The sequence below is a fragment of the Equus przewalskii genome, chromosome X, assembly GCF_037783145.1.
Source record: "Equus przewalskii isolate Varuska chromosome X, EquPr2, whole genome shotgun sequence".
NCBI lineage: Eukaryota > Metazoa > Chordata > Mammalia > Perissodactyla > Equidae > Equus > Equus przewalskii.
In genome coordinates, this window is record NC_091863.1 from 108,056,476 (window position 1) to 108,128,564 (window position 72,089).

General features: G+C 42.4%; 1 protein-coding gene across 1 annotated transcript; it reads left to right on the forward strand.

Annotated features, from left to right (window-relative positions):
- The first annotated feature begins 222 nt into the window (after positions 1-222).
- HPRT1 (hypoxanthine phosphoribosyltransferase 1) lies at positions 223-33,746 on the forward strand. Its single transcript, XM_070606545.1, has 9 exons — positions 223-469; positions 9,503-9,609; positions 10,868-11,051; positions 19,981-20,046; positions 23,665-23,682; positions 25,802-25,884; positions 31,936-31,982; positions 32,183-32,259; positions 33,032-33,746. The coding sequence occupies exons 1-9, from the start codon at positions 443-445 to the stop codon at positions 33,095-33,097; spliced, it is 675 nt and encodes a 224-aa protein (XP_070462646.1). The 5' UTR covers positions 223-442; the 3' UTR covers positions 33,098-33,746.
- Positions 33,747-72,089: the final 38,343 nt, after the last annotated feature.

A 72,089-nucleotide genomic window follows, 5' to 3' on the forward strand; every position in this document is an offset into this window, starting at 1 on the left:
GGAACCTGAAGAGCAAGCCCCCAGTTTAGGGCCACTACGAGACAATGCGGGCAGCGAGAGTTGAGGGGATTGGGGAGCCACCTGGATGGGAGGCAGAGGGAAAGACGGGATACAGGCTGCGCAGAAGGAGTCTCCGCTGCTTCCGGAACAAAATTCCCACAGCCACCTCGGGATCGGTAACCGTGCGAGCGTCAGCTGAGGCGCGCGTGGGGGCGGGGCCGCGGGGCGGGGGCGAAGCCTGCGTCGCCCGCGCGCGGCGGCGGCGGCGCGCGTGGGGGCGGAGCCTCGGGGGGCGGGGGCGGAGCCTGCGTCGCCTGGCTCCGAGCGCCGCAGCGGCTGAGGACGCTCGCTTGAAGCGCCCGGTTTTCCCGCGCTGTGCCGCCTCCTGCTGCGCGCCGCTTCCTCTTCCTCAGACGGTCTTCGGCCCGCCGCCGGCTCCGTTATGGCGACCCTGAGCCCCAGTGTCGTGGTGAGCAGCTTGGCCCGCGGCAGCGGCGGCGGCAGCCAGTCCCTGAGGCGCGGGCCCGCACTGCGGGGGGCGGCGCGGGGCGGGGGCGACCGCAGCGTCCCGGGGTGGGCTTTACCCCGTCGCCCCGGGGCGGCCAGGGGGGTGGACTTGCGAGGGCTGGGGTGGGTGTGGCCCCAGAGAGCCCCGGGAAAGAGGGCTGCGTGTGGGGAGAGAGGGTGGCAATGGCGTTTTGGTTGACATGTGCCGCCTGCCAGCGTGCTGGGGGGAGGGGCCGCGGGCCGGTTCGGGAAGGATCGGCGGGGAGGGTGGCGACTTCCCCGTGGAGGCCGTGCTCTGTCCGTGCGCGGTGGCGGTGGCGCCGCCGTGGAGGCCCTGGCACGGAGGCCGTGCGGGCGCGGGCGGCTTCCTCTGGCCCCGCAGACGTGAGGAGGCGTCTGCGTGGGAACGCGCATCGCCTCGCTGAACCCTCGCGGCGGCCTCGGGGGCCGGAGCCGTGCCCACCTTTTTAGACCCCACGAAAATAGTGAAACGCTCTTAGGTCATTGGTCCACGGCTCGCCAGGCCTCAAATTCAGATGCGCTGGAGTCTGGACCCGGGGCTCTTTGCTGCTGCAAGGGACAAAAACATGCGAATATGGTCCTTATCCTCAAGGGCATTGGTACCGTAATCAGCCTTTCCTATTCTGTCTCTAACCACATTGGTTCCTTTTCTCGTTTCTCGAACAAGCCGAGCTGCCCCCCTCTCCCCTACTTTTTGATCGTGCTTGCTGAAATAGCCAACCCCGCTCCCGACGGTTAGATGCCTTAGCCTGCGTTGTTATTATTACTGTTGTTGTTTTAGCAGTTACCTGATTACCTGTTGATTCTCTCTCCCACTAAAAGAAACTTTGTGAGGGCAGGAATCACCACTGTAACTCCAGTGCGTGGCATGTAAGAAATTCTCAATAATGGTTTGTTGGATGAACCACTTGAGCCCTTAAAAGGGAAGGATTCTATGTCATATTAGACTTTGTGACTTAAGGTAAAGAGCAGGAGTCTAGCCTGGAATCCTACTTGTTTGGGCTATTTACTAGCTGTGTGGCTTTGGGTTACTTACTTCACCTTTCTGGGCTTTAGTGTCCTTATGTATAAGTGAAGTGCTACCTACCTCTTGGTGTTATTGAAAGGGATTATAAGATGGCCAATGTGAAGAAACAACTTTTGCGTGGTCCCTGACTGGGAATAGGAATAATAGCTATCATTGTGTTTATCTACGTAGTCCTATTTACTCCTCAAAACAGCCCTGTAACAGTACTATGATTATTACTGTTTTGCTAAGGAAGAATCTTTGAAGCCTCAGAGAAGTTAAGTGACTTAACCTTTTAACATGCCCATGCCACACAGTTATTAAGAGGGAGCTCAGACTCAAGAGCCAAGAGACTTAGGGCTGGCCCGGTGGCGCAGTAGTTAAGTGCGCACGTTCCGCTTCGCCGTCCTGGGGTTCGCTGCTTCGGATCCCGGGTGCAGACATGGCACTGCTTGGCACACCATGCTGTGGTGGCATCTCACCTATAAAGTAGAGGAAGATGGGCACGGATGTTAGCTCAGGGCCAGGCTTCCTCAGCAAAAAGAGGAGGATTGGCAGCAGTTAGCTCAGGGCTAATCTTCCTCGAAGAAAAAAGAAAAAAAGAGCCCATACACTTAAATGTTATGCTAATAGTAGGTACTCAAAAAATGGTGGGGGATGTTGTTTTTAATCAGTTGCTGAAGAAGTTAGATGCTTTTAGCTTTGGGGTATGATGCCTGCCCCAGCATACAGTGAATTATTATTGCTAGAACTGGCTGTTAGTTTTGCTTGAACATCAAGATATTCATTGTAATTTTGGTTTGCAAATTTCTGTTCCTTTTTTTTTATTTCCTTCCTATAAATTGTCTGCATGTTAGAGATAACAAACATTTAAATAGTGCTTACTATGTGCTGGTTACTATTCTAAGCCCTTTACATACTTTAACTAGTTTGATATTTATTTAAAAATGTATGTGGCTCAGAGAGGTTAAGTAACTTGCCCAAGGTCACCCAGCAGTGCTAGGATTTGAATCTAAGTTATCTGGCTCCAGAGTCTGCTCTTAACCTCTCCACTTTTAAGTTAGTAGTGACAATGGTAGATATTTATTTAGTACTTACTGTGTCTTTGGCATCGAACCAAATATTTTGCAGACATTATATATATATAATGTAAACATCCTGAAGTTACATAATAGGTACCCCATGAGATAGGTAAACACTGGTATGACCTTGGAGGCACAGATTGGTGAAGTAACTTGCCCAACATCACTCAGAGGAAATTGGCCTGCAGATCTACCTGATAGAACCCATGCTGCTTGTAACTGTCATTAAACTGCCAGGGTAAACTTGGACACACTTGGACTAAGAACAAGCTTCTAGATTTTTGCAAATTAATGTGAAACATCAAATATGCATTATATGGATATAATATCTTCTAAATTTCAGGATGGTGGTGCTAGAAATGTCATCTTGTACTAACTGAGCTTAAATCTTGCCCTGCCAATAATTTTCACAGAATTGATAAAATAGTGCATTTTCTTTGTCCACAACTCTATCATTGTTATCAACAGAGTCTAGACCGACATCAGTCAGTGTAGACCAAAGTTATTCTTCGTAACCACCGAGAAATGGAGTAGTTCAGTTTGGGGGTTTCATTCTGAGAGTTGAGTAATGTGACACGCATACTGTAGATCCACCTTAATTCTTTTCTGTCTGTTGTTTCTGTCTGCGTATTGCAGAAAGTCGGTAGGCAGGCAGTGGGGGGAAAAACCCAAAAGAGCCAACCAGATCAGCAGAGAAAGAGGGTCTTGGAGTTTTCTCTAGTTCATTAGGCAGTAACTGAGCCGTGTCGTTTTTTAACTGGGCCCCCTGTGTGAAGAGATGCTAACGATGCACTAGTATATTCTTCTTCCTTTCATAATTATATATTGTGTGGATTCAGTAAGATTTAAATGCTATAAAAGTGTCAACCACCATCATTTATATCAACATTGAGACTCGATTGTTATTTTCCTGCCAGCGGCTACCAAAGTACTAACATTTAGAATAATTTGCCACTAATAAGAATTCAAACAAACACTTCAAATTGCTGTGGGACTACTATCTTCAACGCTGTGTTTCTGATAATTGATAGGTATGTATTTTTTTGTCCAGAACGGATGTGTTTATCATCCCACTGTGCACACTAATAAAAGAAAAGATCATAGTGTTGGGTAAATTCATGTCCTTGCATATATAGTAGTTATGGGCCCACTTACCTAGGAGCAGCTAATAATTTATCCCTGGGTTGAATAGTCAAGAATGCTGGTTTTAATTCTTGTCACCTTTAGATTCTTGTAAACCTTTTAATTCTTTAGCCCTTAGAAGGGAGGGCAGGCAAGTTATATGTGTAATTTATTTGTAAGACTGATAGAGATTGAAAGATAAACATACTAGTAGCCTAAATTATTTTCACATTTAGGAGTATGTGCATGAGTAATTCATAATTTTGGTTTTATGATGCCCTGAGTTATCACAAATTATCCCAAGGGGATGGCATAGTATCTGCTTTGGTGCTTTTTGAAAATTTTAAGATATCTGAATATAAAAGGTAAAAAATATGCCACCTAACAATTTCTGTCCATTCTAGAAGCTTGCAATTGTTGTTGGTTACTAGGAATAAAATAAAATATAATTTATCTATTAGTGTATGTCTTCACAAAGCTTGCATTTTAAGACTCGCTTCCTCACTTCTATTTAGTCTTGTTTGGACCCATGAACGTGGTTGTTTTTTGACCACAAAGAGACTTAAACAGTTCTAGTCATAGATGGTGAATAATTTCCTTGTTTACTGTAATTTTAGATAATATATCTTTGTAATTAGAAATTTTGTGTAAACCACAAAAATTTTAATATATGAAAACCATTATTATATATGTGACACACATAATTATTAAGAATTTGAGATCCTAGTTTTACTGGAAAGTAAAATTTTGGTAATTTATGATAGCAAAAGTATTTACTGATTCTAGACAAAAGGCAGATATTAATGTTACATTTTTCAATAATCTTTCATATTAATAAAAGTACCTGTGTAGATTTTATTATTAACAAGTATGTTACAGGTAGGTTAGAATTTGAGAGCTGTGTTCTAAAGCTCTGAGGAGATGCAGTCAGATTTCTAAACTGTGTGGGTAAATGGTAAGTAACTCAGAGCTAGTAATGATCTATCCTTTGATTTCCATTTCAGCCAGAAATGGCCATAGTGGGAAAGGTCGATCTGGAGACAAACTATATTTTGATTTATTTACCATTTCTGGCCCTTCCAGAGCTCCTCTCAAATATTTTGAGGTTGGGCCCTCCCCAAAGCCATCCAGGACCTTCTTTGTGATCTTCTCCAACCATTAAATGTTAAGTTTTTGTTATGGGCTGAGTGTTTGTTGCTCTCCTCCTACCCCCATTCATATGTTGAAGCCCTAACCCCCTAGTGTGGTGGTATTTGGAGATGGGGCCTCTGGGAGGTTTTAGGATTAGATAAGGTCGTGAGGTTGGGGCCCTGATCTTTTAAGAAGAAGACACCAGAGAGCTCCCTCCCCGCTCCAACCCTCACCACGCACATAGATAGCTAGGAGAAAGTGGCTGCCTACAAGCCAAGAGAAGCAGCCTCAGAATGAAATCTACCTTACCGGCACCTTGATTTTGGACTTGCCAGTCTTAGAACTGTGAGAAATAAATTACTGTTGTTTAAGCCACCCAGTCTATGGTATTTTGTTATGGCAGCCTGAGCTGACTAATACAGTCCTTTTAGAAGGTGTTGGTAATAACCACATGCTTAGACGTGTGACACCAATTCACAAATAATAAAACATGTGATTTACATTTGTACAGAAAGTTGGGCACTGCTATCGCCTGGTTGATTTAGAAAGCTGTGCTACTGCAGTGTCAGAGACATGCCAATCTGGACACTTCACTCAGTTTTCAACCTAGGCAATACAATATAATGACTACTTTAAGCTTGGTATTTCTCTAGGAGGGAGTCATTGGTGCTGGGTGACCTTGGGTTCCAGGTTTATCTTTAGTGCGTATATAAGTCTTCTTGATAATCACAAGTTTTGGGCTTGTCAAATTAGGTTCGGGTACAAATTACAGGCTTTATTGTGCTGTGTAGTTAGTTGTATATATGTATGTCTTTTTCACTAGATTATAAGCTCTTTGAGAGCTCTAAATTTATAATCATCTTTGTATCTCCCTGCAAAATCTGTTGTACAGGGCCTTAATCAAGGCGGATGCTGAATGCGTTTTTATGTAATTGAATATATTCAGTACTTTTCTATCAAAGCAGTCGCTGAATTGCTGACTAAGCCATATCAGGTGGGATTAATACCAGATATTAACCAATATCAGATGGGGCAAATAAAGGATAATAAGATTAAAGACCACCAAGTATATTTCTGTCAGCTCTTGTAGAGATTGAGGTTACTGGGCCTGTTTCATATGAAGCTTTGGTATTTGGGATGATTAAAAACAAGTTCCTGTTTATAGAATTATGTCTTATTTTATGTTATTTCTTATCAGTGATCCAGGCACAAGTGAGGCTACTGAATGAGAGTTTGCCCTCTTAAACTCCTGTAATGCTTTACCTGGATCTTTTTCATAGCAGTTTAACACAGTGTCTTATGGTTATTCATGTACATGTCGTGTGTTCTACACTGTAAACTCCTTGAGGATAGCTGTGTCACATTTCTCTAATCCTCTCTAGTATGTGCAACATAGTAGATACTCAAGTGTTAGTAATAAGAATACAGGTTCTGAATGAGGTCCTCACCATTTTCAAATTAGTATTCTAATATTTGATCATTAAATATGAGTTTAAAAGACTTCGAGTTTTCATTAAATGTAAAATTAGGAAAAGTTGATGTTGATGTCTTGTCATCATTTAAATAAATTACTTCTTATTTAACTTTATATTGTGGAAACATCCACAAGTAGGTATAATAGTATAATGAACTCTCATGTACTCATTGCCCAGTTCTGACAACTATCTATCCATGGCCAATCATATTTCTTAAACTAGGACCCCCCCATAAATATATCCCATTTATTTATAGTGAGTTATAACAAAGTTGAGAATTCATGCCTAGAGTACCTCAAGCAATGAAAGTTTTATGAGTTCTTGTTTTTGCCTTTTGGGAAGAGTTATATTAACATGTTTGTTATTCTTGAAATAAATCAACCCTTTGACATTAAATGTGATATATAAATCTAATAGTATTGATTGAAAATAAAATTTTTTGAATTGGAAATTAATTTGTTGTGTTGACAGAGATAGAATTCCTATTTTGGGGTACATTCCTGCTTGTCTGTCTGTATTAGACTCCGTGTCTGGGATGAACTCCGGGCAGAATTCATATTAGCTTTGATTGAGACGAACAAGACTCTTGAAGATCTTAGGCTGCGTGCAAAACCTGTAGGCCAGAATTGAGTCTTTTTCACAGAAGCAGTAGTCTTCACAAGTATTCTGTATTTCAAAGAGTTCCAGGTGGGTCCTGGTTTATGCTTGTGGCAGAAGCAGTGAGTAAGTGGGAGGAAGGGTGAGTAAGCTTTGGGGAAGCCGTTTTGGTGCTCTGGGTCTTAATTTTAAAGCACTATGAAATGGTGCATTTTCGTTCTTGTCAAGGCATAGCAAATATGTTCTGATGAGCCTGACATGAAGGTTTCCCCTCTTATCTTACAGGATCTAGCAAGTCTATCTTCTTATCCCAAAACTTGAACTAAATTTCAGTTTATAAAATTTATAAAAGTAATACCTGCTTATTATAAAGTACTCTTGAAATGCTCCCGTAGGTCACACAAATGTTCCATTTCCCTTTTTTTTGTAGTAAACGTGTTCTGAAGTGAGCATGATGTAAATGTTGAGGAGATACATTAGCACTTCATCTTAGAGGATCTAGCATAATCTTTTTTCCCAAAAATAAAATTTTTTCCTCTCTATGAAAGCAGTACGTATTTGCTTAAAAACAAATCAATATTGACTTCTGACTGCCCTCAGACCGGCTGCAGGGAGTGCCTGTACACTGCATGCGACTGAACCCCCGTGCCTGTGGCTGTGTCCTGGTCCACCCACTTAATTGCCGCCAGCCTCCTGGCCATGTGCACAGATACTACCAGAATGACGTGGCAATACTTAAAATTCCACCAAAATCTAGAGAGCTCAAAACAGAGCTTTTGAGACTGAGAGACATTATGAACCTCAAATTTCTCAGAATATAATTATGAATTCTGTGAATAATATTATAAATTCCAAATGGGTGTTTTTTAAATGTGCTGAAAGCCAAGCTACTTGTCTTTAAGTACCTAATACAGTGCTGACTGAAAGAGGAGGTGCTCAGTAGATATTAACCGATACATTGAGATTGAAGTGTGGTTTGACCAATATTCTTGAAAACTGCCAAAGCTCCTATCATCAGCTTCTTGAATGTGATTTGGAGGGTATTTAGTCTTGAGTATCATATGAGATATTGTAATTCTGGTTTATTTTTTTGAATAAGATTTAAATATAATGGTGAATGGGAATTGTGAATCAACTATAATTTAAAAAAGTGAAGTTGACAATAAAAAAACAAGTCAGTATTAAGCATGGAAAGTAGCAAGTCCCCACTTCTTGTAGTTGACCATTGTTTTATATGTATATTTCTCCACATCCACCCATCCTTCCTCCTTTCCCTCCTTCCTTCCTTTCTTCCTTTCCTCTGTCCCTCCTTCCTTTTCTTCCTTTTATTTCTTTGTATGACAGTTTTTATTGGTAGATTTTGTTTTAACATATCTTTTCAAATGTCCCCATACTTTTTATATGTATGTATAAAAACACATACTACCAAAAGTAATTTATAAGAAAGACTATTGAATTTGTTAAAAAGCAATATATACTCACTGAAGAAAATTTGGAATATGGTATAAAGAACTCAATAAAATCACTGTAACTCCCGGGGCTGGCCCCGTGGTCGAGTGGTTAAGTTCACGCACTCCGCTGCAGGCGGCCCAGTGTTTCGTCGGTTCGAATCCTGGGTGCGGACATGGCACTGCTCATCAAACCACGCTGAGACAGCATCCCACATACCACAACTAGAAGGACCCACAAGGAAGAATATACAACTATGTAGTGGGGGGCTTTGGGGAGAAAAAGGAAAAAATAAAATCTTTAAAAAAAAAATCACTATAACTCCCCTCCCCAAGATAATAGTTTTTATGGTTTTGTTATATTTTTTCTTTGTGTATAGATACATATATAATATTTATAAAACTGTAATCATAGTACATTTTACCACCACAGGTACCATCAGGTATCATCAGTGTTACTAAATATTTTGTGTGCCAGGGACTGGGCATACTAAGACAATATGTAGTCATACTCAAACAATCTGGGTTTTTCTACTGTGAAGGTACCTCATGACTTGATTATAACAATCTCAGACTTCTAGGAGTTTGAGTATTTAAGAAATCACTTAGCTTTTTTTGGAGTTTTTTTTCCCTTGCTGTGAGATGAGAGAGGCTATTTGGATTTGGGGTGGGAAAGAGCAGTTTTTCTTGTTCAGTGTGATACTTTAACTTATTAGACTACAGTGTATTAAAAATGTTTTTTTACTAAGTTTTCAAATGTACTCAAAAATGGAGAGAATAGTACAATGGATCTCCCCATATATTCGTCACTCGTGTTTAAAATATTATCAAGATTTTGACACATTTGTCTTGGCTCTAAAGTTTTTCTTCTCTTAGCTGAGCTGAAGGAAATTTCACGTCATTTTATTTCTACAATCTTAACTGTTCATCTCTAAGTCATGGTTGCTTTTTTATATAACTGTAGTGCATTATTATACCTATCAAAGTTACAGAAAGTTCTTGATATCACATACCTAAATTTCTCTGATAAGCTAAGCTTTTTTAACATCTAAATCCAATCAAGTGTTTGTATCCTGTAATGCTCTCACTGAAACAGCTGTATTTCTTTTTCAGATTAGTGACGATGAACCAGGTTATGACCTAGATTTATTTTGTATACCTAATCATTATGCTGAGGATTTGGAAAAGGTGTTTATTCCTCATGGAGTAATTATGGACAGGTTAGTAAGATCTTAAATTGAAGTTTTTGTTTTTTTCTTATATTGAAGTGTCAGCAACTGTTTTAAGTAGTTGATATTTGAACATAAACTAGGTCAGCTTGTCAGATAATAGATGCTTTCTGTTTTAAAAGGCCTCTTTACAAAAAAGGAGGGAAGGCTTACTGGTTACCCAGAGTAAGGCATGGTATACTAGAAATCTGTAAGGAGTAGAATAAAGTAAACCTTGAAGGGAGAAAGGAAGAATGAATCCAGTCACCAAGTCTTTGATTTCTCAACCCTGAACAGGTAATGGGCTAGGGCTGAATCACATGATGACGAGGTCACATTTTGAGTGTTATGCATGTCTAGCTTGAAAATTTCCCCTTAAGTGAATTTCAGTGAAAAACCTTACTTGGTATTTAAATACTTGCATTGTGTGTCTGACTATTTTGTTTTTGAATTTAAAATTGTAATATCAGTACGGGTGTGTTGTAAAATATTGTAACTAGAGGCTGTAAATGAGAAGAGTAAAGTTCTCTCAGCCGCCTGTGCACATTTCCTCCCTTAACACTGGCTGTGCACATATACTGTATGCAAATATACATACATATTTTAACACATGGGTATGTACTATCATATAGGTCTAAAATTTATTGGACTTTTTTTTTCTGTTAATACATCCAGAGCTATCCCATATATTTTAAAAGTTGTACAGTATTCCACTTTCTGGCTGTATTATAATTGATTTAACCAGTCCCCTATTGGTGGACACACAAGATTTCTCTATTGTTTTGCCTTTACAGACCATACTAGAAGGGAGTATCCTTTTATACACATTTGAGCACTTGCTCAACTTTATCCATGTGGAAATTCTGGGTCAAGGAGAAGGTGTTTATTGAATGTTTTGATACTGTAAAATTATCCTCCAAAAAGTTATATTAATTTATATTCCTAATGGTGTATGAGAGTGTTCTTGTCCTCACAATCTCTTCTAATAATTATATATTATCAGAGAAATTTTATTTAATCAGAATTTGCCAGCCTGATAGGTGAAAATGGTATCTTATTTTAATTTACATTTTTAAAGTTTATGATAGATGTTATAGGTACACTGGTTTTTAAATTTTTAGTTTTACTTTATGAAGCAAGGATATACTTCATGGGGGCAAAGGATGTGTTTTGTGGAAGTTTAATGCTTAAGGGATATTTGTTACAAAGTTTAAATGTATTTCTATTATATAAATTCATTTCTATTAAATTCCTGATTTTATTTCTGTAGGACTGAACGGCTTGCTCGAGATGTGATGAAGGAGATGGGAGGCCATCACATTGTAGCACTCTGTGTGCTCAAGGGGGGCTATAAATTCTTTGCTGACCTGCTGGATTATATCAAAGTGTTGAACAGAAATAGTGATAGATCCATTCCTATGACTGTAGATTTTATCAGACTGAAGAGCTACTGTGTAAGTATATTTAATACGTGTTTTTAAAAAACCATGGCAACTGTAGGTTTCCTTGTATGTTTTTGAAATTCTGCAAACTATACTTACATGTTTATTTCACTTAGTTACAGTGAGATTTTTTAATATATTCACTAGTACTTTATATCCAAGTGAAATCCAAGTGAATATGGAGGCTGTGTACTTATTTTAAAGATTTTTGGATTTTTTTAAACCCATTGTAAGAATTGCTGTGGGGACTTGGGGGATACTTTTTTGACTATATACATGCTGGTTGCAGATAATCCTGTCTGGAGCTGGATTGGTTTGCGGGAGAGTCGTAAGTTGTTCGGAGCTAAGTCTGATTAATAAGGTGGTCAACAATTGTTTTCTACAAAGCACATATGGAGTGAGAGCATTGGCACATTGCAGAAACCGCTTTTGATTCACGGTCACTCTGCCTGTGTTGCACAGTCTCAAATGCTTCAGAATAGTGACACAATAAGCAATATTGATGCTGTGGGATGAACCAAGATCAGTGTGATCTTTCACGTGAATTTCCACATGTGAATCATCCACAATTTCTTTGATCATGTAAACTTTTGATTTTTATTACTTCAAAGTATTGCTTTGTTTCTAGTACATGTTGGCATTGTAGTTCCCATGAGTTACTGTTTTCCTTAAAAGTGAGATTTCTCCCAGCTACTTCAAAGATTAGAATAAATGTCCAGTCTTTGCTGTTTCATGAATCAGTATCGTAGTGCATCTTTGTAGAAACTTGGCTTATGTTTACATTTTTGTTGAGAATAAGACCGTTTAACTACATTTAACTTTCAACCTTTATTCTCTCATTTATTTGATCCACGTCTTTGACCTCTTCCACATTTTCATCAGTCCTGTGGGTGACTGGACAAACATTTAAGTATTATCATAGACATTTTCCCAACCTGTTAAAACCCTTTGTGCTCATACATCATCACATTACTTCATACTACTTATCAGCTCCTTCTAACTTGCTAAAGTCTTGCTTGAATTCAAGACCTGTTTAAATGCAAAATTTTAATTTTTACTCGATAGAAGTTTATTTATTTATTTTGCTGGTTTACACTAAGATTTAATTCTTCTCAGTATAGCTGCTAGTGGTATAGTTGCCCAGCCTTTAACATATCGTTGCTTGGAGTCAAAACATGTACTTACAGTCCACAGTATGGTTTTTCTTTCTGATCTTCTTAAGCACACCCCGATACATGGATGCATAAAAATCAGTCTCATTGGGGCCGCCCCGTGGCCGAGTGGTTAAGTTCACGTGCTCTGCTTCAGCGGCCCAGGGTTTCGCCAGTTCGGATCATGGGCGTGGACATGGCACCACTCATCAGGCCATGCTGAGGTGGTGTCCCACAGGACACAACTAGAAGGACCCACAACTAAAAAATATACAACTATGTACCAGGGGGTTTTGGGGAGAAAAAAGGAAAAATAAAATCTTAAAAAAAAAAATTCAGTCTTGTTACTTCATGACTTATACATCATTCCTTTGGGGGTTTGTGCAGCATGTTCTTTCCTTGAAAAAGAAACTTACAAAAAATAGAGGGTAGGGGCCGGCCCGGTGGCGCAGCAGTTAAGTTCGCACGTTCCGCTTCTCAGCGGCCCGAGGTTCGCTGGTTCAGATCCCGGGTGCGGACATGGCACTGCTTGGCAGCCATGCTGTGGTAGGTGTCCCACGTATAAACTAGAGGAAGATGGGCACGGATGTTAGCTCAGAGCCAGGCTTCCTCAGCAAAAAGAGGAGGACTGGCAGTAGTTAGCTCAGGGCTAATCTTCCTCAAAAAAAAAAAAAATAGAGGGTATTTTAACTTTAATATTTTCTTTTTAAAAGTATTTTATAGTTATAAGAGCAATTAGAAGCAATAGAAACACTTTGACATTTTAATTCCATTTTCTACTTTTAGTTTTTTTCCTATTAGTTTTAGGTCTTAGAGGATTATTAAGCTGAACTCTTGAACTGATAAAAAGTGTGAAATCTTAAATATAAGCAAAGCGAATTTTTAGGTTAATTTTCACAGAGAGAAAAATAATATTCTATTTTATGTTAAATTCTGTGTAGATTTACTACTAAACAATCGAAATTAAGAAAACCATCCATATACTTTCTGTTGATTTGAAGTAACATTTCTACCCTATTTAATAATTCATCAGCTTGTCATGGAAGATATTCACATGTGCATATGAAAAACCAGGCAACTTAATTTGATAAAATTATAAGATGGAAATTTTAAATCTTTTGCAGCATCAGTAACGTTGATATTAGTATAGTTTTATATGCTGATCTTGACCAGTTTGAAATAGTGAATTAAACATTGACTGATGTGTACTAATCCTAAAGAAATGCTTCATGAACTATTAAATGTTCCTGGAATATATAAAGAAACAACAGTGTCAATGCATCCTGCTTGTTTTTCTTCAAAACAAAAATTGTATTTTTCTGATTAAAAAAATACGTTATTTTAAAAATCATACAACCACAGAAAATTGTAAAGGAATAAGTCACCCTAAATTCCACTACCACTTTTATTTCTAATATTTTAAAGAATTTTCTCTCTGTGTATACACACACACATGTTATAGTTTAGATAGTCTTTAATTAGAGTAGTTAGGCAGGGTTTTATTTGCTTAGTGCCTAGATAGGAAATTGCGGATTCCAAATACCATATTTGGAATACCAAATCTAAGATACCACTGATTTTAAGACTTACCACTGCTGTTTGCGCTGTTAAAAATGAAGACACTGTCAGTTATAGTTGCAAGTTGCCATCAATTGTAATATGTCTATGTCAGAGATTAAAATATGCACGTGCATCTTAGAACAATGAAATGTAGTACTATATAGTCAATGACCTTTTCTATCCCTAAGGCTCTGTCATATTCAGAAAAATGAAACAGTTAATAAATATGCAAATGTATTTCTCTATTGTGAGTTTAATTTTTTTTTTACTGAAATAGATTAATAAAAAAAATGACGAAGCCTCAGGAGGAAAAGTTGTCAGACAAGTAAATTTTTTGTGGGAGTATTTTTGTGTGGACCTTAAGCAAAGGGAAAATTAGCCTGATTTGTGGTATGTTCAAACTAGATTGCTTACATTAAAATGAAATTGTTCTTAGGATTTGGAATCTTACAGAAAACATTTTTGAGATTATGAATTATCTCCATGTACATTTGAAAACAATGAGGTGTAGAGGGATGAAGTGACTTGTAGATCATACAGGTCTTTGATTTGAACCCAAGCCTTTAACTTTGTGCAGAACTTAAGAGTCTTATTTGGGAAAACTTAACTGAATTGTGTCCTCTAATAATGGGCTTCCTCTTATTTCTTCATTCTCTACTAGTCAGAAGTTTTGTATGCAACCAATTAATTTTGCCAATTATGGGATTTTTCCTCAATTGTGGTTAGGGTTCATAAAGCTATAACTTTCAGTCTTGATCTTGGAAGTCGCTTGATTAGGCCATCTGTTTAATATATCAAACATGCAAATTATTTTATAGTAATTTGTAAAGAGATGGCTGAGTGAACTTGTTAAAGAAAAATGCAGAAAATATTGGAGTAGTTTCTTCAAGTGTCTCTTCTATAAGAAGAGGTCTTTAGCTTTCAGTAACCTTTTTCTGTATGTATTTAGTCAATTGCTTTGAAGTATACTTTTTTCTCTAGAACAGTTGAAGTTAAATGTAAGTGTACCACTTTGATGTTGACACTAGATAGTCTAAAGCTTATCTTCTATTTATCTATTTTTATATACATAAAGGAAGTGAGTGATTTATGCCTTTCTCCTGCTTATTGAATTGAGACTGTAGATATGGGTGGGAGAAAGAATTTGTTCAGTTTAAATTGGCAGGCATGGGGATGTGTACTATCCGTGTGGCATAAGGAAACTGTAACAGAGCTAGGGTCAAAAGTATACTTCTTAGCCCTTTCCTGTGGATTTTCACTTTGATGTAGTCCTTGTCATGCAACTGAGCTTTTATATAAGCACCCTGCTTCTTAAAACATAAAGGTCATGTTTAAGTATGGTCCCATGAAACTACAAATTTTGTTAAAAAAAATTAAGGAAATTGATTAATTCACTCAGCAAACACATACTTATCTGTTGTATGCAAAGTACTATCTTAGGCCATGAAAAATAATTCTGTTGAACATGTTTATTTTATCAGATCCTAGTCCTAAACCAGACATGGAATAAGAAGCATGAATATAGGATGCATTAACTTCTGAAGGTTTGGACACAGTGTACTTGAAAATACCAGATATTAGATGGTAGCACCTAACTCTTCAATCTTTTCTCTTACTATGTTGTGCTAAATGGAATCTTTGATTTGCTTAGAGCAGTGCTCACCAGTAGTACTTTCTGCAGTGATGGAAACGTTCCATGTTTGTGCAGTCTAATACAGAGCCACTAGTCCCATGTGCCTGTTGAGCACTTGGAATATGTCTTATGTAACAGAGGAGCTGAATCCTTAATTTTATTTAATTTTAAGTAATTGCCACATGTGCTTAGTGGCTACTGTATTGGTAGTGCAGGATTGGATCATCTATAAGGGCCCTACTTTATCAGCATCATTTCTTTTTTAACTGATAATTGCTTTTTTTTTTAAAAGCAGCATGTTCTTTTGAAAGAACCCGTACAATACAGGTAAATAAATTAACTTAGTACCTGGATGCATATCCTTCCAGACTTATTTTTTCCTGTGTATATTTTTAGAAAATTGGATATCATCCATTTTTCATCTGAGGTGCACTCTGCCTTTAAAAGTATGTGGTTTTCATATTCTCACTTTTGTTGATATTTGATCACGGTACAGGAAAACAGTTAAAGGACAGAGGATGGTTGAGATTATGATATGATGAGGAAACATTATTGAATATGGTGGTCTTGGGCCTAGCTGGATGTAGAGGGAATGACTGTTTCACAATAACTCCCTTCTAGGGTCCTGAAAGAATGTTGTGAAGTTCACTGCAAAAAAGCAAGCTGTGGGGGCCAGCCTGGTGGCATAGCGGTTAAGTTCCCACGTTCTTCTTGGCGGCCCAGGGTTTGGATCCCGGGTGCGGACATGGCACCGCTTGGCAAAAGCCATGCTGTGGTAGGCGTCCCACATATAAAGTAGAGGAAGATGGGCATGAATGTTAGCTCAGGGCCGGTCTTCCTCAGCAAAAAGAGGAGGATTGGCAGTAGTTAGCTCAGGGCTAATCTTCCTCAAAAAAAAAAAAATAATAATAAAAGCAAGCTATGTAGTGTGCTAAGCCACTAAATGCTAACCCAGCTTGGTGATTGGCCTCTCTGCATCCTCTTCTTGTGGCTTCAACCTCTTTGTTCCAAGAAGTTCTTTTGCAGCCCGTTCATTACATATTTTCACACATCTTTTTCTTCTCTTTTCCTATACCAAGCTTCAGTTCTTGTTTCTACCTAGAGGCTTTCAAAATTCCTAGGGATAGACAAGTAGTAATAAAGTTTCTTCATATTTCCCTTCTCGTTTTTTCACCTAGACTCAAGAAGGGTAGACATAATGGAAACACAGATGCTAAGGGTATGTATTTGTAGACTCAAAGAGCTTCTCTGGGAATTTTATGTAGTTGACAGTGACACCTTGAGTTAAGGGCACATTAGGCTCTCTGGCTGGGAGGAATGAGGAGATGGGATGGTAGAGAAGAGGGAGGAGCAACTCTCGGGGGCTCCCCCCTCTCCTGTGCCAGTCCCATCATCTCTTTGAAGATGAGGTATATAAGAGTCAGTCAGTAATGTAATGAAGTGGGGATACAGTGGGAAGCTTGTTCGAGAGAGGGAGAGTGGGAGGGAAATTCCCCTGGTGGGCTAAATGATTCATGGATGCCGTTTGTATGCACTTTGGGCACTTATACCTGTATTCTAGCACAGTGGACTGTAACGTTTTCTTCAGTGACTCTTCTTTTTTAGCCTCTATTTAAAAGGTGGCTTTTTCCATGAAAAAAGCCTCAGAAGAGATTTAAGCTAAAAACCTTGGAGTGAACAGGAATATGGGGATTGGGATGCTAGTGGAGCAGCAGTGTCTTGCATGCTTGGAGTTCTCTTGTCTCTTACCCTATCACCATAGCCTTTGGATCACTGGGGTTTTTCCATGACTCCATATTTTGCAGTTACATCTTTACTCCCTTTGTAAAAAAGGGTCAGTTGGAGTTGGACTGTAATACCAAATATCTACAGAAGATGGCACTGTTTAACTTTATTTACAGCGTGAATCATTTAATATGATTCACTCTCATTGAAAGCTTCAGGTTTTTGTACAGTTTTTTGGCTATTAATCAATTCTCTGTATTTGAAACTTTTTTTAAGTTAGTTAGAAGGGTGTCTGTAATTGCCTTAAGATGAGACTATGCAAGAGATTTTTTGATAGCAGTGTTCATATTTGTATTTAGTTTGTAACACTGAATAGTATTGGCCCATTTGTGTTTTTCAAAAATAATACTCCATAAAAAATGGAAATGTGTATAGAAGCATATGACAAAAATACAAGTATATAAAAGTAAAATGTTGTGTGGTGTTTTGTTTTTTTTTTTTTTTTTGCTGAGGAAGATTTGCCCTGAGCTAACATCTGTTGCCAATCTTAATCTTTTTGTATGTGAGTCGCCACAGCACGGCCACTGATGAGTGGTGTCAGTCTGTGCCCAGGAACTGAATCCAGGCCACTGAAGCAGGGCGCACCAAACATAACCACTAGGCCTCTGGGGCTGGCCTATTGTAAACTTTTTAAAAATGCTGAACAAAAGTAGTTTCATAGGTGACACATTGCTTTACTACTTGGTGTTTTTAATTACCATTATTCCTGTCAGTGTGTATAGATTATCAGATTCTTTTTCAAAGATTGGCACCTGGACTAACAACTGTTGCCAATCTTTTTTTTTTCCTGCTTTATCTCCCCAAACCCTGCCTGTACACAGTTGTATATCTTACTTGCACATCCTTCTAGTTGTGGGATGTGGGATGCCGCCTCAACGTGGCCTGACGAGCGGTGCCATGTCCGCACCCAGGATCCCAACCCTGGGCCGCTGCAGCGGAGCACGCGAACTTAACCACTCGGCCACGGAGCTGGCCCCATTTTTTTTTTTTTTTAAAGATTTTGTTTTTCCTTTTTCTCCCCAAAGCCCCCCAGTACATAGTTGTGTATTTTTAGTTGTGGGTCCTTCTAGTTGTGTCATGTGGAATGCCACCTCAGCATGGCCTGATGAGCAGTGCCATGCCCATGCCCAGGATTCAAACCGGCGAAACCCTGGGCTGCCAAAGTGGAGCACGCCAACTCAACCGCTTGGCCACGGGGCCGGCCCCAGATTCTTTTTAATAGCTGCATGGTATTACATTGTGTGGATGAACTTAGTTTAAATAGTTCCTGTTAATAGAAATGTTTGTTGTCTCCAATTTTTATTTCTTATAAACATTGATACAGTAAACATCCTTGTATGTACCTTTGCATACTTGTGTGTGTTTTTGTAGCATCGATTCCTGGAAGTGGGATTGTTGGGACAAATAGCATGCATGCTTACTATTTTAGTGGATATCGGTATGTTGTTTTCAAAAGAGGTTGTACCAATTTATACTCTCACCAACAGCAAGAGTGCTCGTTTCCCCTAACTTTTGCCAACATATATCATCAGGTTTAAGTTTTGCCGGTGTGAATGGGTGAACAGTAGAATCACATTGTTTTACTATTTGTTTCTCAGATAGATATTTTATACGTTACGGACTTTTCTTCTGTGAATTGCCTCTTTTGTGTTTGTTCTCCATTTTCCTATTGGGTTCTTACTGTTAGAGTCCAATGTATAATAAGAATATTTGTTACAGATCTTTTCTTTCATTTAAGTTCATGTCATGCCTAGATTTTTACCCTTTCTAAGAATGTGATAATATTCTACGTTTTCTTCCAGTCCGCTTATAGCTTTATTTTTTACATTTAGATGTTAATCCATCTGGAATTTATTTTTGTGTATGCTGTGAGGTAGGGATCATACTTTATTGTTTCCCAAATGGATAACTAGTTGATCAAACACCATTTATTGAATAATTCATCTTTTCCTTACTGACTTGAAATGCCATTTTTATCATATACTAAATCCTCATGTATTTCTGGGTCTGTTTCTGGGCTCGATTTTGTTCTGCGATCTCCTTGTCTGTTACTGTGCTGGCACAGCACTGTTGTAATTGCTGTAGCTTTGGTATGGTTTGCTCTCAGTTAGGGCAAGTCTAAGCTCTTTTGTTCACCTGTTCTTTCTCTCCAGTTTTCTGTCTTGAATCCAGCACAGCCCAATTATGATCATTATCACCACCAACTACAGTGAGTGTGGAGCATTCCCCTTTGAAACTCCTATAAGGTTTCTCCTGGATTCTGTGATAGCAGAAAACTGGGAGCCTAAGAGGTGTACCTTAAAGGGCTACTGATCAGACCTGGTTTCCTGGACTGTGCTGAAGATGGCTGGGGCCTGGGCTAGACTTCTGAGGGAAATATCTTTGGTGTTGAGTGTGATATAGACCAGACCTTACAACTTGCTTGAATCATGAGAATGGTCCGGGGCCAGACCCAGACACCTGTCATGCAAATAACTTCTTACATGGTTCATAAATTGCCATGACTGAGGATGAGTGGCTGCTGTAATACTGCCTACTGGAAAATGGGTATACCCTATTTTTAGGACTCTTAAAAGCATCAAATCAGTAATGGCCAATTAGGACTTTTTAATTTTTACTAATCTCTAGTTGAAAATTACCTAGTCATTCATTTCTAGAAACCTCATTCTTATAATTTATATCATTTAGAATATCATAATGCTATGACATTAGATAGCTAACTTCTTAAATCTTCTAGTTCCTATTTGAAAGTTTGAATGTGTGTGTGTACACACAAGGATATACATATATATTTATATCTTTTTTTTACTAGAATGACCAGTCAACAGGGGACATAAAAGTGATTGGTGGAGATGACCTCTCAACTTTAACTGGAAAGGTATGTATCTTGAAAGGAAAGAAAAGAGCACTTCATACCAAGAGTCAATTAGTAACCCTGTGCTTTCAATCAGTCACTAGGAGGCAGTTTACATAGTTATTTATGCACTTGAACAAGGGTTATTTAACCCTTGGAAGCAATCTAGGTTAGGTATCTTTCCCCAGGTCGTATAGCAAAGAGGCAGCAGAATCTAGCATTAAACTTAAAGCCCATGTTGTGAAGTACTGCTGTCTGCCTCTGTGAGGATCTAATTTGGGATCCCTCAAAAATATATATATATGGGGGAAAAGACAATCTTTTTTTTTTTTCCTTCGGTGAGGAATATTGTCCCTGAGCTAACATCTGTGCCAGTCTCCCTCTATTTTTTATATGTGGGATGCTGCCACAGCATGGCTTGATGAGCAGTGTGCAGGTATACACCCAGGATCGAACCTGTGAACCCCAGGCTGCCAAAGTGGAGTGTGCAAACTTAACCGCTATGCCACCAGGCTGGCCTCAAGACAGTCTCCTTTTTAAAAATAGACTCACTTGTAGTTTCTTATAAGATAAAGAAACAGTATAACGTAGGGCCTGAAAGTGGGTTCTAGAGCCAGACAGCTTTGATTCAAATCCTAGCTCAGTACTTCCTAACTATGTGCCCTTGGGCAGATTATTTAACCTCTCTGTGTCCCATATGTAAAGTGGGATGATAATGGCAGCCACCTCATAAAATTAAAAGGATTAAGTGAAATAATGCATGTAGAGCTCTTATAAGTTTCTGGTAGTTAGAACACTCAATAAATTCAAACATACTATTATTTTAAGAAAGCTCAAAAAGAGTTTTTTAAATACACCAAAATCCTTTCAGTATAGACAGTTGGCTAAAATAATAGAATATTAAGATATTCGAATATTATTCTAATACATTGAAATGACTTTTGAATAACTAATGATAAATGATGGAATGCTACCTTTTTTTTCAGCTGCTAGTTATTTTTTTACTTATAGATACTGTGCTAAATATAAAGGCATAATCTCATAAAACTTTCACAGCTATCCCATGGGGGGGGGGGTGGTATTATTCCCATTTTACAGATCGGGAAGCTAAGACACAACAAGGTTGAAGGACTTGTCCAAAGTCACTCTGCTGATAAGAGCTTGAATTTGAATGCAGGTTTGTCTGGGTCCAAAGCTCTTTTCTTCTTCTTCTTCTTTTTTTTTTTTTTTTTTTGTTTTTTTAGATTTTATTTTTTTTTCCTTTTTCTCCCAAAGCCCCCCAGTACATAGTTGTATATTCTTTGTTGTGGGTCCTTCTAGTTGTGGCATGTGGGATGCCCCTCAGCGTGGCTTGATGAGTAGTGCCATGTCCGCGCCCAGGATTTGAACCAACGAAACACTGGGCCGCCTGCAGCGGAGTGCGCAAACTTAACCACTCGGCCACGGAGCCAGCCCCTCTTTTCTTCTTGTGACTTTTAGATTTTAATGTTTACAGCTTACTTGACTGAGTATCTATAAGGAAACTTTTACATAGAACACTTGCATCAAATTCTGTGGTCCCATATCAGGTCATGCCAGACTAATCTTGTCCTCCGCAACATCTTTTGAAACTTTGAAGGAGAACTTATAATGTTGACTCTTTCTCCTTCCTGTCCATCCTATACATCACTGCCAGACCTGTTCTCCTTCCCTTTCAGCACATTTTGCCCATATTTAGAAGTCATTCAAAGTCCTTACTCCTATAATCAGTTTTTCCTGCTGGGAGGGGCCTAGCCTTCAAAGCCTTCCTTGATTCCATTTGACCTTGCCTTTCCCACCTAATGGCTCTGCCCCACTATGTAGCTCTGTGATCTTAACAGGTCTCTGTTTCTAAAATAACTCTTTTCATGATAGTCACAGTAAAGTACATTGAGTATGGGAAAAAAATCAAGACACATAAGTTAGGTAAAGTTATTTCTTGGTGGTGAGATTATGGGCTACTTAGACATTCTATTTCAGTTTATCTTTTTGGGGCACTGTATGTATACACATACGTATGTATATAAATGTTTTTCCTCTTTTTTCCAGTTATTGGTTGAAAATATGGGCTTTGGACCCTGAAAACACCTCTTCAAATCTCTGTTCTACCACTTGGCTATTTTTATGACTTTAAGCAATTCATTTAACGCCTCTGAGCCTCATTTTTTTATTTATTAAGTAAAGATGTAGCTATTTGACATAAAATATGCTTTCAATAATGATAGCAATTCTCATTCTTTTATTTTTTAAACAGTATTGAGATCATGCTCTAGATAGTACAATTTTGTATTGGATAAGTATTTAATCTCTCTGAACTTTGATTTGTATAAACTGTCTCATACCACTAAAAGTCTGTGGTTATGACTTAAGGTTGTTCAGCTACTTAGTATTAAAGCCAAGACTATAGAATCCAGTTTCTCTGTCTCATAATTCAGTGCTATTTTCAGACTATAACTCTATCCCATGATGCAAAGCACTGCAGCATTGAGCCACAGTTACTGACGGGAAAATGATGTCCTTCAGATGTGCTAGCTAGGGTAGAGAAAATGTTGGGAAAGAACCACATAGTAGGTGGTGAAATGATTACTGATCCATTAATTGATTATATTTCATTTTACTTACTAAAGATTTAGATTGCAGTGTTTTGAAAAGAGACAAATTAGTTGTGATGTGAGGAAAGGAGTAAACTACATATGACCTGTGGTAGTAATATTATGTATATTATAAAATACACGCAAAATTATAGATTAAACAAGATGAGGTTTAAAAAAAGTTCTAATATTTATTTCTTGCAACCCAGTGGATCTTGTTTGCCTTACTTTGGTAACCACTGACTGAGAAGAATATATAGAACATTAAAATTGTGATGCTATAGGTATGTGACAGAGAAATGAGAACTAGAAATAAGTATGAATCTTTTTGTGATAACAATTAATAACCAGTATGTGAAATGCAACCTCATTCGTATAACTAGCATAAGAACAGACAGGACTCTTCTCTACCTCAGAGGTAATTGTTAGAAGGTGTTTTCTCTAAGGATTCTTCTAACTATCAAATTCTGAGAGGTAGAAATTGAGGTGAGGGTTGATGGTGGGAGGAAGCATTGGCATCTTTCTTTAGTCCAAGAATATGACCACATCCAGAAAAATGCAGATCAACTTCAGCCTAATGAGGAAAATAGGTTTTGAATTAGATTTAAATTCAAATTCGAATGCTAAGTTAAGTGCATGATTTTGGAATTATTGTACAAATTACAGTCCTTGAAATTAGAATTGCAAGACACATACTAGATGAAGTCCTTCGTTTTACACATTGAAAACTGAAGCCCAGAGAAATTTCATGACTTCCACAAGATTAGACCTCTGTTTAAGTAATGAAAACTTCTTAAAAATGAACATATGGGTCAAATTTTATTTTTAAAAATTCCATTGCAGTGAAATTTCATATTAAAGGCGTTCCAAATCCCAACAGATGGCCCACTTGTTTAAATCAGGGTTTGATATAGTAAAGTAGCTTAAACAAGAATGTGGATAATTCCTTAGAGTTTCTTATGATGTGATTCGAGTTATAATTGGAAACACTGTGTGATTCATTGTACTGATTTTCATTCTCTTTTTCTTCTAGAATGTCTTGATTGTTGAAGTAAGTTCTACATATTTTTAATGTAGTCTTTATGATTTTCTAACATAGTATGCACAGTCCTAAAGGTAAGCCAGGAAAAGAAATTCTTCATCAATTTTAATGGTGGGCTTGTGTTACAAAGGAGTGAGATATTTTTTTGTAAGAAATATTTAGTAATTTATTTTTACCGGATAATGGAAAATTTGGGGTATACTTCTTAGCCCTCTCTTTTTTGCTTCAATTTTTTTCTTTCATTTAAAGTTGATGTATATCATTCCCATACATGTTTTTAATACTTCTGTTGCGCATATATATATATGTATATATAATATACAAAACATATTTTGTGATTTAAAAATTTATATAGTGCCACACTATACATATTCTCTCACAACTTGTTATTTTCACTCAAAATTGTTTTTGAAATTGTTCATGTTGAGACATACAGAGTTAGTTGGCCTTAAAATGCTGCATAGCATTGTAGTGTATGAATCAACCAATTTACTGCCCTACAAGCAGGGAGTTCGCTTCCAATTTTTGTTACTACAGCAGGGCTGCTAAGAGCATCCTTTCATAATGCCCTGTGTACACATGTGTGAGTTCCCTCTAGATACAGGCACTTAGAAGTGGAATGACTTCGTTGTAGAATTTGTACATTTTCAATTTTACTATTGTTGCCAAATTACTCATCAAAGTGGTTGTATGCTTTATATTCCCACCAATAGAATGAGTTCTCATTCTTTTATGTAAAATGGTTTAAGGCTTAAGAGCAACAGGAACCCCCAATTCATTTTTTGTTGTTGTTAAGGTTTTTAGAAAACTTTAGCTTATAGATTAAAAAATAAATAACATTCTTTTCAAAGGGTTGGTATACGTTAGTATCCCTGGGAACTAGTTGCTTTTTTTAATGTAGATTAATTAATTCTATTTTAGATTGATTCGTTTTGTCTGGGGTAATGCTCCCTAACAAATTAACCACAAATGTAGCAGCTTAAAACAATACATGTTTATTATCTCAGTTTCCATGGGTCAGGAGCCTGAGGACAGTTTAGTTGGGTCCTCTGCTCAGGATCTCATCAGGCTGAATCAGGGCTGGGACTCCTATCTGACTTGTGGCTCATGGTCTTCTTCCAAATTCATTCAGGTTGTTGGCAGAATTTAGTTCCTGTGGTTGCAGAACTGAGGGCCCTTTTGCCGGTCAGGGGTGGCTCTCAGCTCCTGAAGGCCATCTGTATGTCGTAGCACATGGCCCTCTCACATGACAGCTGACTTATTCAAAACCAGCAGGAGAATCTATCTTCAGTCTGCTACAGCTATCTTGTATAATATAGTCTAACCACAGGAGTGACTATCCCCTCATTTTTACAGGTCTTGCTCACACTCAAAGGGTGTGTGCGCCAGGGGATGGGAGTCTTAGGGGCCATCAGGATTATGTCTGCCACAACCCAGACATCTGCATTTTTCACAGGATTCCAACCCTGGTGTTTCTGATGATTCACACACCCCACTTTGTGAAGCACTGCTTTGTACCATCTGTAGAGTGATTTCATCGAAGGGCATTAGGGTTATGGTTTAAGAAATATTTTCCCAATTAGAAATGGGTTTATTTTGAATAGTGTCCTACTTTTGACTAAATAGCTAAGATTCACTTTCATATAAAGTCATTTTATATAGTAAAACCTTATTAATTTGGATACTTTTAAGGTGTTATAAAGCAGTGTTTCTCAAAGTGTGATCCATTAACTATTTGCATCCAAGAGTTGGGGGGAGAGCATCCCAATCTTGAATTTATGAAAAAAACGAAATACCTTTTATGATGAAGGGCAGCATCATAACTGTTTAATAAAGTGCATGTACATATTTGCATATATATTTAAATTAGCTGTCATTGACCTCTTGGCGCCTACCAAATCCAGTCCCAAGGACTAGCTTTCCTACTGCTTACTGAGAGCCAGATGATTTACAGATTCCAGGAAATCTCAGTGCATGAATTGTGAGAATTACCACACTGAAAGAAATGGCATTATTCCAGTTACACATGGGGTTTTGCTATTTTGTGTTTATATAATGACTCTGAATTTAAAGCTATGTTGATTTTATTTACCATTTAAACATTTAAATCTCTTTTCTTTTTTTAAAGGATATAATTGACACTGGCAAAACAATGCAAACCTTGCTTTCCTTGGTCAAGGAGTATAATCCAAAGATGGTCAAGGTCGCAAGGTGTGTATATAACATTTTGACATAGGATGTATTCTTCATTTGAAAGATGATTAAGTAATTGCTTCTTTGTAAGGGTAAATGTTCTAAACTGTCATTTTATCTTCGAAAAGTAATCTCAAATATGACTCATTAAGTATTCCTTGTAAATAATTTTGTCATGTGTTTATAAAGCCCTTTATTGCAGTCAACTTTCTGCTTGATATTAACATTTGGTTTTTGAGCATTCTGTTAATGATATCAACTTGTCCTGGGTAACATGACAGAGAATTTGGGACCTCCTTGCAAAATTGAGACCAAGGATCCCAAAGAGGGGTTAGGAGGTGGTAGGAAGGGGTGGGCCTTGAAGATCCAGAGCTCCTGGAATTGAGCGAGGTAGTGGTTAGTGGTGATGTATGCTGCATCTTGTTCTGTATCCACATTGAAAGTTTACAACGCCTGCTTCCTTTCTTCTAAGCCAGCCTCACCTCCTGGTCCTACCTGTGCTGTTTGGCTTTTGCTTCTTTTAGTTCTACCTATGTTTATCCTGAATTATAGTTTAATTCCCCAACAGCTCTGAGGTAGCACTATTCTTCCTACTTTACAGATTAAACCAAGGCATAGGGAATTGTCCAAAGGCACAGAGCTAGGACGCTATAGAGGTGAGATTTGAATCCAAGCAACCTGGTTCAGAGTTCATGCTTTACTACCTTATGTTTTTGGTAGGGTAACATCCCTGGGTGGTTTTTTTCTTTTAGGTTTTTACAATTTCATTTTCTATTTATAAATCTTTGATCAATCTGCAGTTTTGGTGTAGGGGTCAGACAGTGACCCATCTTTTTTTTCCCTAAATGATTAACCTTTTTATAAAGCCCTTTTAAAGGATCAAAGTATCTGTCACGTATCTTTGAATTGGAGTAAGCCTTCTAATGAGTCATATGTCAGCAGTTTGTCCTTTGAGGCTTTTCACGTAGCTGGTGCCAGTGTATCGTCAGTGAGTTTTTAGGTGGATTTGGGACAGGTATAATGAGAGTGTATAAATGATGCATTCTAGGGCACTAAGTAGTATCCTGTGAACCAGTCAGTGTTCTTGCTTATTTCTCTACATGCTCTGTAGGGTTTTAAATGTCAGCCTACTATAGCATGGACTTTATTCCTCTGGATATTCTTTTGTGCCTCTTTCCTGGAATATGCTGTGGAATTTGAGATAGACTGCCTCATGAGAGAGGTATTTTGTGTTGCTGGAGGTGTGAAGTGCTCAAAGAATACTTAGGTCATTTCTTTTCTTTCCCCCCTACCCAAAGCCCCAGTACATAGTTGTATATTCTAGTTGTAAGTCCTTCTAGTTCTTCTATGTGAACCACTCCCACAGCATGGCTACTGACAGACAAGTGGTGTGGTTCTGCGCCTGGGAACCAAACCTGGGCTCCCAAAGCAGAGTGCGTCGAACTTTAACTGCCAGGCCTTCAGGGCTGGCTCATTAGGTCATTTCTTAGTGGTGGAGTTGGCCTAAGTCTGTGTTTCTCAACCTTTTTTTCCTAATGTCTCCCTCACCATTAAATTTTAATATCACAGATATATTGTATATCTGTTTATGTAGTCTGTGTATATCTGTGCTTTATACATAAAAAGATTAAGTATAAAGCTTATTTTTATTCAATGTAGGGTTAAGAATGACTAGGTAAGCTTTTTATTAACTTAAAAGTTAAGTTAAAAATTAAAAGATTATTGAGCCAGCCCTGATGGCCTAGTGGTTAAAGTTCGGCGCTCTCTGCTTCCGTGGCTCAGGTTCGGGTCCCGAGCATGGAACCACACTGCTCGTCTGTCAGTGGCCATTCTGTGGTGGCAGCTCACGTAGAAGAACTAGAAAGACTTACAACTAGAACACACAACTATGTATTGTGGCTTTGGGGAGGGGAAAAAAAATAAAAGACTATTAACTGGTAGGAATGTCAAATAGTATGGCTGCTTTGGAAAACATTTTGGGGGTTTCTTAAGAAACTAAACTTGTAACTGGCATACAACTCCTGCAGTTGCACTACTGGGCTTTATCCCAGAGAAGGGAAAACTTATGTCTATATAAAAACCCGTACGTGAATGTTCATTGCAGCTTCATTTGTAATAGCCCCAAACTGGAAACAACCAAAATGTCCTTAGGTAGATGAATGGTTAAACAAATTGTGGCACACCCTACCGTGGAGTCCTACTCAGCAATAAAAAGGAACCAACTCTTCATCCGCACGCCAGCCTGCATGAGCCTCAGGGGAATTGTGCTTACAAAAGCCAGTCTCAAAAGGTTACCTACTGTGTGATGCCACTTATATAACTTTAAAGTGACAAAATGGGGTAGAAATGGAGAACAGATTAGTGGTTGCCAGGAGTTAGGAGTGACTGGTGGATGTGACTATAAGTAAAGAGGTAGCAAGAGAGAGCCTAAGGTGATGGAAAGTTCTGTATTTTGATTGTGGTGGTGGTTACATGAATCCACACGTGTGATAAAATTGCATAGAACTACAAACACGCAAATACGTGCATATGAAACTGGTGAAATCTGGATAAGGTTGGTCCAGCAATGTCCCCATCCTGGTTGTGGTAATCTACTACAGTTACATGAGACATTAGCATTGGAGGAAACTGGAGAAAGCACACATGGGACTGCTCTGCGAGGGTTTTTTTTTTGCAGCTTCCTATGAATCTGTAATTATTTTGAAATAAAAAATTTGATAAAGCTTTCAGCAGTTAACTTTAAACTTTATCTGCTTAGTAATGTTTAATATTATTTACTCATAAATTGTAATGTATCAAATTATATATGCAAATTAGAAATTTCTATAAATACCTAATAGCAGTGTAATCACATTAAAAAAAAATCATCCAAAAGCGGTTGTTTCTAGCAAGAGTCAAAACAATCAAAAAATTAATCTCTTAAAAATTAACTAGGGGCCTGCCCCGTGGCCAAGTGGTTAAGTTCACGCACTCCGATTCTGCAACCCGGGGTTTCCCTTGTTCGGATCCTGGGCGTGGACATGGCACCGCTCGTCAGGCCATGCTGAGTCAATGTCCCACGTGCCACAACCAGAAGGACCCACAACTAAAAATATACAACTGTGTCCTGGGGGGATTTGGGGAGAAAAAGCAGGGCGGGGGGGGGGGGGGGAAGAAGATTGGCAACAGTTGTTAGCTCAGGTGCCAATCTTTAAGAAAAAAAATTAACTACCAGATATTCATTGAGAATTTGTTGACACTTTTTCTTTGCATACTTGACATGGTTAATGGGATAAATTACTTTCGTGGAATTAAATAATATATAAACTGGGGATCAAAAAATTAACCCCCACAAGGCAGCCAACAAGCACTCACAGGCCACCTCTCACAATACAGCTCCCGGATCGGGCAGCTCTTGAGAGAAAGTCCTCTAATCAGTCATCTGTTCACCACAGCTTTGTAGCACTGATCTTGCATATGTTTCATGTATCTCCCGTGAACTCAATGTCAGTGCTACTCATGCTACCTCAGAGATCCCAGTGAGAGAAATTAAATACTAAGGAATAAAATTTTGTTAGGTATGGCTGAGTTTTGGAATGTCTAAGCTCTCCTGCCCCCAACTCCCCTTTGCCAAGAACCAGTTTCAGTTCCCTTGGAGGAGATGTGGCTTCTGTTGAGAATGCCTGGCCTAGGTGACTTCTGAGGCTCTTCCTGCTGCGTTTCTAGTTTGCAGGTTCTCGAGAAGTAGAGTGAGAAAGGCATGGACTGGGGTTTTCAGTCTGGTATTTCTCTCCCACTTACCTGAAAAACTGTCCCATACTTAATCTCTCTGAACATGTTTACTCATCTTTAAGTGGGAGTGATTGTTAACATCTTGCACTTATAGGGAAGCTGTGGGATTCAAAGGAGATAACGTATTTGAAAGTCTTTTAAACTGCAAAATGCTGTTCCAGTGTTGGCTATTACAATGTGATGGATCTCATTGTAGTGAGCAGCTGCTTAATTGTGCCTTTTAGGGTGAAGGAAGGGTAGTAAGGTTTTTAGCACATTACGTGTAGCTAGTTCTGGAAATTACCCATTTTTTAAATTGAGATGTGATTCACATACCATAAAATTCACTCTTTAAAAGTTGTACAAGCCAGTGGTTTTTCGTATATTCACGGACTTGTGCATCAATCAGCACTGTCTAATTTTAGAGCCTTTTTATAACCCCCAAAAGAAACCCTGTACCCATTAGCAATCATTCACCCTTTCCCCCAGACCCTGGCAAACAACTAACCTTTCTATGGAAAGTCTGTGAATTTGCCTCCTCTGGACATTTCATATAAATGGATATAGGCTATGTGGTCCTTTGTATCTCCTTTGACTTGGCGTATTTTCAAGGTTCATCCACGTTGTAGCATATATCAGTACTTCATTCCTCGTTATAGCTGAGTAATATTCCGTTGTATGAATATACCACATTTTATTACCCATTCATCTGTTGATGGACATTTGGGTTTCTCCTCTTCAGCTCTTATGTATAATGTTGATAGGAACATTGGTGTACAAGTTTTTGTTTGATCACCTGTTTTCAGTTTTCTTGGATATGTACCTAGGAGTAGAATTGCTAGGTCATATGGTAACTCTCTGTTTAACATTTTGAGGAACTGCCAGACCCTTTAACAAAGTATCTGCTTAATGTTTTACATTCCCACCAGCAATGTATGAGGGTTCCAGTATTCCATGTCTTTGTCAACACTTGTTATTGTCTATATTTTTAAATTATGGCCATCCTAGTGTGTGAGATGTGGTATCTCATTGTGGTTTTAATTCGCATTTTTCTGGCGACTAAGGATGTTGAGCATCTTTTCATCTGCTTTTTGGCCATTTGTATATCTTTGGAGTTCTATGAAAGTTGCTTCAAAAATGAGTTAGAATCATGACTTACAGATGGAGCTTTATTAAACATTCACATCTATAGGCGTATGAGGTGCCAAATTCCCTTAAACTCTTAGTACAGCTTGCACTGAGTTTAATGATACCTTTTCTGGAGTGTTCTTGAGTGGGTTCAGATAGAGGGAAGGGAGGGTTTTTGCTGTGATTGGTTTATTTTCTTTCTAATTGGAAATTGAGTGCAAGTGTATCTTCTAATTACTGGAAGAGAGTCATGAGGGCTTGATTAGATGACCCCTTGGAGGCTAAGGGTAGGCCGGTGGTTCGCAACGTTGGCTGCCTATTGGAATCACCTGTGAGCTTGAAAAAAACAACAGCCTGTGTCCGTCTCTCATCCCCAGTGATTCTGATGTAATTGGTCAGAGGTGTGGCCTGGGTGTCTGAGTTCTGTTTGGTTTTTTCAGAGTTCATAGGTGATTCTGAGGTGCAGCTGAGGTTGAGGATCACTTTAGGTGCCTTTCAGCTCTTTAAATATATTTATCTAGGAAGGTATGACATCATGTTTTTGGGGGACTGCCCTTAACATATATAAAGGCTTTCAAAGCACTGTCTACAGCTTTTATTTTAATGGCTGAAAATTTCAGGAGGCAGCACTTGGGTTACAAAATTAGCTTTTGTTCGAGTTGACTCATCCTACCTGCAGTTTTTGCTCTCAAAAAGAGATACTAGCTCCTTTAGCATGCTGGTTATTTTTTAGCCTAAAGTTCCTCTTCGTAAGCCGCATATTAAAAGTCTGAAAGGTAATGCTTACCCCTCCCACACCCCTTTGTGGCTTAGGGATTGTATTTCCAGGGATTCTGGACTGAGAGCCCTTATCTTTTCATCTTTGCTTGTTGGCAGTCCCCACTCACTCATTCTCCTGATTAGCTGCCCTCCGGTGAGTGCGTGGGTAGTCAGGGTGCAGCTCTCAGAAACGGCCATCGTGTTCCAGCTGAAGCTCAGTCAAGGTCCTCATCTGTAGCGTGAGCTCATGGCTGCCCCCGTCTAGTGATCCCTGTGATTTAGCTCTCCATTTCATAGTCTTTCTTTGGATATGTTAAAACTCACCATAGTATGCTAAATGCAGATGAAACCATGTTTGAGAACGTTAATGTTCTCTTTTGTAGTGCCCTGTAGTGTCTCCATATGTCACATGTCACATTTTGTAATTAACAGCTTGCTGGTGAAAAGGACCCCTCGAAGTGTTGGATATAGACCAGACTGTAAGTGAATTGCTTTTTGTCAGTCATTTAACCATCTTTAACCTAAACAAATTTTACATGAAATGGTTTAGAGTTACTTTGGAGAATATTTGTAGAGAAGGCCCATTTGCAAGTATTTATTTGTAATTTTTTAGATTTTAGAATTTTAGATTTGAAGTGATATTTTCTGTATCTAAATGATAAATTATGATTCTTTTTAGTTGTTGGATTTGAAATTCCAGACAAGTTTGTCGTAGGATATGCCCTTGACTATAATGAATACTTCAGGGATTTGAATGTAAGTAATGCTTCTTTTCCTCACTCTCATTTTTCAGAACCCATATAAAAATTTACAAAAGAGAAGAATTGTTCTCTCTTTCCAGCACCTCATAATTGGAACCGACCGATGGTTCGCATTAGTCAGATAAAGCTGTTGTCAAATACACAGTGTCCTTAGAGCTGGAATTTGGCCAGGCTAGGGTGACACTTCTTGCTGGCTGAAACAGTTGAACAGCTTTAGTATACAATAACTGTCCCATTATTGTTTCAGATGATAGATGTGGTCATAAGTAAGAAATAAATGAACTAGTTTAAGACTTTTAATTCACTCTCCTTCAAATACCCACCTCCTTCTCTGGAGGCAGGAGTCCCAAGTATGCATTTATGAACATGGGGAGGAGGATTAGGAAGACTGCACAAACCTCTGTTTAGTAAAAACCCTGCAGCATTGGGGCTGGCCCCGTGGCCGAGTGGTTGGGTTCGCGCGCTCCGCTGCAGGCGGCCCAGTGTTTCGTCGGTTCGAATCCTGGGCGCGGACATGGCACTGCTCGTCAGACCACGCTGGGGCAGCGTCCCACATGCCACAACTAGAGGAACCCACAACGAAGAATACACAACTATGTACCGGGGGGCTTTGGGGAGAAAAAGGAAAAAATAAAATCTTTAAAAAAAAAAAAAAAAAAAAACCCTGCAGCATAATACTATTCCTATACGATATGCAAAATGCTCTTCTTGCCTTTCATTTCAGAATGCACTTTTCTAACATGAATTTCTGGATTTTTTTTTTATAGCACGTTTGTGTCATTAGTGAAACTGGAAAAGAAAAATACAAAGCCTACGATGAGAATTCAGGTTGAGTTGAGAAACATCTGGAGTCTCATTGAAATCACCAGTGAAATTATCAAATGTTCTAGTTCTGTGGCCAGCTGCTTAGTAGAGCTTATTGCATGTATCTTCTAAGAATTTTATCTGTTTTGCATTTTAGAAATGTTAGTTGCTGCATTCCTGAACTCTTTATTTGCACTATGAGCCTATAGACTATCAGTTCACTTTGGGTGAATTGTTGTTTGACTTGTGAATGAAAAATCTCTTAAACCACACCACTATTGAATGAAAATATTGAAATTGTATCTGTAAGAAACATTTAAAGAGAAGATATATTAGTTTTTTAATTGGTATTTTAATTTTTATATATTCAGGAAAGAACAGAAGTGATTAAGTATTGTTTATTAGACCACTGTGTGTTAAGTAAGAAGTGGTCAGTTTTCATATCAGTGACAGCATCTAAGAGGTATTGTTATGTTGGATAAACCACATGTCCTGGAATTATTTTAGTAGTGTTTTGGTAGTATTAACTGTATTTTCCCACTTGTTCAGATAATTTCTGGTGAATCTTTGTCAACAGTTCCTTTTAAATACAAATCAATAAATTCCAAAAACCTTCACCACTTTTTGAATTCTTCAATGTAAGAATCCTTAAAATAAAGGCTGTCTCTTTAAAAGAAACTATGCATACCTATCATTTCTCTACAAATTAACCTAGTGTAGTTTTGTGTTGGTTACTTTTCCTTGTCTGTTAAGCTTTAGTAGCTGGTTTAGTTGTAATCTTTACCAAGCACAGCAGATAATGATTATCTGGTACAATGGATTGGTGGAGTTAGCAGAATTCTTACCTACTTCAGAGACATTAAATTTCAGACGCATAGTATACTTACTACATTCTACTATCTAAAATAACATGGCTTTCTCTTGGAATTCTGTTAAATCGTTTAGATCGCAGTCTCACCTGCATCTCAACAGTTGGTTTCAGACATGTCCTGTTAACCTTTTCTGTGCAGATAATACTTTATTAACTAAAGAACAACAACAAAACTTTCTGTTTTCTGGGAGCAGGAAGAAAAATTTTAAACCAAAGCTCTTAATTGCTTCTCTTCCAGGTAAGGTAGGAACTTGCAACCTTGCCAGCCATCTAGCTATATTTATGCCTTCAAAATTTGCTGTAATTCCCAGTAGCAAAGTAGAGAAATTTAAATAATACTAAACAGTAATTTGTTATAGTCCTAGAACTTCCTAGTTTACAAAACTTTTTCACTTTTGTTATTTCATTTGAGCCTCACAACCCTGTGAGGTTGAAGTCGTCGTTAGCACATTACCACGTGCGAGCGTAGTATCGGAAATAACTAACTCCTGACTCCTCCCCCTCCCCACGGCATGGCACCTCACCCAGGTCTCCAGGGCTGCCCTGTTCACTACTGCAGCCTGCCGCCGCTGCCAGGCTTCCTTACCCTCCCCTTTTCAGTTGTGCCTACCACCTTCTGTAGGTTGAACCATGTGAAATTACCATTTTTGTAGGTAAAAATAGTTGGCTGTTGGCAATTTTGAGTGGTATAACCTAATAACAAGCTGTATAGTTTACATTTGTATTTATAGCCTGCTGTTTGTCTCTCCCCTCCACGTCTTCTAGAATGTAAGTTGCATAAAGAGGGCAAGAATTTTTATCTCTCTTGTTCACTGATGTGTACTTGGTGCCTCAAAGATAGTAGGAGCTCAGATGATTGTTGAATGAATGAATAGCTAAGAGCTCTGAGTTTGACTGTCCTGATCTTTGCTTATTAGCTGTGTGACATCGAGTTACTTAACTTTGGAACCTGTTTTCTCAGCTGATTAATGGAGATAATGTTGTCTCCTTCACAGACTTATTGTAAGGATTAATTAAGATGTGATAGTGCAGGTGAAACAGGACGGTGGCCTGAGACATAGCAAGTGCTCCATAAACATTAGTTGCTGCTAAAAAGTATGAATGTTTTGAGAAGTTAGATGCGTGGATAGTAAGTGGCAGAGATTTAAACTAAGATCTTGTCTGATTCTTGCTACAGTGTCATAAGGAAGCTCAACTGTTTCCCCTTCTGATTCGCCCAAACTCAGGTTGTGGTTATGTTTTATCTGGTTGGCAAACCCAAGAAGAAACCCAGCTAACAGCCAGGAAGGAAAGGCCTCCTGAAACTCAGCATTTTTCTCATAAGAATACTCCTGAGACCTTACTTAATCTGCTTTTGGGGCATACTTTCTAATAAATTTCTAATAATTTCATTTCTTTTGGGGGGGGCAAGATTAGCCCTGAGCTAACATCTGCTGCCAATCCTCCTCTTTTTGCTAAGGAGGAAGACTGGCCCTGAGTTAACATCGTGCCTGTCTTCCTCTACTTTATATGTGGGACGCCTACCACAGCATAGCTTGCCCAGCAGTGCCATGTCCACACCCGGGATCTGAACCGGTGAACCCCCGGCCACCAAAGCGGAACGTGTGCACTTAACCACTGTGCCGCCGGGCTGGCCCCTAAAAATTTTATTTAACAAACTGTCAACAGATTAGATATAGTCCATTTATAAGATAGGGGAAGGGAGATACTGACAGGAGGAGCAGTAATTTTCAGCATAACAGTCTGTCAAGGTGTAGAGGAAAAGTATTATAAAGAAAAAGCGTTGGGGCTGGCCCTGTGGCCGAGTGGTTAAGTTCGCGCGCTCTGCTTCAGTGGCCCAGGGTGGCACCACTCGTCAGGCCATGCTGAGCTGGCGTCCCACATAGCACAACCAGAGGGACCTACAACTAAGATACATAACTATGTACTGGGGGGCTTTGGGGAGAAGAAGAAAAACCTGCTATAGCATCCTGGGGCCATCTGGTCATTTAGTATAGGAACAAATGGTCATAAACGTCACACATCAGGAATCCTTCAGGGCTGCACTTTAATTACAGCCCATATAATAAGGGATGTTCATAAGGAAAGGGAAATGAAATTTCATTTGCTTGATTTTAGGAGATAGGGAAACATGGAATCTGTTTTAGGAATATTACCATCCAGGGGAATGTTGGTGCTTAAATAAGAGGTAAGCCTTAGTGAATGGAAAGTTCATGTGTGTTGAACCCTTTATGTGTTCCTGTAGTGTGAATGCTTAGAATGTTATATGTATCATACCTGTAAATACAGGTATGTCCCCACTTTAATTCCATGTATAAAAGCTTTATAGATAATCTGAGCTACTCTTCTAATTGGTTAACTTAGAAAGTCAATCCATTAATGTCTTTCCCTGGCATTTGAGATTCTGGAAGCCCACTGACCACCCTCTGTGCGCCAGGTCCTCGGAATGACAGGCAAGGTTCCTGGTTTCATGAAGATTTCATTCTAGTGGGAGAAAGGGATAGTAAACAAGGTAATTTCAAATAGTGGCAGGCTGTGAAGGATCTAGAACAGCAAAGTGCTAGGGACTGGGGGGTGAGGAGTGGGCGCCATATGTTGGATAAGGTGGTTAGGGAAGGTCAATTGGTTGAACTGCGACTGAATGGAAAAGAAACCAGCCGCACGAAGGAAGAGCTAGGAGTAGAGAGGTCCTCGCAGTAGGAATAGCAAATGCAAAAGATGCTCAGATGGTGACGAGCCGTCTGAGGCAGTTGGAGGGAGAGAAGGGAGGCCAGTGTGGCTGAGTAAGGAGAGTGGTAGGACCTGAGACTGGAGAGGAAGGCCAGGGCCAGACCATGACCGTGGGAAAGTATGGATTTTCTGCATTCTGCAGTGGGAAGGCACTTGAGGGTTTTAAGCAGGGAGTGATAAGATTTTACTTGCATTTTTAAAGGCACAAGAACTTCTAAGAGCAGTTCTGAAAGCTGCAGAGGCTTCAGGCATGAAACTGGTAATGCCAATAGTAAGTACTATTTAAATTAATAAGCATCAGATGCTGTGCCACGTGCTTTATATACATTATTTATTCACAGCACATTTCACAGGAGAGACCATCACAGAGGTTCAGTTGCCAAATAAGTGGAGGAGAAGTCTGCCATGGACAAACGGGCCACATTTCTTCCCTGGATTATTGAAGTAGCCTCCGACCTGACCTCCGGCTTCCACCCTTGTCCCCCTTCCACCTGACTGACACACACGCAGTCTCAACACAGCAGCCAACGTGATCCTAACGAAAACTTTAGTCGGGTTGAGTCACCCTTCGGCTCCAATCCTTCCTGTGGCTCCCCGTTTTGGAGTGAAAGCCCAAGTCCTTACAAGGGCGGATAATCTCTTCCCGCCGCGCTGCTCCCAGCACGCTGGCTGCGTCCCTGTACCACCAGCGTGCTGAGCAAGCTCCGGGATGGCTCCACGTCTGTGTCCACCACGCCTTAGCGAGAGCTACAGCGCTCGGACTGCTCCTCCCAGCTGCTCCCCCTGCCTCTGCTCTCGCCCCCCTGCCCCTTCAGCCCCCACACTGCACTTGGGATCATCTTATTTTACTCTTGATTTTTTGGGAGATGATGATCTTTTAAAAATATAAATCAGATTATATCACTTGGCTGCTTAACACTTGAAAACTCAAGCTATCCTATGGCCAGCAAGCCCATGTGTAAACTAGCCCTGCCCACTTGTCTAGCTTCATTTATCCTTTTCCTCCTTGCTCACTTTACTTCAAGCCCACTGCTGTTGTTTCAGTTCCTCACACCTGCCAATCTCCCCCTTGCCCTCAGGCCTCTGTAATTGCTGTTCCTTCTGCCTATCACTCAATTCCCTCAGATCAGCCTGGCTGGCTCACATATCACCTTGGTGAACCCTTCCCTGATCTCCCTCTAACAGCCTTGGAGTCACTCTCCATTACCTTTCTTCTGTTTTCATTTCCTCACAGTCCTTAGCACTGTCCAGCAGTCTCTACGGGCAACAACTACTGTGGCTGCTAGGTTGGACCTGCCACTGCCGCAGCTTCAGTGGGGAGGAAACAGAAAGCCCAAGTCGGTGCAGGTTGTTCATTACTTAGCATGAGCACAATCCGCGTGATGTCAGCTTCCCGCATCCCCGATCCCGCAGGATGACACCAAACCAGAGAGGACAGATGACACAAGGGGTGGGTTGCCCTGTCGGGGAGGAGCTGGCTCCATACTCCAGCTAAATGATTTTATAGCCTGAGGCTCTAGCCTTGGTGGGGAGGCAAGGTTGAAAGTCCCATGCCTTTCGGGCACCAGGGAGGCATATAAGAAACTGCCTCATGGCGGCCTCTGCAGAATTGGGAGGTGGGTGACAAACAGCCTTGGAACAGCTCATCACAAAGCTGTTTACCTTACCATGTTCCTAGGAGGGTCACAGTCTGTTCCTTTGAGGCTTAGGTCAGACTGCAGTTGACCTTGTCTGTGTGGCCTGTGTGGAGATGTCCATGGCTGAGCTGTTTCCCCATAAGCACACGCCAAATTGACCTTTTCCTCTGTTTCTCTGCTTATTGTCTCTCTGCCCCAGCAGACCATCAGCTGGCTCCGTGAGGGCAGAATTTTCCCAGTCTGGTCACTGCTGTATCCCCAGCACCTTCAAGAGGGCCTGGCAAATGAGAGTGCCCGATAAATATTTGTTGGATAAATGATAGAAAGTTGAAAAAGAAATAACAGTATTTTAAAATTATATCTGAATTAACTAGAATTAGAAGCAAAACATATTTTTCAAGTTGAACCCCCAAAACCTCTTTTTATTAACAGCTAATATTTCTTGAATTATTACCATATGCAATGGAAATATACTAAGCGCTTTTGACTCCTTGTGATAACCCCTATGAGGCGGAGTTCTTTTTTAATCATCCCAGTTTTACATATGAAGAAATGCAGGCTCAGAGAGGTTGCATAATTTGCCCAAGATCACACAGCTAGAAGTGGCAGATGAGGAATTTGAACCTAGGCAATCTCATTCCAGAACCTGCCCTCTTAGTTCGTTGCCACTTAACGTTTAGTGCCCAGCTCTTGTGTGGAAACGAATATACTGAGAGTTTAGAGGAAAATATTAAGCTCATTGATGGTAATCATTTCAAATGACTTGTACATTAAACAGCTTTTTGAGGTCAGAGCTGATCTTTAAGAATGTAGACTGACTTCCTCTGGCACTAGGAAGCATTTTCAAAGACAATTACCGAGTTTTTCCAATGTGATCTTCAAATTTTTCTGCTGGCTTATTTTACGATCCCGTGGGCAGCTTCAGACAAACTAACTTTCTGGCATGAAGGATTGTGTGCGCTCTTTGCCATTTTTAAATGTGAATTTTATAGATACTTCAAACCACTTGAAAGTAATGATTTTTTAATGGCCTTTCATTATTATTTGTAACTTCCAGCATTACTGATAAAAACTGCCAAATTAAATTTCACGTTTTCTCTTTACACGATATGGGTGCACTTCATAATGAGCTTCCTCATTATGATTCATGACTGAAGTGACTTTCAGACTTGGTAGTGTTTCAGTAGAACTTCCTTTCCTAACATGTTTTCTATTCCTTTCATTAGGACAATATTTGAGAGCTCTGAAGATGAAGCTTCGATTATATTGCACGTGGCTTTGGAACACTGCCTGCATCTCCCCGCCTTAGCTCCTGTGTCCTCTTGTCATGCCCCACCCCTTTTTGAGCACTGCCTTACTTTCTGGCACCACAAGACACTACAGGTTCACTTGTATTTTCCTGCCCTGGTCCAGCATCAGCCATTACTCCAAGGAGCCCTGGTTCCTTTGTTGAAGAATGGTATTAGAAAGCAGGATCCACGTGCGAGATGTGCGTCTTACTATTGGGGTGTCCTTGCTTCTGGGTCCTCCTAAGACAGAGCTAGCAAGTAGAAGCATGCATACTAACCCATGTACACACACATCTATATTTCTTTATCTGTCTATCTGTATACATATGAAAATAAATTGTACTGATATCTCCACTCTAATCCACACTGCAGGATTTATTCTAGCCTTCCCCGTTTCCTTATTTTTAAACTTTTTTCTTTCACGGTGAGAATGTGGCTCTGTTCACTTACTTGTGCAACCCTCGTATCATAAAGTAGTTACATATGCCTATAACAGATTTGCTAACTAGAGTCCAGTATTTGTGGACAGATCTTTTTGTTGTAAGCCTTATAGTATCCAATCAAAATGCTGTTTTCCAGAAAGAGAATTCAAGAATACAATCCCATTTACAATCGCAACGAAAAGAATAAAATATCTAGGAATAAATTTAACCAAGGAGGTGAAAGACCTATACACTGAAAACTATAAGACATTGAAAGAAATCCATGATGTTCTAAAGAAATGGAAAGAGATTCCAGGCACATGGGTTAGAAGAATAAACATACTTAAAATGTCCATACTACCCAAAGCAGTCTACGGATTCAATGCAATCCCAATCAGAATCCCAATGACATTCTTCACAGAAATAGAACAAAGAATCCTAAAATTCATATGGGGCAACAAAAGACCCTGAATAGTCAAAGCAATCTTGAGAAACAAGAACAAAGCTGGAGGCATCACAATCCCTGACTTCAAAATATGCTACAAAGCTATAGTGATCAAAACAGCATGGTACTGGCACAAAAACAGACACAGAGATCAATGAGACAGAACTGAAAGCCCAGAAATAAAACCACACATCTACGGGCAGCTAGTCTTCAACAAAGGAACTAAGAACATACGACTGAGAAAAGAAATTCTCTTCAAAAAATAGTGCTGGGAAAACTGGACAGCCACATGCAAAAGAATGAAAGTAGACCATTATCTTATGTCACACACAAAAATTTTAGCTCAAGGGGGCCGGCCCGGTGGCGCAGCAGTTAAGTTTACACGTTCCGCTTCTTGGCGGCCGGGGTTCGCCGGTTTGGATCCCGGGTGCGGACATGCCACCACTTGGCAAGCCATGCTGTGGTAGGCATCCCACGTACAAAATGGAGGAAGATGGGCATGGATGTTAGCTCAGGGCCAGTTTTCCTCAGCAAAAAGAGGAGGATTGGCAGTAGTTAGCTCAGGGCTAATCTTCCTCAGGAAAAAAAAATTTTAACTCAAAATGGATTAAAGACTTGAAAGTAAGACATGAAACCATAAAATTCCTAGAAGAAAATACAGGCAGTATACTCTGACATCAATCTTAAAGGGATCTTTTTGAATACCATGTCTACTTGGGGAAGGGAAGCAAAAGAAAAAATAAATAAATGGGACTTCATCAGACTAAAGAGCTAATAATGCAAGGCAAAGGAAACAGGAACAAAAAAAAAGGACAACCCACCAACTGGAAGAAAGTATTTGCAATCATATATCTGACAAGGGGTTAATCTCCAAAATATCTAAAGAACTCATGCAACTCAACAACAACAGCAAAACAACCCGATAAAAAAAAAATGGCAGAGAAGGGCCGGCCCAGTGGCGCAGTGGTTAAGTGCGCATGTTCCACTTCGGCAGCCCGGGGTTCTCTAGTTCAGATCCCGGGTGCGGACATGGCACTGCTTGGCAAAAGCCACGCTGCGGTAGGTGTCCCACATATAAAGTAGAGGAAGATGGGCATGGATGTTAGCTCAGGGCCAGGCTTCCTCAGCAAAAAGAGGAGGATTGGCAGCAGATGTTAGCTCAGGGCTAATCTTCCTCAAAAGAAAAAAAAAAGGATCTGAAGAGACATTTTCCAAAGAAGACATACAGATGGTCAACAGGCACATGAAAAGATGTTCAACATCACTAATCATCAGGGAAGTGGAAATTGAAAGTACACTAAGATATCACCTTGCACCTGTTAGAATGGCTATAATCACCAAGACAAAAAATGACAACTGTTGGAGAGGTTGTGGAGAGAAGGGAACCCTCATCCACTGCTGGTGGGAGTGCAAACTGGTGCAGCCACTATGGAAAACAATATGGAGATTCCTCAAAAGATTAAAAATAGAAATACCATATGACCCAGCCATCCCACTACTGGGTATTTATCCAAAGAACTTGAAATCAACAATACAAAGAGACTTACACACCCCTACGTTCATTGCAGCATTATTCACAATAGCCAATGCGTGGAAGTAACTCAAGTGCCCAGTGGATAAAGAAGATGTGAGAGAGAGATATGTATACAATGGAATACTACTTAACCATAAAAAAGACAAAATTGCCCCATTTGCAACCACATGGATGGACCTTGAGGGTATGTTGTTAAGCGAAATAACCCTGACAGAGAAAGACAAACACTGTGTGATTTCACTCATGTGGAAGATAAACAGACACAGGGACAAAGAGAACGGATTAGTGGTTACTGGGGGGAAGAGAGGTGGGGGATGGGCACAAGGGGTGAAGAGGCACATTTATATGGTGACTGACAAATATTAATGTACGACTGACATTTCACAATGTTATAAACTATATGACCTCAATAAAATAAAAATAAATAAAAGAAAAAAATACTGTTTTCCAAAATTCCGTAGTTATTTTCTTCTCCAGCCCTTTCAGCGTGGCTGTGTTATTCCCCTGGAATGCATTGGATTCATTTGTTAGTGTTTGTGCTTCATTCAGGCCCCCGGCTCGCATATCCTAGTTGTAAGTAATTAGTTATTAGGGTGACACATGAGTCAGGGCTATGCCAATGGTCTATTCAGAGATACTTTGTTGCCTCCCCATCCCTGCTGTCCTAGTCCCGCCACCCCAGCTTTCCATCCTTTTCTAACCCACCCTGTGAGCGCCAGCTTCCCTGTTTTTAATAGCAGTTACATCTTGGCCGAGCGCTTACTGTGTGTAGGCACTTTGCGTGCATTACTTCATTCTGAGTTCACACAAGCCCTCGAGGTGGGGCCTGTTGCTACCCCCATTTTCTTAGATGAGGGAGGTGAGCCCCAGAGACCATAAGGAACTTGTCCAAGGTGACATATCTGGAACATAACCAGTGCTCAAACCTTGAATCCAGGTTGGCCTTAGAGACTCGCTTGACAATAGGCTGCAGCGGAAGTGACATTCCAGGACTTCTGAGGCTAGGTCATAAGAAGCCTTATAGCTCTGTTTGGCTCTCTTGGAACGGAAGTCCTGAGCTACCACGAGAGAAGTTTGACCACCCAGAGTCGATCATTCTGGAGCCTATGTGCCAGTAAACAGGCCCAGCTGAACTCAGTCTTCTACCCATCCCCACCAAGGCTCCAGCCTTGAGTGGAGCCCGTGTGGACCTTCCAGACCAACCCAAGCGCTATGTGAAATAGAGTCACACAGCTGACCCTGCCCGAATTCCTGACCCATAGAATCAGGAGATAGAATTAAATGGTTGACGCTTTAACTCACTAAGTTCTGAGGTAGTATTTTAGGCAGCAAAAGGTGGCCAGAAGAGAGCTATATGCATATGCGACAAATTACTTAAGCAAGGGAATAATAAACACAAAAGTAAGCTAGTGCGTCTTGGAGGGGGGAGGTGCAGGCAGGAAGAGGCAGAGGGATGAGGTGGGGATGAGCACAGAGGGGTTCAAAGGTATCCATGGGGGCTGAGGTCCGAGGGCGGGTGTTGTGCTGGGTTCTCAAGTGCGCATTTTTATTTTATACACACGCATTAAATATATAATATTGTATAATCTTACATATAATATTACATAATAAAAAAGACTTTATAAAAGATCTCAAGCAAGCATGGAAGATGTTACCATTTGTAAAGCTGAATGGGGGGTACATGGGCATCTGCATTATGATTCTGTACACTTCACATTTGAAATATAATAAAATATTTTTAAATTAATTAATAGGACTTCTACAAGGACAGAAAAGAAAAAACATATATATATGTGTATACGTGAGTGTAGAAAAGATGAGTTCCCCAAATTTTACTGATTATTATCTCAGGGAGGTTCTTGCGCTGTTTTTTATTGTGGTAACATATACATGGCATAAAATTAACCATTTTTAAGTGTACAATTTAGTGGCATTAAGCGCATTTACACTGTTGCGCAACCATAACCATTATCCATCTCCAGAACTTTTTCATCTTCCAAAACTGAAACTCTGTACCCATTAAACAATAATTCCTCAGGCCTCCCCCCCCGAAATGCAGCCCCTGGCAACCAGCCTTCTAATTTCTGTCTCCATGACTGTGACTACTCTAGAGACCTCATGTAAATGGAATCAGAATATTTGCCCTTTTGTCACTGGCTTATTTCACTTAGCATAATGTCTACAAGGTTCATTCATGTTGTAGCACGTGTTAGAATTTCCTTCTTTTCTAAGGCTGAATAACATTCCATTGTATGTATATATGATATTTTGTTCAGCCAGTCATCCATTGATGGACATGTGGTGTTACGGACTGAATTGTGTCCTCCCAAAATGTATAGGTTGAACCCCTAACCCCCCATATGACTGTTTGAGATACGACCCTTGAAGAAGTAATTACGGTTAACTGAGGTTATAGGGATGGGCCCTAGTCTGATAGGCCTGGTGTCCTTATAAGAGGAGGAAGAGATACCAAGGACGTGTGAAAAGGCCATGTGAGGCCACAGCAAGAAGGTGGCCATCTACAAGCCAAGGAGAGAGGTCTCAGGAGAAGCCACCTGTGCTGGCACCTTGATCTTGGACTTCCTGCCCCCAGAACTGTGAGGAAATACATTTCTGTTGGTTGAGCCACCCTGTCTGTAGTATTTTGTTATGGCAGCCCTAGCAAGTTCATACACATAGGTTGCTTCCGCCTTTTGGCTATTGTAAATAAGGCTGCTATGAACATGGGTAGACAAATATCTGTTTGAGTCTGTTTTCAATTCTTTTGGGTATATATTCAGAAGCAGAATTGCTGGATCATATGATGATTCTATGTTTAATTTTTTGAAGAACTGCCGTACTATTTTCCACAGTGACTGTACCATTTTACAATCTCACCAGCAATGCACAAGGGTTCCGATCTTTCCACATACTTGCCAACACTTGTTATTGTCTGTTTTCTTGACAATAGCCATCCGGATTGGTATGACGTGGTATCTCCTCGTGGTTTTGATTTGCATTTCCCTAACGATTAATGATATTGAGCATCTTTCCATGTGCTGATTGGTTATTTGTGTGTCTTCTTTGGAGAAATGTCTATTCAAGTCCTTCACCCACTTTGTAATCAGGGTTGTTTGTTTGGTTCTTGAATTTTTATGTATATATCTAAATGTATATAATCAGAAAAAAAACTATTTTTATTCTAGCTAAAAGAGAAAGAAGAAAGCAACTTAAAAATGAAGTTAATGCTCTCTAATTGTTTTCCTCTTTTTAATTATTTTCAATCATTCTGATTACATCAAGAGGAAAACCTCAATTTGTGCTCCAATGGCTTTTAATGGTCTGTGATTTTTTAAAATGTGGAATAGAGAAAACGAGGAGGTAAGTCACCCAAACACAGTCATAAGTGCATAGTACTTTTTATCCTAATTGTAATCATACTTTATATCTGACCACGAAATTTTTTTTGTTTAGCTTTGTGTCTCATACACATTTCTAGGCTATTGCATGAGAAGACGGACATGTGTCTACTGACAGGGTTGGAGTCCTGTGCTCACCTCCACTACCTCCCTACTCATGGAGTCTGAGTAAGTCTCTTAACCTCTCTGAACCCCAGTTCCCACTGAGGACCTGTATCCAATAACGTGGGGTAGGTAGTCAATAAACGACAATTCTTATTACAATTGTTACACAGACTTTTATTACCAATATTCTTAACAGCTGTATATTATTTTTAAAATAGCAACTGTTTCAAAGTCAAAATAACTTCTTTTCCTTCTCTGTGGTCTCTGGAAGGCCCTGACTTCAAGCAGGTCCTTTCACAGTTCTATTGAGATGGGCGAAAACTTCCAAAGTGGAGCCTTCATTTGAATCATACACCAATGCTGGGAATGATTTTTTTTTAATTAAAATTACTAATTTATTTTTTTTTTAAAGATTTTATTTTTTCCTTTTTCTCCCCAAAGCCCCCCGGTACATAGTTGTATATTCTTCGTTGTGGGTCCACCTAGTTGTGGCAGGTGGGACGCTGCCTCAGCGTGGTTTGATGAGCAGTGCCATGTCCGCACCCAGGATTCGAACCAACGAAACACTGGGCCGCCTGCAGCGGAGCGCACAGACTTAACCACTCGGCCACGGGGCCAGCCCCAAAATTACTAATTTATTAATCAAAGTAGCTTTATCATTTTTTTCTGATTATAAAAGGTATATATGCTCAATGTGAATTAAATAATTAATTAATACAACAGAGTTTATGTTTATTTTTTTATTTATTTAGTGAGGAAGAGTGGCCCTGAGCTAACATCTGTTGCCAGTCTTCCTCTTTTTTTTTCCCCAAAGCCCCAGTACATAATTGTATATCTTAGTTGTAGGTCCTTCCAGTTCTCCTTTGTTGGATGCCACCACAGCATGGCCTGATGAGCAGTGCATAGGTCTGCACCCAGGATCCGAACCTGCGAACCCAGAGGGGCCGCCAAAGCAGAGTGTGTGAACTTAACCACTACACTACCAGGCTGGCCCCCAGAGATTATGTTTAAAGGCTGGAAGTGAAAATCTCCATCCCAGAGAGAACCACAAATAAAAAGTTTGTAGACATACTTCCAGACTTTTCTCTATGCATATATATTTGTGATTTCTTAAAAGATATGACTTTTTAAACAGAAATGGTGTATGTTCTTATTACTCTTTTTAATGTCAGAATAGATATCTGGGTATGAAGACCCAATTTGTTGTTACTGTGGTTTTGGAGCTTTAGAAGACACCATGGTGTTTTTAAGGTCTGGGACCTCCTCACCATTCAGAGAGTAAACAAGTTTTGCGTTGCTGAAAGACTAGGGGTCCTTGCTGGCAAGTGCTTCCTGAACCATTTAGCCCTACTGTGAGGGAAAAGAAGTAGAATGAGGGCATTCATGGGTGAGAGCTTAAAGAGGAAGTGGGCAGGAACCTGGGAGGAGACTGGGAAAGGAGGCCTGGGATTCATACGCCCGGGGTACCGTTCTTCAAAGCATTCCCCTCTTCACTCAGTGACCCAGAAGGCGCTGGGTCCAGTAAATAGGAGCAGAACTGCAGTTTAGAGCACTATCTGTGTGCCCAGGCACATGTGGGCTCAAGGAAGGCACGCAGCACCGCAATGCAAGAAGAGCAGGGCCACGCAGGCTGCCCATCTTGTGAGTGGAACCATTACTTTCCCTGCTAATTGTCCTGCCATCTTGTGATTGGGAAAATCACTTTGTCTGGGTCTTGAGACCTCCCTAAATCATTCAACCGTCATAACGAGGTCACCTCCTCCACTGCCCCCCAGGCTTTCAGAGCATCACTGTTCATGGAGAGGGGTGATGGAGGGAAAAGCTCTCATCACCGCATTCCGGGGATGAAGAGGGACAAGACGGAGGGAAGGTCCCTGTTCCAATAAAAATATGGCCTCCTAAATACCTGTTGAATCTGTCCTCTTCTCTCTACCCTCTGCCACCATCCTAAAGCAGCCCTGTCATTGTCTCCTCAACTATAGCTTTGGCTTTCCACTTGTATTTTTTTTCTAATCTATTTTAAGGGCATGAAATTGGACAGACTCTAACAAAAAGGTGGAACACCATAAACACGATGATGTGGGCGGAAGAACACTGACCTGGGAGGGCACCTTGTCCATTCCCTGCCACTTATCTCCTGTGACCTTGGATGAGTGCCTCCATAGATTCACTTTTCTACTTCTGTAAAAAGGGTATAGGACAGTGATGTCCTATTCAGCAGTGTTCTCGTCAGAAAGGGTATGGGCAGGGCAGAGCTACAAACTGGCTGTTTCACCGTCTTGCCTAGCCCTAGTCCTAACCACACCTAGACAAATATAAAGGTCATTAGCTGGTAATTGATCTGCTTATTACCTCTGCAGAGAAAGATAATAGAATTCAGAATATCTACAATAGATTATTCATAATGTCCCATATTCAATAAAAAATACTTGACACATAAAGAAACAGAAAAAATGTGATCCACAGTCAAGATAAAACAGTCAGTCACTAAAAACTGAACTTGAGACGGCCAAGATGCTGTAACTAACAGAAAGACCTTACGGCACTTATAAATATGGTCCAAAAAGTTAAGCAAACTAGGATTTTAATGAGTGAACAGATAAGGAATCATAGCAGAAAAATAAAAACCATAAAAAAAGAACCAAATGGAAAGTCTAGAACTGAAAAGTACAGTTACATGAAAAATTCACAGGATGAGCTTAACACAGATTAGAAATAGTAGGAGAAATAGGATTTAAAGACAGACCAATAGAAATAATCCAATCTGAAGAACAGATTAAAAAAAGAAGAAAAATGAACATAGCCTCAGGGACCTGTGTGATAATATCAAATGATATCATATGGGTGTAATTGGAGTCTTAAAGGGGAAAATGAGTGAGATTAAGGCAGGAAACATGTTTGAAGAGCTAATGGCTGAAAATGTCCCACACTGGTAAAAAACAGTGATTTACAGATCCAAGAATCTGAGTGAACCCCAAGAAATATAAATATAAGGAGAACCAGACCTACGCACATCATAGTCAAATGCTAAAAACCGAATATAAAGAAACAATTTTGAATCTTACACACAGGGGAACAAAGTTAAGATTTATTGCTGACATCAGAAACAACAGAGGTGCGGCTGGCCCTGGAGCCGACTGGTTAAGTTCGTGGGCTCTGCTGTGGCGGCCCAGGGTTTCGCTGGTTCAGATCCTGGGTGCAGACCTAGCATCGCTCGTCAGGCCATGCTGAGGTGGCATCCCACATGCCACAACCAGAGGCACTCACAACTAGAATATACAACTATGTACTGGGGGGCTTTGGGGAGAAGAAGAAAAAAAAAGAAAAAAGAAGATTGGCAACAGATGTTAGCTCAGGTGCCAATCTTTAAAAAAAAACAACCCTCAAAAAGAAACAAGAGAGGTCAGGAGGCAATGATGTGACATTTTTAAACTGCTGAAAGAAAAAAAGCCTGTCAACTCAGAAATCTACATCCACCTAAAATTATCTTTCAAAAATGAGGGAGGGGTCAGCCTGGTGGTGTAGTGGTTAAGTTCACACACTCTGCTTCAGCAGCTGGGGCTTCGAAGGATTCCATCCTGGGTGCGGACCTACACACTGCTCATCAAGCCATGCTGTGGTGGCATCCCACATAAAATAGAGGAAGACTGGCACAGATGTTAGCTCAGGGCCAATCTTCCTCACCAAAAAAATCCCCAAAAAAGAGGGAGAAATAAAGATAGTTCCAGATAAACAAAAGGTGAGAACATTTGTTACCAGCAGAACTTCTCTACAAGAAACTATTAAAGGATGTCCTTCAGACCAATGGAAAATTACACCAGAAGGAAAACCTGGATGTACATGAAGGTTTAAAGAGCATTGGAAATGGCAAGTAAGAGAGTCTACATAAAAGGCTACGCTTTCTTCTTGTCATTTACAAGTTAAGGGTGCATATTGTTAAGCCTAGAGCATCCACTGAAAAATAACAAAAAGAGGTACAACTAAGAAGACAATAGAGGAAATAACGTGTAGCCCAAAGACATTTTATTAACCCCAAAGAAGCCTGGAAGTTCCCAAATATTAGTAAATTAACACACTTCTAAATAACCCATGGATCAAAGAAGAAATTATATGAAAAATTAGACTTATAAACAAAGAAAATCTTGTGCTTACGCCGCTCCTTCCTGATTTTGCAATTTTAAATATTTTCCATCGACTGCCTCTCTCTCTCTCTCTCTGTCTCTTTGAGTTTCTTCAAATCCTTGGCTAAGTGTTTCATAATGTCCAACAACCTTGTAAAACAACTTTCAACCCAATTTTTCAGATGGGAAATACATCAGATAATCTATCAGTCCCACTTTTTTTCCTCTTGGAAAACAACCTTCTGGAGGCCTTCCTTCCCCTGCTCCAATCTGGACGGGGAGCTCGCAAGGTCTAGTGTGCAGGTTTCACATCTTCCTTCGCTATCTTGGAACTTCCTTTGTACCTCTCCTGTGTTGTATTCTCTATTTGAAGGATCCCATATCTTCCTCTTAATTGGTTTACTCTCACATTTTGGTTTCTTTTTTTTTTTCTCTTAAATCTTCTATGTCTCTTTTCACGGTTTTCTGTCTCCTGCCACAGTTGTAAAGCTTGACATTTTCTCCTTGACCAAAATAAGCCTTATTGTTTTACAATCATGCTTGAAAATTCTGGTATTTGGAGTTCTTCCGCATTTATTTCTATTGGCTGTTGTTTCTACTGGTTCTTGCTCACAGCGTCTTAAATTTTATGTTTGATTGTGTGTTGGACATTAGATTTTAACTTAAAGAAATAATTTGAAGCCCAGGATATTGTTATATTTCTCCAAAGAAGATTTTGATTAGTTTTCCCCAGGTGTCTGGGGTACTAGCTATCTGAAATAAACAATCCACTTTCAGGGTCTGAAATTTTCTGGGTTACTCAGATGAACGGAAGGCGGGCTGCATGCATGCGAGAGCTGGTTTTCTTCCAAGTCATCCTCACTCCCGGGGTACAGCTTTTCAGGAACCAGCCCAAGGCAGGAGATGCTTTCCCAGGGTCTTCATTTTGGGCTGACCTTGGACTCTGACTTTTGTTCCCTGTCCCTGGGAGGCTGCTAGAAGCAGTTGGTCTCTCAACTTCCTCCTGACTGGAGAAATCTCCCTGAGCCAAAGGGACCGGAAGAGCCGACCTCATCTCTCTGAGTTCTTGTCCTCTCCTGGATCTTGGCTCACTACTTTTTCACAGCTTGTTATGTGTTTTATGCTTTTAAGGACATTTTAAATGTATTTTGTCCACTTTGATGTCTTCAGCAGGAGTGTTGGTCCAAATTACCTAGTCTGCCATTTACAGAAGCTGAAATCTCGTCCTCATTTTGGTGGCATACATCCTCCAGTAGCTTCCTGAGAAAGGGTGCATAAGAAGTAATTTTTTGAGACCTTGCATGTCTGAAAATGTTTATATTCTATCCTCACACTTAATTGCTGATTTGGCTGGATATAGAATTCTAGATTGGATACTAATTTTCCTTCAGAATATTGAAGGCATTGCTTTCTTGTCTTCTAGCTGCCAGTATTCCTCTTGAAAAATCCAAAGCCATTCTGATTTCTGATCCTTTGCATGTAATCTATTTTTTTCTCCTGGAAGCTCTTAGAATCTTCTCTTTATCCTTGTGTTTGAAATTTCCATGATGAGGTGCCTTGATTTGGGCTGTTTTCATTCGCTATTCACTATCCACACAGTGGAATCTTCCAGACTGGAGATTCATGTCCTTCAGCTCTGGGCATTTTCATGTATTATTTCTTTGATAATATCCTATCTTTTTTCCCTGCTCTCTTTCTAGAACGTCTATTATTTGTCTCCTGGAATAATCTAATGTTATTTTTCTTTTCTGTCCTTTTTTCTACTCTTTGCCTTTTCAGTCTGTCTCTGAACAACGTCCTAAGCTTTTAATTTCCAAGGACTCTTTCTTGTTCTTTAAATGCTCTTTTTTCTTCTTTTTCTTTTTTTTAAAGATTGACACCTGAGTTAACAACTGTTGCCAATCTTCTTTTTTTTCTGCCTTTTCTCCCCAAATCCCCCCAGCACGTAGTTGTATATTTTAGTTGTGGGTCCTTATAGCTGTGGCACGTGGGATGCCACCTCAGCATGGCTTGATGAGCGGTGCCATGTCCGCGCCCAGGATCCCAACCAGTGAAACCCTGGGCCGCCAAAGTGGAGTGCCAAACTTACCTACTCGGCCATGCAGCTGGCCCCTCTTTCTTTTCTTCTTGATGAATGTGTAAATTATGTCTCTGAGGATATTGTGGATTTTAAAGTTGTTTTCTACAGTGTGCGTTATTTCCTTTTCATTGGGGTTTCTCTTTTCTATTTGTTTTAGTCTTAGAGGCTTTTTACTCACATCTTGGCCAGATTCACGACAGAGTAAGGCAGACAGGAATCCAGGGTGCAAAATTTAAGGAGGCACTCACCTCTCAGGCTCATGTGAATGCAGGGTCAGCACCTGAGAGCAAGAGCCTCCTTAAATTTTGCACCCTGGGCATCTCATTTGCCTCACTCTAGTCCCAGCTCTTGACCCTGATCCCGGGCCCTGATCCGTTTTTTAGGGATGAGACACTAAAACGCTGACTGGAAGCTCTGTGGCATGGGTCGGGCCTCTCCGCTGGCTTCACTCTAGAATAGTCGGACCAGGACACAGATGTTTCATTATGGCGTCTCCAAATAGAGAGTGTCTTAAGTTAGGTTCCCTCAGAAGTAGAGGCTGAGAAAAGGATTTGAGAGCAGGTCGTTTATTTGGGAGTTGATCTCAGGTAGTTGGAGTGAGGGAGCTGAGAGTGTGACACAGGGAAAGCCACTATAAACGTGCATTACTACGGTCACTCCTGTGGGAAATATGGGTTTTATTCCACCCAGGGCCTCCTTAGAAGCATTCAGAGGCCTCCCAGATTTGACCACTGAAGAACAGGAAGCTAGAGCATTTAAACACCAGCTCCCATCTCCCCAAATCGGTTGAGGGTTAACACTGGTGCGTTAATTGACTGCACTTACAGCCTGCTCTTAAAAGTGAGCCAGGTAGGATCCCATGGGGTCTTAGTCCACTTGGACTGCTGTAACAAAATACCACCGACTGAGTGGCTGACCAACACCAGACATTTATTTCTTACAGTTCTGAAGGCTGGAATGTCCAGCATCATGGCACCAGCAGATTTGGTGTCTGGTGAGGACTGCTTCCTGGTTCATAGACGGCCATCTTTTCACTGTGTCCTCACATGGCCCAAGGGTTGAGGGATCTTTTTGGAGCCTCTTTCACAAGGGCACTACTCTCATTCCTGAGGGCTCCACCCTCAGGACCTAATCACCTCCCAAAGGCCCCACCTCCTAATACCATCACCTTGGGGGTAGGTTTCAATCTATGAATTTGAGGGGAGACACAAACATTCAGTCCACGACATACAGCATCAGAGAAGGCCTTGAAACTGAAAGCAGAAAGACACGGAATGCTCCCTGAAGATCAAATGCTGCCAGCATGAAGTCAATCTAATCTTGTACAAACAGTGTATGTATGCAGCTGAAATCAGAGGTGGCCCAAGGGGAAGGGACAAGAGGCACCAGAGGCATCTACACACAGAGTAAAATCCAGTCTCCTGCCTGGGGGCCAGAAGCCAGGTTGACAGCGTTCTGGGAGCTCAGCAGGGAAGGAGGCTGGAAGTAAGGGTGGTGGAGTTATGCTCATTTAGACTTTCACTTAATCATTCTGATTTTGGTTTGGCAAGTAACTCCCGTCCTCAGCTGTGTTAAGTATTACCAACATAGGATCTAGAATTCACCCCCCTCAGTACTGATGCTTTCCTTAACCCACTTGGGCCAAGACACCCCATGCCAGGCTGCCCCTCCACATATATGCCACGTCATGGGTAGGCAGCGCTGAGGTGTGCATTCCGCCGGGGGTCGCAGACCCGCTTGGCGTGGAGGTATTGGCCTTCTGGTCCCTTCTGTCCAGGTACCTAGCACATCCTGCGCGGAGGTTTAAAGGTCCTTCGGGGGTCGCCGGTCAGCCTTGGGTCTGGCAGTTGGCTCGGGGCGGGGCGGGGAGAGGGGTAGTCAGGAGACCTGGCCCTTTTACCCCCAGACTCCGCCCCACCCTCCACCCCGTGACCGGGTAACGCGCCACTGGGCCAATCCCTGCGTCCACCGGGAGGGGGCTGCCTGGGGTTGGGGAGGAGGGGGGTGCCTGGGGTGGGGGCCGAGGAGCCGCGTGCTCGTCTGCGCTGCGCGTCCTTGGAGAAGTGGGAACACCTGGGCGCCTGTGGGGTGTCCCAGCTTGCCCATACCGGCGGGGCGGGCCGCCCTGTTGTTAAATCTTCCGACTTCTGAGCGTCTGGTCTCATTGTCTCCTCCTGGTAGTCCAGAGGCACCCTCTGGAACGTGCGGTGCCAGGGGGGCTCCCCATCCGCGGGGACACCGCCGGTAAAACTCGGAGGACTCGGCGGTAGGTCAGTTTTCTCATGGGTCGTTGAAGAAGGCAGCTAGCTGCCAGAATTAATGTCTCTGTGAGTTTCCCTACTCTTATAAGTGATATTACTCATGTCAGTGGAATCATACATGGTGGTGGTTCATGACTGGTTTATTTCACTTAGCATAATGTCTTCAAGGTTCATCCATGTTGTAGCGTGTATCAGAATTTCCTTCCCTTTTAAGGCTGAATAATATTCTATTTCGTGGATATACCACATTTTCTTTATCCCTTCATCTGTGGTCTGGATGTTCGGGTTGTTTCCACCTTTTGGCTGTTGTGAATAATGCTGTTATGAACACTGACTGCTGTACAGACAACCGTTTGAGTCTCTGCTTTCAGTTCTTTTGTGTATATACCCAGAAGTGGGATTTCTGGATTATATGGTCATTCTATGTTTAATTTTTTGAGTTAGTGCCATGTGGTTTTCCACAGCAGCTGTACCATTTTACAAACAATGCACAAGGGTTCCAATTTCTCCAGATCCTTGCCAACACTTGTTATTTTCTGTTTTTTTCATAGTAGCCATCCTAATGGGTGTGACATAAACTTATGTTTAAGTATAATTTTATTTCACTGTGGGAAACACAAAAACCATGTTTACTTGCCATAAATGAAAGGAGACTAAAAATAAACACATAGTACTAAAATGTTTTAAAATTTTTCTCCTTTACTGTCTAACCATTCTCTCACCCACCGCCAGCAGTGCTCATCCGCGGCTGAACTAGGAGTGCAGTGGTCCAGGGTTCCCCATTCCCTTCAGCGCCGTATCCTAGCCTCACTTTTGGTCCTAGAGCTTAAATAGCACATCAGACTTATGCCACAAGAAGTGATAAATCAATACTGGCAAGAGGTAGTGTCCTGCTTGTTTTTTTTTTTTTTTTTTTGAGGAAGATTAGCCCTGAGCTAACTGCTGCCAATCCTCTTCTTTTTGCTGAGGAAGCCTGGCCCTGAGCTAATATCCGTGCCCATCTTCCTCTACTTCATATGTGGGATGCCTACCACAGCATGGCTTTTGCCAAGCGGTGCCATGTCCGCACGCGGGATCCAAACCGGTGAACCCTGGGCCGCTGAGAAGCAGAACGTGTGCACTTAACCGCTGCGCCACCGGGCCGGCCCCAATGTGTTCTGCTTGTTTATTGCTACATAACAAACCACCTCAAAACTTGGTCTCTTAAAACAGGAACAATCACTTATTTGGCTCAGGAATCTGCGATTTGGCAGGGATGACTTCTGGTATCCCAGGACTCAGCTGGGATGACCTGAACCCCCTGGGGCTGGAACAGTTAGCGGCTGCCTGGGCATCTCTTTCCCTCCTTATTGAGGTCTCAGGGCCTCTCTATGGCATCTCTCCACATGGTTTCTCCAGCATGATGTCCTCAGTAGAAGGACTCCTGTGTGGAAGCTCAAGGCTCCAAGAGACCCGGGTGGTAGCTGCGAGGCCACTTCTGCCACACTGGGCTGCAGATCACTGAGGCCAGCCGAGATTTGAGCGAAGGGGGCATAGACCTGAGTCCCAGTGGGAGGAACATCAGAGAGTTTGTAGCCATCTTTAATCCACCAAAGGGAGACTTGCTTGTCTTGCAGATGCTCCCCTTGGAAGGATGGGAGTGTCGTAGGCAGATAGAGCTGCCCAGTTTGAGTGCCAGGAGCAGGGGCAGTATGAAGCCATGACTCTGGGGAGACAGAGGTAGAGAGGAAGATGGGAGGGTGATGGGATGAGGGTGTTTTTTGCTTCCAGCTGCTCCTGTGAGGTGGACTTTCACAGGCTAAGGGCTGAAAAGAACCATCAAGCAGTGGTTTGCCCCATCTGCTGGACTTTGGTCTGTTGATGATTGCCTTTGAATTCCTTCTGGTCCTGGACTGAGCCTGTGTGCCTTTCCAGTCTTTATGGAGTGTAACAGTGCTGTTTTACTTATCCATGGCATGAAATAAATGGAGGCAACATCTGAGTCTTGTGACACACTGGACTGTGGCTTTAATGGTTCATGTGCTAGACAGCGTGTGGGAGCGGGATGCCGCCGAGCAGTCAAGACTTTGCGGAGCTCAGTAAGGCGCATGTTCAGTTCCAAGTGACAGAGCACGGAATTGCAGTACAATGCTGCTTAGATTTTATAAGTATTTTGTCCTATATCAGGAGCCACTTCAACTTGGCTGTGACAACAGTCCCTTTGGTACCCTCCAGATGAGTAGGTGACAATATATTTTACCGTGGGACACTTTTGAGAGTGAAAGAGGATGCTACTAATAATTATAACAATAAAATAGGCCTAAACCAAGACTGACCTGGGAAAAGGACTTCGGATGGCCTTACCCCTGAGCCACCTGCACAATTAGTCCCATTAGCAACCTGGGTTGAGCACTCCCTCTGCTGTCTCGGGCACAGGGCTAGGCTCCATGGGGGAGGTGGTGAAGGGGAGCCTGGATCTTTGCCTGCATGCAGCTTCCTACTGAATTGCAAGAGGCACACCTGAAAAAGAAAATTCACATGTACTGCGAGCAAGTGCCTGGCCATGGGTGTGGCAGGCGTTCAAAGGAGGTTCAGCATGGGGGGGGGGTGGAGTCAGGGAAGTCCTCTAGAGAAGGAAGCAGCGCTTGGAATGGGTCTTAAACGTGCATTGGGTTGGGCAGGGAGCGGGCAGCCTAGATGGGAGTTCCTATGGACCTTCCCTTCAGCTAACATGTTCTGTTCAGTGGCATATGCCCTCCACATGCAGATAGACATGGGGCAGCATGTGGGCAAATGACAGGAAGATGGAGCAGGCCAGGAAGGTTGAACCAAACAATGAAGGGGAGGGTGGGGCACCGGAAGAGCTGGGCTGGAGCACTTCCTGGAAGCATTTTATTTTCCTTCTAAGTTGAGTTTCATCCCAGGAAACTTGATTCAGGTATGACATCCTCTTCATGAGGATATTTCAAAAATGGAGCAAATCGGAGCCCTAGCCACTCCAGCCTTTTCATAGCCACTGCTTCCAACCTAGCCTGTCTCAAATCTAGACTGCTGTGAAAGATCACGTGGTTCCTCGGCTTGAGAAATTTCAAAGACTCTCCTTTGTTTATAGTATAGACTCTCTCTCTGGTCCTTATCCTAGCATGTAAATTCTTCCATGATCTGGCAGGCAGCACTGTTTCAGTTGCAAATAACAGAAGCACGACTCAATCTGGAATGAAACTCATGAGAGCAGAGGCGTTGTCTCTTTTGCTTACTGCTCTAATTCCAGACCTTGGAATGGTGCCTGGCACCTAGAAGGCTCTCAATAAGTATTTGTTGAATGAATAAATGAAACCAGGTTAAACAAAAATGGACAATATGTGCTCCGGACCTGGATCCAGGAACTTAAGCAACATCATTTGTCTTCCTCTCTCTCTTCTGTGTTTCTGTGCGCATGCTGTTCTCATTCTGTCAGACTGAAGATGGGCTTCCTCCTGGTGAGGGACATGGTAAAGCAGGGCGAGTGAGGGCATAGCTACATACGGCTCCAGGCTTAGAAACTGCAGAAGAAAGAGAGACTCTGTCCATTTCAGGATTAAAAAAAAATCCCAGGGGCCGGCCCCCTGGCCGAGTTGTTAAGTTCACGCACTCCGATTCCGTGGCCCAGGGTTTTGCTGGTTTGGATCCTGGGTATGGACGGGGCACCACTCATCAAGCTATTCTGAGGTGGTGTCCCATATAGCACAACCAGAAGGACCTAAAACTAGAATACACAACTATGTACTGGGGGGCTTTTGGGAGAAGAAGAAGCAAAAAAAAAAAGAAGGATGGCAACAGACGTTAGCTCAGGTGCCAAAAAAAAAAAAAATCCCAGAGAAGTGTTCTCATTGGTTAGGCCAGGGTCACATGAGCCTTCTCCAGCGTGATCAGTGAGGAAAGCAGCACGGGATACTACCATGGGCCTGACCTGGGCTGTGTGCCTGACAGGAGGCTCTAGCAATTTACTGTGATTGGCAGCTCTTCCAGAATCACGTGATTGGGGCTGGAGAGCAGCAGTCACCAGAGGAAAGAGTAGGGGAGCTCTTATCAGGAAAAGCCAAGATCCTGGTACTGGCAGGAAAAACAAACAAAAAGCCAAATGTCTAGGGACGAGTATATAAATACTCCCTCGGAATGAGGCTGGGGTGGGAGTCATGGGACCCAGGGACGTGCAACAAACTTGACATGATTTTGAAGTCTCAGTTTTATCTTTTTGAATTTGTGCTTGTTTTAACAGAAAAACAGTGCTTTAACTGACTCAGTATTGAATCAAATCTGTGCTCAAGGAAGTTGTGCCATATGTATTCTGCGGCTTTTTGTGCCAACCCTTAGGACAGTCTTAGCCCCTCAAGGGTCTGCATAGCCCACGTTGAGAAGCCAGACTCGAACAGTTTCCTCCAGACCTATTTCCTGACTGCCCTCGTGCCACGCCAGCCTGTGCTGTGCCATTCTCCCCTGTCTGGAATGTCCTCCCCTAGCATCTTCCTGGGCCGCTCCCTCTGTCCTTTAGACACAGTGAATTACAGTGGGAAGAACCCTGAAGATCAAGGTTCGAGTTCTAACGTTGCCACCAATTCTCTGCACGAGCTCTCAGCAAGTGATTTCCTCTCTCTGCTACTTGGTTTCCTCTTCTGTAAGATGAGGGATTGCCCTGACCCTGTTAGCACAGGGCAGCTCCCAGCTCCTTCTGCGCCTGCCCCCGCCCCCCCAGCCCCTCTTGGCATACTCCCAACTAGGAGGCGTTCTCTTGGTACTGGCCAAATTCTAGGACATTTTATTGGTTCTGAACTTCAGGGGCTGGAGCTTTTTTCACTAGTACATGAAAGGAGTTGAAGGTCAGTGTTTATATCAAGGATCTCTCTCCCTGCTGAACGTGAGATCTTCCATTTTGGAAGGCGGCCCTCCCTCACTCTTCCTCTATTCCCTACTCTTTGTCTAGCAGGACCAGAGCGAGGCCTAGGGGGAGGACACTGGAGAATTTGGCTGAGCAAAGCAGATTGTCTGTGTGGTCCGACCTGGCTCAGAAGGTCAAAGCCCCAGCTGATCTCAGCTCTGTACCGGGTGGCAGACAGAGGAGAGGATTCGTGTGTTCAAGGCCACTCTGGCTCAGGATCGCCTTAACCCCTGCTTCTCTGACATGCTGTCCTTTCCCCACAAGGGGATGGCACAGAGCTAGGCACCCAGAAAGTGTGTTCTGATTGACAGAATGCAGCAGAGACAAATGTTTATGAAAGACTTACAGGGGAGCACACACATTTCTGCAAAAGGGCACGTTTGGTTGGATGATTATTTGTTCTTAAGCAGGAAAAGGACCTGGCAGCAGGAAACTGGAAGTATGTTCTCAGAGTATATTTTGGTCTCACAACTGCAGTTCTGCTTTAAGGAACATGATGGACATAATTTGAAAGTAATGTCTAGTAATGTGCACTTGCTACAGCGTGTGACTAATCTTTTGGGGTAAAACAGTTTGCCCAGAGTGCTTCTCAAAGGATAGGTGGGACCCTAGGTCTTCTTCTAGTGTGGGGGTCTCTGTTCAAATCAGCTTAACCGAGGAACATTCAAACCCTTGGTAGGAGTCTTGTCAGACCGTGGGCCTGGTATGTTTCCAAGTAGTTACGTCTCTCTCACCAGAACAAGGAAAGCCTAAATTTGCGAGGCACATGTGTTCTCCAATGCCTGGGTTGTAATGGAGCTCAGCAGAATTGGTGGGAAAATGCAGGGGGCTTTATCTGCATCTGCAAAAAGTTAGCTAAGTGGAATTAGGCTTTCTGTAAGGTGTTTTCCTGACTCAGGCATGTCCCAAACTGGCTAGTGTGTCTTGAGGCCCTGGGTGGGCATCCAAGTCCCGCCGTCCTGAATGGCTCCTAGAGGAAAGGAGGCTGCTTCAACTTTCTATACTTCTTAAAGTGTTACTTTGATTAGACAGGAGATAGCAGTCTGTTTAGCAATATTACTCTTATTACTCTGTCATGGTTATATTTTCAAATTATACTTGCTGTTTCCTTTGCCAAGAGCAAATGATAACACACATCTGCGCGGCAGAGCCAACCAAAGCCGTGGAGGGTTTGCCCAGACAGGTTTGCAAATGTGTTCTAGGCCCACTGCTGCCCAGATAGGAAGTCCTTCCCCATCCCCAGGTCAGGGGGCCATGCTTTTTTTTAAAAAATAAATACAAACTCTTTAAAAAAACAAAATGAGTTTTATTATCGCTATAAAAGTAATGCATTTTGTTGTTTATACAAGTATTACTTGGAAAATACATAAAAGAATAAAGAGAAAAACAGATATCATCTATAATACCAGAACCCAGAAACAACCACTATTAAATTTTGGTATATTTCTCCCTAGCCTTTTCTCTAAATATTGATACAAAACTATGGATGCAAAATGTTCCCAATACACTTATATTACATATTCAGGAACATATTGCAAAAATAATTTTGTACCTTCCTTTTATCACTTTATCATATTGCAACCCACAGATAACCATTATAAGATTTTTGGTTTATTCCCTTCAGCCTTTTGTCTGTATATTGATACAAAACCATGCATGCAAAATGCTCCCAATATATTTATACTGCATATTAGGAACACATCGCAAAAACAGTTTAGCATCTTTCTTTGATAGACTTTGGTATACTTCCTCCTAGCCTTCTTTCCATATTATTGATACAAAACTATGAATGCAAAATGTTCCCAATACATTTATATTACGTATTAGGAACACATCGCAAAAATAGTTGAGCATCTTTCTTTGATCACTTATTATGCCACAACTCAGAGATAAACCACTATTAAAGTTTTGATATATTTCCTCCCAGCCTTTTATCTGTATGTTGAAACAAAACTGCAGACAGAATGCGCCCTATATACTTAGATCATATAGATGGGAACAGAGCAAAAAATTTGCACTTTTCTTTTATCACGAAATATTTCATCAGGAGCACATTGTCATGTCACTTATTAGATGCACCATATTTTATTTACCCGATCCTTTGTTGTTGGTCATCCCGGATGTTCCTAATTTCCATCCTTCAAAATACTGAAATGAGTGTCTTTATATCTTCTTTTTCTGTGACTTTATGTTCATGTAGTTTTTACGTTTTTTCTTGACCACTTATATGAACTCAACATATTAAAGATGACCCTGTGTCTGCAGTGCTTAGAGCTAATGTTTTCCAGTTGTTGTTTGCTGAAGTATGAATTCTTCAACATTCCGGCATGAATATAAAATCTTATGCCTCGTATAAGATTCAATCCATTAAAAAGAAACTCAAAATAATAAAGACACAAAGTCCGACCCCCACCTCCCATTAAACTATTAAAATACAACTCGTTGCCCTCCTCCCCCCTTGGCAACCACTCTCTTCCTTGCTTAGGGCCCGTGTTCTCCTGATCTTTTCATCCACCGTTCTTGTGATACTTACCAGTTGTATTGCCATGAGGATGAATGGCTCCCAGACCTTTCAGTTATCAATCTGTCACAAGTGCACAGTGGTATCTCGTGACATGATGATCCCCGAGATGTCTGAGGTCCTTGACTCAAAATTTCTGTGTTGCCCATGACCCCTAAAGACTTTTTAGAGAATTATGTTTGACAACGTAACAAAAAAACATGCCATAACAAAAATACATGGTAAAGTAGAGAAAGAAAAAACTTCAGCTCGAATCCTACCACCTAAAGCGACAAGTATGTATATTTTGCATGTTCTTTCCAGTTTCTGCTTCTATATAGACCCACTTCTCAATCAGGATGTCCATGTGATTTTATGTCCCTGATTTGTAAAACTTAGTATCATAAGCATTTTCCAGGTTTCTACATAATCTTTCTAATTATTATTTGTACTGGCTGAAAAAGCTTCCATTGAGTGAGTGACTGAGGGAACTATGGTTGGACATTCCATTTGTTTCCTTAAGATTAATTTGGTTGAATCTATAGATGGTTTCAAATATGGGCCAGAGATTTTAAACGAACTTACATCATGCTTTTTTTGGTGTGTGCACGTCTGCTTGTACATAGCTGGGTAATTTATAGCCACTATTTAGTCATCCTGGGGCCAATCTTGGGCCTCACCCAGGAAGTGTCTGCTCATCTTAAGACTAATCAGTTTCACCTCGAATTTTTCTAGGGAAACTAATTCCACTCCATTTCCTGCTCTAGTCACTACTGTGTAGTCGGTTCTGATTAACAGGTAATGATACAAGAAACACAGCACGAGGTCTGGGGGAAGAGGCCCCAGACTAGCCTCGGACAAATCCTTCACCTCCAGAAGCCCCAGTTTCCTTGTCTGTTATTGTTTTTTATGACTGCCTTCTCCTATTTATCTCTCGAGGTTGTTGCAAGTAGAAAATATGAAAGCATTTGGAAAAGCATGTAAACGTGTGATACAAAAGTAAGATATTAGGATCATTATGATTCTGATTATTGCGGTGTTCTTGGCCAGGCCTTTGAAAGGGCTGGTCTTGGGATAACCGCCCGGTCTGCAGAGCGGGCAAGGGCGGGGATCGGGGCCAGGTGAGGGAGCTGCCTTGGGAGAATCACACTTCAGAGCAATCAGGACTCTCAGTGCGCTGCTGCCCGGGATCAGCTCCCACACTGACGGGGGCTGGAAAGCCAGGGCCACGTCCCCAACTCCCAAGGGCCCGCTCAGATACTAGAGCTCTCTAGAGTCAGGGGAATGCTCCAAAGCCCACGCGGCCACAGGAAATGGAAATCTTTTCAGGGCTCCTCCCTAATGGCTCAGTTTACTATCCCCACAGGGGTCGAAGCCTTTCTGAACTTGCCAAAGAGATCAATTGTAGATTGCGGGGGCGGGGTGCAAAGTAAGGAGATAGGTGAGTGAGCAGATCCTTGCCCCTTTACTGAGCAGTAACTAATGGGTGGGCGGGAGCGGGGTGTAGGGTGGCAGGGAGATACACATTTGCTACAATTGGTGTATATATATTGTTTTCCATTTAAGAGTAATGTAGTCATTCTAAATACCAGTGCATTTATGAAGTTCTAGGGTCACAAGGATATTACACTGAAGGCTGACGGGAAGATAGGTCTCTAAAAATTGATGCCAACGTGGGTATAACCCCCAACTCAAGTCTTTGATTCTTATCAATAATTCCTATCAAAAAACTCATTGGTCTCCCCCAAAATGCTTCTTGAACCTATTTTTATTTTCATCTTGCACCGTCTCTCAGGAAACCTGCCTAGAAGTGAACTCCCACCTGTGTAGGATCACTTTTTCTCCCAGTGTTGCCCTGAGCTCTAGAGTGCTGGATGGGGGAACAAACCCAGTCCCCTGCTGCCCCGTCGGCCTCGATGCTTTGATAGGTATGGTGTTTTAAAACAATCAGCAAAATAATTTGCACTGCAGAGTCCTTATTAGGTCTTTTTAATTGGACAGTTGCCCGTATTAATGGAAATCAAAAGCAGCATACAATCATTCAGTCTCCCAGCACTGGAGTGTATTCAACTCTTTTCCTGCTTGGGGTTCCACTTTAGTCCTTGTCTGTATGCACGCATACGTTTTTATAGTGTTGCAACCACTGCCTTTCTTTGTGGCCCTGGTTACTGGCATCTAGTTTTCCAAGTAACATTGACACACATCTGTTCAAATCAATTGACGTTCCCATCGTGACTGACTTGTTTGGAGGGAAAAACAGCTTTATATGCCAATTGGAACAAAGAAGCGCGGGTATGGGGGAGCAGCAGGGAGAAAGAAATGCCCGGAGAGGGTTATTTCGACTTACAGATCATAAAACATTCCCCAATAACATTTTTAAAGGATGTATAATATTACACTGAGTGATTGATTCTGTTTTACCCCATGTTGTGGGACACTTGGGTGGTTTTCAATACCTAGTGAGTTAAAAATGCAGACTTTGAGAGATGATTGTATTTTCTTGAAACAGGAGTCTTCTGTGTTCAGATCCGGGCCAAGAGTGTTGATATAGTGTTCCTTTGTTGGAAAAAAATGTCAGTACTGCTAACTGGAGATGCTAGAGGCCTTCAAAAAATATTCCTGTGATTAAAATTTTTTAAAAAATTATGTTCAATTCTAGTTTATGAAAGCAACCTGTATACCTTGTCCCACAACTTATAGAAATGTCGAATGTAAATTTAGAGGTAGACGAAGCTTTTCGTAGTTTAAGGGCCACGTCTGTGTAATAAACTGAATACAATGCCTTGTGCACGCAGCTTCCTCACTAACAAATAACGTGTGCTGGGAAAAAAGGAGCAAACAATGGGAAGGTGCCTCCTGGAAGGTGGTAACACTGGGGCAGTTAATCAGCTGACTCTAAATGGATTCGCTTTACAAAGTCTCCCACACATTATGATGCACATTTAGCAACGTTGAAAAACAATTTTAAAGAATTCCTTAGAGAGTTGTTAAAGAGAATTTATAGTCTGGAACGAATTGCCATCTTCTTAATTGACACAGAAATGTTTGGCTAAAATATTGCTTTATTCACATTTTTGTCCTTGGAGGAAAAGCTAGGCACACTGAAACTTCGATCGTGTGAATACTGGTGCAAGACGAATGTTTTAAGTCAGAAAAGGGCACCACGCGTCCGAGGGCTGTGGGGCTGTGGGGACGCCCCCAATCTCGATGCCTCCTGGGGGCCGGGGAAAGGGCCCTTTCGCTTGGGGAAGGCAATGCCCTCCAGTCGGGATCACTCGCTCCCCGCCCTCCGCCCCTCGCGGCCCCGACCGGCGGGGCTCTCACCTGTGTCCTGCGGGCGACGGATGGCGCGAGCGTGGTCCTCCCGGAGGGCTGGGCGCCGGGTGCCACCGGGCCTCCTGGCTCAGGGGGACCAGACAGGGCGGGCAGAGGCGGAGAAGGGAAGCTGGTGAGCGGCCGGAGGGCAGTCTCGGGCCTCCCCGACCCTCAAGGGCAAAGCAAGTCGGGGCCGGGAACCCGTTCGCCGTTCGAGCCTCGGCAGTGCGGGCCTGAGGGGCCCTGGGCCGCCGGGCGGGGCGGGGCTGCTAGGCTGGGAGAGCGCGGCGCGGGGAGGCCCCCGCCAAGGCCCCGGGAGCCCGAGGCCGCACCGCCCGGTGGCCCCGCGCAAGGGCGTCTGGGAGAGCGAGTGGCTGGAGCCTGACTCCCGGCCCTGGGTGCCCGGAAGCCCGGGCAGCCCCAAAGGGGGACTCTTCCGGGGACCCCACTCCCGGCCCCCATGAAGACGAGGTCAAGGCAGCCCATACAGAAGAGAGGGACTTTTTGTGTTTCTTTTCTTTTAAGATGACATAAAGCGTGCAAGAGAGTCCACACCTCCCTTTGTCTTTGCCAAGGGTCCTTTACCTGCCCATGTGCCAGGTCAAAAAAAAAAAAAAAAATCTAAAGTCATTTTCACAGGAAAAGGGAGACACCAGCCAGAGATTAGCCCTCTTTTCTAGGCCGGCTGTCAAGCTCCTAGCCCACTGGGGACCACCAGTGAGGGGTGGAGGTGGCTTTAGAGGTCGACAGGTGTGCAGCGCTAAGTAGCAGGAGTGCCCAGAGTTGTGGAGGCACGACGGACCCCTGAATGGACAGCTCAGGAAGCGTCGAGCCAGTGCCCTGCCAGTGGGTTAATCGAGGCCCCTGCGGCGACAAAGGTGGCCTTGGGGCGGCGCCTCCATAGTGGAATTCTGCGAGCAGATTTTGGGGGATAGGGCAAGAACCAGGTAGACACGCAGAAGTTCATTCCAGAGCCACCCCCTGGGGTCCTGGTCTCCCTGCAGGCCTCAGATCCGGCAGCTCAGCGCCTTCCCACGCCGCCTGGCATTCACCGGGCAGCAAGGCCCCGCACCTCGCCGGATCCTTGCGGCCCGAGCAGACGGAAGGGAGGGAAGGGTGTCGGGAAGGGGCCACAAACTTCAGTCTTTCCTGGCCTCCAAAACCCTTTCCACATGCAGGACGTATGCCCGTTTTCTAGGAACTGCAGAGCGGCCTGGGGACCGCCTGCAGCGGGTCACCCTACCTGCCTTCCCTTACTCCAGTTTCAATATCCCCCCTTTAGTTGCTGGGGCCTGAAAGTAGTCTGTCTTGGTTTTCGTCGTGTGGGTGGCATTCTAAGTGATCAGGAAGGGATTTTTTCCAATCGTTTAAACTTTTCCTGGGCAGGGAAAGGGGTGCTAAAACGAAGCATCTTTCACACCCATGTACATATTCAAAGACGGGCAAACTTCTGATGGAGGACAAACGCGCTAGGCCGGGGGCTCGACACTGCAGGCGCTGGACTAGCACTTACCTGGTGGGTGGGCCCGTGCGGAAGTCCCAGCCTTGCCCGGGCAGCAGGAACAATACTCCAGAGCACCGATCGCCCACTGCAGTACTGTTCCCGCTGCTAGGGCACGGCTGAGTGCGGGGCACCGCGTCCCTCCTGGGCGGGCACCGCCTGCGCGCGGCCCCCCGACCGCCCCAAGTACCCCACCCTCCCCCTCCCCCCCGCCCCCCCTCCTCCCCACATTGGCACCCTCCCTCGACCATGGCCGCGCCTCGTGGGCAAGGAAGGGCGCGGGGAGAAGAGGGAAAGCGAAGCCCCAGCGCACCTACCTGCTCCTGAGCTGGCCTTGGGAGCGGGCGCCTCGCAGGAGCACACGTCCAGCAGAACCCCACCTTCCAACTTCCCCGCGAGGGGGTATAGCAGCGCCTCACGTTTTGAACCGTTTAAATCACTTCAAAACATGAATTGCTGCTGCATCCCCTCGGAGTCAACGAAGGGGGATCACTCTGGAGTACCTGCAGGTGGAGAAAGACGTGGTGACTGGAAGGAAGCCCAGTCCTGCCCCGCCCAATGGCGGGGAATAAAGTAAAACGGATAACTGAGACGTCTCCTTCCAGATGGACGTCCTTTGTAGAACTTCGTTTGATTTCCAGGGTCGGCAGGTGGAGCGAAGGGTGTGGCTCTCAATTTTTTTTCCCCAAAGGATGACTCTTGCAAAAGTGTAGTGGTGAAAAGCAGAGGGGTGGGAGATAGGAATTAGGGTGGGAAAGAATCTTACCTCTTAAAGTAAGAATAAGATAAAAATAAATTGAGGCAGTTTGGCAACATCTGGATCACTTGCCAGCTTCAAAATCTTAGTGAAACTTCTTCCTGCTGCATATTATAAATCATAAGTCTCACTCAATGTCCCCATTAAAAAAGCCCCACAAAACTTTTCATTTATTGACTTAAAGGAGATCACCAGCACGTCCCTGGCAGCTTTAGCTGATTCTAACATAGGAGATAGCCGGGAAATAGAGACCCGTCGTCTCTTTAACTGTCAGTCCTTCATTCCTACAGCAAACGCCCTGCTTTGAGTTCTTTTTAAAGTTATCAAAGAATGAGAGACAACTGTCCCTAGATGAAATATCTGGTTGTTTACAGATGAAACTGGTTACTCAAACTTATTTATAAATAATTTATACCTTTCAATGTCACCAATCGAAACATAAATCAAAAAGTTTAAATGCTTGATGTCAAGTCACTCCTTCCTGTCTGGAGCAGCTCCACAGAAACTCTTGCATGTCCTGAAATGGCCGGCCCTGTGCATACTCCTTAATGATTAACTCATTAGATACTACTTCTCCCTTTTGAAAATGGACACACATTAGCAGTTAAGTTCCAGGCATCCCCTTCCACTGTTTAAACGAAATATTCAATTAAGCATAAAAGAAACTACCCTGTAACCGTCAATCACAAACCTAAAGGTTAAAACAACTAAACCAGCACAAAACTCTAATGGTTTTGAAGGTTCAATTGCATTTCAACACAAGTAACAGACACGAAGTATTCAAGTATGCTGAGTGTGTTGGTTCATTTAAAAATTATGCAGGTTTTTCAACACCAGTACAATGGATGTTGTGTATTTATTAGTTAATAAAATGTGCAGAGTATTTAATGAGACTAAGCACAAAATTCCTAACACCAGACTGAGTTCCAGTGATACCAAATACACTATTTATGTCATGGTAAGTTATTAATAATGAAAACCCCACTCCCTAAATTCGGACACACAATTAAGGGTCTCTAAATTCCATCTTGTTCTGGCTATGCTATTTACAAACAACTTTTACATTGACTTTTGGGATTAATGGAGAAAAACGTCCTTGGTTGCCCTTAAAAAGAAAAAAAAAACATGTTTAGCAAACGTACAGACTTTAAAACTCCACAACCTTCTCCCAATGAAATATTTATGTTCCACACAAATATGTGAACCGTCACATCAGATGTTAAAGTCATCCCTAATTTCACGTTCCTTAGTTGACTACTTAAAAAAACAAAAGTTCATTCGAACTAGCAGTCGTATCAAAGGCGAAGGTCCTTTCCAGTTTACAAACTCACTGGAATCGAATTCGTTTGTACCTTTCGCTTAATCCCCCTTTCTCCACTCCCACTGACAGTACAACGATTTACATTCTGAAAAAGCCATCTCGCTCCCCTAGTTTATGGATTTCCCCTTAGACTGAAATTTACTTACGAAAAGAGATTACAAAGAGGCGTCTTGTCACTTCAGGAGAGGGTCGGTCGCTGATACAAAAGACAAAGAATCGATACTTTCGAGTTGCCCATAGCCCCACCCATCCCTTCTGAATAGAACTGTTTGGCAACATCATTTAAGAGCCAAAGAATCCGCCTCTTCCTCTGTTCATATTTTACAACGTTTTGTCTGAATTTTGCAGATGCCTTCTTCCCCACGCCCCAAACACACCAGGTACCTTCCCTTGGCGCATTGGTGCCAAACCTTCCCAATGTCAAGACTCCTACAGGGAAAACTAAACAACCTTGAAAGTTTTAATTGGGAAAAAGACAGTGCAAAATTAATCACACATTTATTTCCAAGACATAGTTTGCCGCTTGCAAATAAGAGCCGTGAAAAGTCCATTTACAGTTTGTCAAAACCAGTCGCTCCCGACCCTGGCGAGGCTGACAGTCGGTCACTGCCCCTTACTCAGTTTTCTCTCCCCGCCCCTCCCTGTTAGCTTTTTTCCTGCCCGTTTCCTAAGAATTTTCCCGGCCGCACTCCTGTGCTAAACACTTTCAAGGTCTGTTTCGCCCGCACCCCGGCCCCCAAGCATGCTTTCCAATCCCAAAGCCACACGGAACTTTTTCAGCATTGTCACCAGATTTTTTTCAGTCCACCGTAACCAACGTTCCTATCGGGAAAAACGCCAGCCAACAAGTCCCTTTTTAAAAAATCTCATGTCACCTCTCGCTCCACTCGAAAATGGCGCCGAAATCGAAGAACTTCTTAAATTTCATTGTCAGCTTTTTGCAAAGGTTTCTGGGATTTTCCTGCGAAGCTGTTTCGCCGAGACTGAAAGCTAGCGAACAAGCGGCAAGCGAGCAAAAGAGAGGGAGGAAGGAAGGCGGGCGGGGAGACGCGGACAGACAGCGGGAGAGCGGGGCCCGGGCGGGAAGCGGGGCTGGGACTTGGGAGGCGGCGGGGTCGCGGGGCGCGAGGGGCCGGGCACCAGCCGCGGGGACCGAGCGCTGGGCGCAGAGAGCCAGGGCCGGGGGCCGGGGTGGCGGGCGGAGGGTGCGCTCTGGGGCTGGCTGCAGCCGAAGCTCGGAGAGCGGCGTGGCGGAGGCGGAGCGGAGCGCGGGGTCGGAGCCGTGCGCACCCGGGGAGGCGAGCGGGGCAGCCAGCGGAGAGGCTCCTGGAGCGGCCCTAGAAAAAGCCGGCTCCGGGGGCGTGGCCACGCGGTGCTCCCGCTCCCCCCCCTTCCCCGGGCTTCTCCGGGGGCGGAAGGGGGGAGGGGAAGAGAGGGAGCGGGAGGGAAGCGGGGGTTGTGCAGGCGCTCGACGCCACAGCCTTGGTCCACAGCCGGGAAGGGCCAAGAGGGACACAGGGCGCCCAGAATAGTCCATACAGAGCCGAATAGCGGGGGTTCACGGAGAAGAGAGAATGGAAAATGGCAAAGCCAATGGCACAAGTTAGCGCAGCGCGCAGCCAGAGAGCCACACGTTGAACCCCACCCCACGCCCACCCGTCCCCTCGCGGTGCCCTCTGAGCTGCCGGGAGGGAGCACTGTGGCTGAGCGGAGCCTCTCACGCTGTGCTTCCTGGGGTACCTGAATTGGTTTGGGGAGGAGACAGGGAGCCTCGGACCGCGTGAGTGTAGCGCTCTCCCCACGCGTTTGAGTCCAGACTTGTCGGGACTCCGCTGCCCTCGCCAGCCTGCCAAGCTCTCAGGGAGAGAGGCCTGTGGGATGAGGCGAGCCCCATACGTGCTGGCCATCCGCTTTAGGGGGACATAGCACGGAGGGAGAGAACAATTGTCTACACTTGTCTCAGTCCAAGAAGGGAAACTGATTTTAAGACTGAAATGGGGAAACAGGAGGTAAACGAGCCCTTCTTCTGGATGCTAGTGTCTATTAGGGGCGAAGAGTTAATTTTCTTATGTGTGAGAATGGTATTGAAGGTAAGTAGGAGGCTGTCCCTGGACTTCGAGGATGCATGCTGAAGTGTGGAGGTGAAATGTCACCATGTCTGCAATTTTCAAATGACGCAGCGCACGCAGGCACACATTCTGAGAGAGAGAGAGAGGAACCAAGTGTTGCAATATGTTAACAGTTGTTACATCCAGGTGGGGGGTGGGGTAAACCGACGTTCATTGTACTATTCTGTCAACTTTCCTGTATATTTGCAAAATGTCATAAAAATTTTGCGAGAAATCTCTTATAACATAGCGCCTGAACGCTAAGAAAATGAGCGCAGCTTCTTTCTCTTTCCCTGTCCCGGGTGGGACAAATCTGCGAACAAGCAGGGCTCAAATCGAGCGGGTTCTGGACAGGAAGAGCAGTGGGTAGCGCTGGCCTACAGGGGCCACAGCCCCGGGCACGGGACGCAGGCCAGGAGGGGCCCCGCGGATCTCGGGGCAGGTGGGCAGCCAGGCGCGCAGCGCTGCGGAGCTGCCGAGCGCGCTCGCCCGGGGAGGGGGCTTCCCTGGCGGCTCTCAGCCGCTCGGGGTCTGACTCCACTCGGTCTGCTCGGCTGTGCTTGCGCCGCGGGCGAGCGAGGAAACCGGTGGGCCGCGAGGAGCTGAGCCCTGCGCCTGACGCCGCCGCTGCGGCCCGTGTGCCCCGCGCTCCGGGAGGGAGGCCGAGGCTGTCGCGGCCTGCGCCCTGCGCCTTGCGCGCGGGGTCGTGGAGAACCGCGCGCGGGCGCTGGAAAAAAAATCAGGTGTCGAAAGAAAATAGTAACAGTGACACACACACACACACACACTCACACACACACGAAATCAGTATACAAAAATAAAACCACGGATTCCACCATACTCGGCGCTCGAGTTTCTTGAACTACTTAACTCTCGCATGCATTTTACTGTGATGTTTCTGTAGATCTGATGTAAAGCCTTAATTTCTTTTCAAGGGCGACCTCGCAGCCCCACGGCGTTGCAAGTGCTGCGTGGCCTTTCGCTGGCGTCTGCAGCTTTTTCTTTCTCTCTTTTTTTTGGAGGTGAGGGGAGGGAGAGTCGAGTCTTCCAGGGTCTGCGAAGCTGTTTTAAAAAATTAACCAAAAAGATTTTACAGACCAAGATTTGATTTTCAGAAAAGCTTTTAAAATTGCAGTGACTTGTATGGGTTCGGTGGGAGCTAAAAACTTATTACTAAACTACCATTTCCCTATTAAAGTCTTCAAAACTCCTCGTGGACAGGGCTGAAAGTTTGCCAGGCTGTCAGGCGTGACTGAACAAGCGTCTAAATCCTCAGATAGATCATTTATAAAGCTCCAGAGTCCTTGGGGTGAAAGAATTTTCTGGGGAAATTTGCTTGGGTTGATCTAACAGCGTGTAAGCACTCATTTCCCTACCTAGATTAGTGGAAAGGCAGAAGATTCCAGCACTATAAGATAAAAGCTGAGTTTGTGGCACGTCCTCTAAAGAAAAATTGCAACAGCTTTCTTTATTAAACTCTTTTTGCTACATCAGCAAATTAGAGAGCCAGTTGAATATTGATGAATTCTTTGAGGATGAGTAATATGGCTACAGGCCGCAGAGAGTGAGGGAGGGCCGGCTTAAGTATTTACTCAAGTGAACAATCTTCAAATATTTTTCAAAAATGATGTCTCAAGGATTTTCTTAGGACCTCTAAAGTAAACCCTGATTCTGCAAATGGCTTCTCGTTTGAATAGGCCCTTCCCAACTTAACAAAACTCTTGCAGACCTA

Bases quoted from the DNA above. Each gene is read 5' to 3' on its own strand.
- HPRT1 (XM_070606545.1), top strand. From the start codon at position 443: ATGGCGACCCTGAGCCCCAGTGTCGTG. The intron at 31,983-32,182 runs GTAAGTGAATTG...GATTCTTTTTAG, and splicing joins TGTTGGATATAGACCAGACT to TTGTTGGATTTGAAATTCCA. The intron at 32,260-33,031 runs GTAAGTAATGCT...TTTTTTTTATAG, and splicing joins AATACTTCAGGGATTTGAAT to CACGTTTGTGTCATTAGTGA.